Raw genomic sequence first — 69508 nt, 5'->3', positions numbered from 1 at the left:
ACTATAAACATTTAAAGCTATGCAAAACTATAAAAAAGAGAGGAGAGAGAAGAACAAAAAAAGGAAGATCTTCATCATTCTCTAAATCTCTGTTTTAAAAAAAGAGATATATTTTAGAGAGAAAAAAAAGAGAGCTATGGGTTTAATGATAGCTTCAAAGATAGATAAGTCAATATTGTGAAGATTAGCGAGGGGGATAGACGAGTTGGCTTTGGTGAATTTGGTGTGTTAAGATTTTGTCAAAAATATAGTGGGGGCTTTACAAGGATTTTGACAAAAAAAAAATTGGACAATATTTTACTCCCTCTCACATTAGAGGTCCATTTTTTTAAATGGGAATTTTTAAGGGGATGCATTGTTCCCTTTTAAAATTATCAATTTATCTCTTCTAATTTAAATATATATAATTACAAAGTTTGAAGTTTTTTTAACAAGATAAAAGGACAATAATGGAAATATAGAATTTATTTGTTTTGACTTTTCAAAGAGGACAACTAATTTGGGACATGTAAAAAAAAAAAAAATGGACTACTAATATGAGACGGAGGGAATAATAATAATAATAATAAATAAGTTTCAAGTGTTTTTTTTTTTTTTTTTTTTGGAAATTTCAAGCAAATTTATAAAAATAAAATATAGTACAGTGGGCCTCAGCTTCGGCTGAAGAAAAAGCCATTAGCCCAATAGACATGGTTACTACTAGGACTGCGTCCGTACTGTTACAAAGGCATAAGAATGAAGCTTGTACCCGAAATAAGCTCTCTGCAATGGTTTCAAGTTGAGTGCTTTGGAAAACAAAATTTAATAATTGCATTTAGATCTCTTGTCAAATGCAACGGCTCCCAATCTCAAACTTGGGTACTCTCTTGTGGACGGTCAGTGCACAAGGATGGTGAAGATCACCGTGTTAACTCTATCACCAAAGTGGACCAATCATACCATGTAGTAGTACGTGATGATTCTCACCCTTCCCCGTATTTCACTAAATTGAAGTGTGGTTTATTTCCTGTTGCCTAGCAGAAAGAAGATAACTTACCATGCATGTAATTGTACAGGAACTTCTTGATGACTGCACCCGACGCAGGTCAGTTTATGGCCTTGATCTTGAAGACACTGAATGCGAAAAAGACTATTGAAATTGGAGTTTACACTGGATACTCCCTTCTCCTGACTGCTCTTTCAATTCCTGAAGATGGAAAGGTTTGCTTCATTTGATCACCAATCATATAGTCAGTCCACTCAACTATATATTTATGACTTTATACAATGCTGCAGGTTTTAGCCTTGGATATAAATAGGAAAACATATGAGATTGGTTTGCCATATATTCAAAAAGCTGGTGTTGAACACAAAATTGACTTCATTCAGTCTCAAGCTCTTCCGGTTCTTGATAAACTCTTAGAAGATGTAAGTATATATATATTGTGGAGAGTAATGTTGAAGGTTATTAAGGGTTTGTTGAGTTGGATTATTGACATTATGTTGGGTTTTTGTGACAGAAAGAGAATGAAGGGGGTTTCGACTTTGCTTTTGTGGATGCAGACAGGGAAAATATCCTGAATTACCATGAGAGGCTAATGAAATTGTTGAAGATAGGGGGGATAGTGATCTATGACAACACTCTCTGGGGAGGTACAGTGGCTCTGCCTGACCCGTCGTCGGCTCCAGAGGCCAGGAAACCGGACTGGCACCTCGCGGTTGAGTTCAACAAAGCATTGGCAGCTGATCTTCGCGTTCAAATAGCGCAGGCTCCATTGGGCGATGGGATCACCATCTGCAGGCGTCTCTACTAAACTCATTTCCACTTATTCCTGAGTGTGTGTGAAGAATAAAACCTCAGGAGTTTTTTAGATAATTTTATGTTATGTCAATGTCAAAAACTTAAAATGCTGCTTGGAAAAGGGATTGCAGGGATGGTTTATTCCTTGGGCAGGGGTACGATAGGGACAAAATATAGTGGCCTTGTGTGCATTTGCTTAATCTTTCAAAAAACATTATGTGCTCGCAGGCTCGGCTAGACTTGGGCCTGCTAGTGTGTGTAATCATCTGAATTTGTGTTTAACTGTGTGTTTATTAAGCGATCAGAGAATGTGTTATGGCATCCATGTAATGCTTTACAGTTTACAAATATAATTTGACACAATGCTTACCAAAAGAGTTGTGAAGGAAAGGGGTAATACTTTACATGAGCTTTTGATCTCATGTGCTGAAAATTTTGGCCCTAACGTGCGATATTCAAATCAAAATCCTCTTAAGTGAGTCGTGCTCTATGATGTACTGAAAAATGATGAAATCAATCAAATAGTGAACTCCAAACTAACGGATTGTCTAGCTTTTTCACTGTAGAAAATTTTGCTCACCCTACAATTTTCCTCATTTGAACCAACACAAATGCATCATTTATGTGATTTTCATTATTCAATGTGAAAGACTAAAATAATGCCCATTTCGTGTATCTAAGTATATATTTAAATGTGCTATAATTTTAGGATGAAAAATGATATACATCATGAAAACGTTTCAACTACTAACACCTAACAGTGGACTCCAAATGTTTCAAAAAGATGAAATCAATCAAACAGTGAACTCCAAACTAACGGGTTGACCTAGCTTTTTCACTGGAGAAAATTTTAGTCACCGTACAATTTTCCTCTTTTGAACCAACACAAATGCAACCTTACTGTGATTTTCATCGTTCAATGTGAAAGACTAAAATAATTCTCATTTCATATATTTAAATGTGCTATAATTTTAGGATTAAAAATAATAAACATCATGAAAACGTTTCAACCACTAACACATAACAGTGGACTTCAAACATTTTAAAAGAACGAAATCAATCAAACAGTGAATTCCAAACTAACGAATTGATTTAACTTTTCCACCCGTACAATTTTCCTCTTTTGAACCAACACAAACGCAACCTTAGTGTGATTTTCATTGTTCAATACGAAAGACTAAAATAATGCCCATTTCATGTATCTAAGAATATATTTAAATGTGCTATAATTTTAAGGTGAAAAATGAAAAAAATCATGAAAATGTTTCAACACTCTTGTTAGTTGTGTCTTCTAATTTTTTTTTACAAATGCCGTATTATCTGAGTAATTGTATTGCTCCTCATAATTGATAGACTGGGTTTTACCCTTATATCCTCTTTTTATTCTTTAACCATTAACACTTAACATTCTTGAAAAATTTAAAAATAAAACTAATAATGTCTCAGCTCTACTCCCCCCCCCCCATTAACGATGTGACAATCATTACCAAGATAAAATAATGCAAGAGATGCAGCTGTTTAGGCTTTAAATGCCCTGTTAACTGACAATGAAAATTCTGACATACTACACCATGCATTATTGATTAATCAAAAAGTCTTGACAAGGCCTTGAACCTCTCTCAATCTTCTCCATATCCTTCGAAAAGTAGGTGGGACCTTGGCAACCCTTGTATATATATAAACCCAATTTGTATCAATAATTATGGAGTAGTTGTGTCGGTGGAGTGTCGCTATACAGAGCAACGCCACCAACCAACCATTTTCTCACATTCTTTTCCATTTCTGTGTAATCATTTTTTAAAAAGAAAAATAGTTGCATTCTCCCTTTTTTTTTATTTATTTTTATTTAATTTTCCACCACCGTTTTAATCATTCTTCTACTGAGAGAAAAAGAATGAACACACACACACACACACAGGGGTTGATGAATGTGATATTTCCAGATTTTCAAATGTTGGTTGGCTAGGCTCACGCCCAAATATTCGAGAATATAAAAAACAAATGACAATAATCGAACACAGAATACAAATATGATAAAAATAAATAAATAAAATTGCTGAAAGAAAACTAAAACAAAAATCCATTAATGAAATCCTTAGAATAAATTTTTATAAATAAGAAAATATTCTGATACATCCAATTCTCCATTACTAATATAACTCGGGAATCCACACTATGTGGATCCCTATAAAATCCCAACTGAACAAGTTACTACATTAGAACACTGAAACATAAAGAAAACTTCTATGTAAATAATCCGGAAGAGTGAAGTCGACAATCCCTGCTCAGCACGAACAATCCTTACTCTTGACGAATATCTGAAAAATAATAGTAGGTCAGGCCCACAAACAATATATATATATATATTCACACTAAAGGACTCTCACTGGACTACAAATGGGATCTCAACCTGAATAGAAGGTAACATGCAAAACGCACCTGAAGTGGCCATGAGTACCTAAGCCTAACAGGATATACCTCAACCTATCATAGCCAGTTATGCATCTCACTACATATACGCTCCTTAACCATCGACTCTGAGATTCAAGCTCATATCGTGGTACCATAATTATATATTTAAAATCCATCCAAAATTAAAGTAGTGCCGCTCAACTGTTCATTGCCATGACACGAAATATAAGTAAGATTTAAATATTATAATTAATCCATTCCCTTATTCCAAAATAGGTAGGAGTTAGCGTTTTGATCTAATCTATACCTAATATGCCACCGTCCTATACCGATACATATAATTCACAAAACAAATCAATAATTGATAAAACAGATAAAGCAGTTCAACAATTAAAATCCAGAATAGGTAAGAGTTGGCGTTTTGATCTAATCCGTACCTAATATGCCACCGTCCCATATGCATATAATTCACAAAATTCATATAATTGATAGAAACAAAATTAAACAATTTATCAATCATAGTCCAGAACAAGCATAATAAAAATCTGATATGTATATAATCATATTATGCATCCATTACAAGATTTAAAAAACACATCACAGTTCTTTAAATTGCTAAACTAAGATTAAACAATTAAATCCTTTATATCCATTAACAACATGCTAATTTGTTTAAAATTTCATATTGTTCTAATCAATAGCGTATTATGCATCCAATATAAATATTAAAATCAAATCATAATCACAGTCATTAGATTGCTAAAATAATATTTAAGCAATTTAATTCTCCTCATCCAATAACAATATGTAAACTTGTTTAAAATTTCATATTGTTCTAACTATTAGCACACAGATATAAATAATGCATTATGGAAGCTTAAGATGTCTTGAAAAATTATTTAGAATCCATACAACCAACCCGCATCTATTCTGGAACACCAAAAACACCCAAACAGTGCCTAAAACAAACTCCAGTACGTAACAAAACAAAAGAGCCTGCTCTTTTCGAAAGGAGCCTGCACTTTTCCAAAAAGAGCCGCCTCTCGACGTGCTGTAATGTGATACCCCTCGGATCCGAGACACGGGTTGATCAGGCCCAGGCCCAAACCCGAGGGAATATCAAACAATTAAAGTATTTTAAAACGAACACAGATGACAAAAAGAAACAATAAAGCTGAAAGAAATAATAATAATAAAACCCTCCATATATAACTAAAAATTGAAACTCCAATCCTCCAAAACTTCAAGGTTACAACTTGGGAATCCATTGATGGACCCCTAACCAAAAGCTCAACTGAAACTGAAAACTGAAAATAGATAATGCTAGAAACATCGAGAGAAGTCCTACGTAATCAGATGAAAGTGAGACTGTCTTCGACAAGCACGATCAAGCTCTAAGGCTGGAACCGTCCTGTACCTGAAAAGAATAATGAAGGAGTGGGTCAGACCCACGAGCAAGTTCTAATCTAACTGCAATCCATACAGTGACCCGATACGCAGATACACCGTAGACACCTCACAATATCTATCTAGTCCATACATATAAATATATCCACACTAAGTGACATTCATTAGTCTATAATAGGGGTCTCAACCTGAATAGAAGGCAACATGCAAATACGCACCCAAAGGTGGGCATGAGTACCTAGACCTAACATGGTACACCTCAACCTATTATAACCAGCTACGCATCCACCGCATATACGCACCCTAACCAACGAGTCTGAGGCTCAAGCTCAACTCGTGGTACCATAAACATATATATAAAGTCCGTCCAAATCTAGGGTATGCAGTTCAACTATTTATTAAACTGACATACAATAAACCAACTAGTTAGTCACTCAACTTATTCAGTTGATATGACTTAACTACCATCCGTTAATCCAGGAAGTCATCCAACTTGGTTACAGCTGATTTGACTTAGTCACAATTAGGATTCGATATCTTCCAATCCATTTCATTAATCCGTTAGGTTAGGTTTATGCGTTTTAAGCTAAACCGTCCCTAGTATGTCACCGTCCCATACCGGTACATACAATCCTCCATATCCATGTAAATTACAACATATATAACAGTTCAATAATTTACAGACCCAAAAACCACCATCCAAATAATTGTAGAAAAATATTTAAAGCTTTAGCAATTTAAATCCAAGCATTTAACCATATAGTTGCAGGAAACGATTTAATAAATCAACAACTAACATCCAGAGCATGCATAGACCAAATTTAATATGTCAGGGACTCCATCATGCATGTGAATAGGTTAAATAATCCTATTATTATCCAATAAATTGCTAAAACAATTTCAGAAGATTGTTTAATATTTCGGCAATTTAAATCCAAGCATTAACCATATAGTTGCAGGAAACGATTTAATAATTCAGCAACTAGCCTCATAAGCATGCATAGATCAAAATTAATAATTAAATGACCTTATCATGCACTTGAATGCATTCTAAAACAAGTTTTATAAACACATTATATTCCATCAAATTGCTGAAATTTAATTCAACTTCCATTTGTTAACAACATAGGAAGTGCCTTAATTTTTTTACACTGTTTGTCCCGACAATTTAGAATTAAACTTTAATCAATTTAGGGTCTTAATAACACTCAAAATTCATTCCTTAATCCCTCTGTAAAGTTCCAAGTTCACTCAAATAGTCTCCATGCTCCAACAGTGAACATAGTACATAGAAACTTAGACTCCCTAGAGCCGGCTCTACTTGTTGTGGGAGCCGGCTCCCACATCCATGGAGCCGGCTCTCACCTCCTTTGAGAGCCTCTGTCCTCGTTGCTTCGTTTCAGTCCGTCCGCTCCTTCTCTGATCAATTCCTGCCACTCTGTTGGTTTCTAAAAACTAATCTTAGGAACCTTAATTTAGTCTAGAAGCATTCCCCAAGATTGTTTACAATAATTTTGAAAACAATTACAGAGTTTAATCAAGCCATTTAAACTAGCATTATTGAAGAACAACACTGAAACTAAATTGCAACATCAGTTTTATCCCAACCCCTCTGTTCTTTCCTCCAATTTAAATTTGAAGTCTTAAATTACATCTAGTATCCAATCAGACCTTGGTTGATTTCAGTAAGATTCAAAATAAAAATTAGAACAGTGAGACGTTATGCCAAAACAGAGTCAAGAAAACATACGTGCTATAATTATTTTGTAAATAAATTTTTCACAGATAAAACGATCAAGTAAAACATATATAAAACATGCATGGTTCAGTTTAAGGCCAATTAATAGAGACTGTCTAGGTGCACAGAACACAAGCCAAAGGGAAGGAGGAAGATAAGAACTTGCCTGTACAGTTTTATAACCAAAACCTTGTCGCCGTTGTTCTAAACTTCCCGGCAACCACTGACTACCTTCTAGCCTCCTCTGGTTCTGATCTAATCCACAAAAATCCTCCCTTGGTCCTCTCTGTTATTTACTCAAGTTCCCTATCTGTTTCTCTGCTCCGCTCCCACAATTCTCTGTATCTATGTTACGTGAGTAGGGTTTTTTTTCCAACCCTTAATACAGATTACAACTCTGTATATATAGGCGTAAAAACCTAAACCCTAATCCTTGTTTAATTAAAGCCAGAGCCCTAATGTAAAACTCTAGTCAATCGGCCCATGTAGCAATCTAGGTTATCATAGTGCGGCTTACCTATACGTGATTTGCAACCCAAAGCTAACTATAACTTAAACCATAATTAAATTAAAAATCCAATTAAATAATTAAATACACTTAACTAATTAATTCTAATTAAATAACCCAATTAAATAATTAAAAGATAACTTAATAACCCAATTAAATAATTAAAAGATAACTTAATTCAATTTAAAACACATGACACATAGGAAAACAATTAAATCAAATCAATAAATAAAAATAATTAAACCAAATAATCACGAAAAATACAATAGAAATAATAAATAAATGCCGAGACTTTTTTTTTAAAATTAGGGGTATTACATGTAACCTTCCTTCTTCGTCTCCGACGACCTTCAACCCCTCTGTTCTCCATTGTTAATGGTCCTAAGGGTCTGAACTATGTCCCAAACAATTCCAGATTATTATATAAACCCAGTATGTATCACTTGTATGAATCACAACAAGTTTACATTCAAGGAAAATCAAGAATTAAATCAAGAGCATGTATTAACCATAAAAACAGTTCTACTTCGATTTAATTCAATTCAATTCCATTCAATTCAAGCATGATTAATAGATCAATTTTAATGTCCGTTTAAATCCTAGAGACTACCTAGGCATGCAAAGAACATAAGTCAAAGGGAAAGAGCAAGAAATAGAACTTACCTCTAGGTTTCAGATTGAAACCTTAACTTTTTCTTCCTAGTTTTTTTCCAGCGATCCTTGGCCGCCGTCCAAGCCTCCTACTGCTCTGGTTCTAACCCTCGAACAGCCCTCAACCCTCCTTCTTGATCCAGCCTTCAATCTACGGCCGAAACCCTAACTGATTCTTTCAGTTTCTCTCAAACCTTTCTATATTTTTCCCTGCCTCCACTGATACATGAACAGGGTTCTAAAACCCTTGGCATTACATATATATAGGTTTATACAACCCTAATCCCAACTCTATTAAGTCGGCTAACACAAAAGAAAAGAAAAGAAAAGAAAAATAACAAATATAATTACAATTACATATACTGCCCTATACGTGATCACCAAATATATATATATAATTTATAATTATATATATATATATATATATATATAATCCTCTAACATAATATTATTATTATTAACATTAAAATAAATAATTAATAATAATAATACGTTATCCTCTTAAATATATATACACAAGTATATATATATACAATCAACCATATACGGGTAATTGTCCGTACCCATAATCAACCTCTATTCAAGTAGTCCATGAGACCTAACTGTTGGTCCATTAGTACTATCCAAATCCCTTCTCTGTAAACTAAAAATAAAATAAAACAATTATTTAAACAAGCAACTAAAATTACATTAAATCAACACATCATCATTAAATAAATAATCTCATACAGCAATTAATTTAAAAACACTTAGGCACACACTTATAATTAAACAATTAATTCATTTAAACATATAATATGAAGCCACATAAACACATAGCCACGTAAACACTAAAAATACACAAAAAATCAAAATTTAAATTTCAATTATATCCCTTTGAAAACTAGGAGTATTACAATGAATTCAATATTTTGGGTTCCATTGTAATTTTTGTTGCTTCATTTTTATCTTAATCATCAATTTTAGAGTTCATTTTTTTATTTGAGGTTATAGGTTGAATGAATCAATTTGATCATTTCTTAGGTATATAATCTTCGGAATGAATTTTCTGGTGCATGGTTTACATAATGCTTCTACAGAGAATACTATTGCCATTCATGAGAATAAAAATTACCCCAAGGTTTATATCATATATTCTTGCAATAAAAATTACCCCATAATTAGCAAAGGTTTTGAAGAGAAGTTTGGACCTACCCCAAGATCAAAGGTTTTATATTCCTTAAAAGACTATGTAATAATTAGAAGAATGTACATAGGTACCAATGGGTTAGTGGTCTAGCGGTATCAGACTCTTTACTTTTTGACTCAAAAGAAGGTCAATGGTTCAAACTTCCAAGGAAGTATGTATGTGTGATTATCAATTATGAAAAAACAAGAAGAATGTAGGCCACTTGAGTCAATTGTGACCTATTCTGAAGAGTATTCCTTGGGATTTACCTTATTAGGAAGGAAAATATAAATGATTGCACTGAGGTTGCTTGGGTACATTCTATAGACTAGTTTGGGCTCTTTTAGCCCTTTCAACCAAACAAAAAGTGTATACATTTTTTTTCCGTTATGGTCATGGCGTTCTAATCAAATTAACATGTAGTTGAATTCTGTGAAGATCATAATAGGACATGTATTAATTTGTGACTAATCAGGTCAGTAAGAAATGAGATATTAGTTATGAGAGAATTGTGACGAATAAGTGTGAAACAATCGCATAATTTGAAAAACCTAAACTTTGTAGGCATAAAGGGTGGAAGTAGAACAAGGACAGTTACTTCATCATTGTGGGTTGAATGCACTACAGAGGGTGAGAAATGGCGAGTCTTATATGGATAGAGACGTTTGGTAAGAGCAATTTTGCAGCATTTATAGTCTTTGATTCGTTTTTGGGGTTGGATTTGGGGGTGGGGAAAAGCGTAAATGTTTGATGGTCTGAAATGAGAAATTAGGATTTGGGGTTCATATTTTATTGAAAATTGTTGTGTTATGCGAACAACTATTTTTTTTTATTTAGTTTTTTTATGTAAATGTTTATAATGTGAGCACATGCTTCAGTTTACAATCATGTTTTCCTTTTGTCATTACTTTAGAATGAAAAAAATTTAGCTTCTTTGACCGTTTTGTACCTTAGTATCCTCAAAATCACAACAAAGGGCGTAATGGACACTGCGAAGGGATTATTGAAGAGTGAAGAGCTGTATCAGGTTCCCTCCCACCCTCTATTTTAGTTTTTTCTGCTTAATGTTGCTCGAAAAATCTTAAAATTATGCTTAACTACTTTGACAGTATATCTTGGAGACTAGTGTGTACCCCATGAACCAGAGCCTCTCAAGCAGCTGAGGGATGTTACTGCTAGCCACCCTAGGTAAGTTTTCTTCTTTCTTCATTTTTCTCCACAAGAGCGGGATTGTATTCATAGAGCTTTGTTGTCTCTTAAAGTAATACTAATTCATAACAAATTTGTAGATGAGCTCACCGGACCCGTCTCTAAGTCATCTACTATCTCTAATTTTCTCAGGTGTAATATATTATCTAAGAGTGGCAATTCGTGTCGTGTCAAGACATAGGTATACTATTAATTGGGCCGACACGAACACGAAACAATTAATATTCACATCGAGAAAGCTCAACACGAACACAACTATAACAGATGACGGTAGAAGATTCAAATATATGTAATATCAAATATTACATATATATATATATATACACACGCGCACACACACACACCAATTAAATTCCATTTTTGAATATTTTTTATTTTTTAAATGTTTTAATTACCATGGCAAGAAACTGTTACACTCAATTATTTATTTATTTTAATTTTTTAATCTTTAACAGAATTTGAACCTAGAATGTGGTGGAAGGTAGGCAATGAATTGAGGCCAAATTTGTTTAAAGGAGCAGCCCACCGGTGGCGCCTATGCCGGAGATGAAGCCCAACCCTCGTACAATGTTCTTAGAATTGGGTCGGCCTCTTCAAAGTTCAACCCATTTACATGGAACACTCTCTTTATCTCTCTGCTCTCCACCGATCAGAAGAAACTCAGAATTCGTCGTTAGAGATAGATATATATAGAGAGAGAGGGGTTTAAGAGATGATTTGTGGTTAGAGAGAGAAATTGTGGCAGATTTGAAGTGTTCCACATGCCAAGGTAGGCAGCTCTCAATCACTAATTTTACTTTTCAGTATAATCGATCACTATATATATTCAATTTTTAGATTTACACTCATGTACTATATATATATATATATATATATTATAGAGAGAGAAAGAGAGAGGAGATGTCTCACAGGTCCACGGTATACCCCGCCTCATAGGGTCAATTATGAAATGAATTGATCTGATAGAAAATTCCCACAAGAAATCTCATCATCACTTTCACGTAATTAATTATTATATCCCACAAGAAACCTCATCACTAAACGTCGTCACTTTCTGTTTAGGTAGTGTTTGGGGGACCATTCCCGAATCTAGAAGTCACAAAGACCTTTTCACTTAAATCTGTAACATAGTTAAGTTTTGCCACTTCAAACCATGAATATTGCCAAATTAGGACTCAAACTATTTTTGTTTGGTACGGTGGAATAGAATAAAAGAAACCGGAATAGAATGATTTTTTTTTTCATTCTCGTATTTGGTGTTAATTTTAAAGTTGAAATTATCATTTCCCACTATTCTTGAAAAATGATCATTCCATCAAATCATTCCACCTTTAAACAAAATGAATGATCATTCTTATTCCATTCCTACTTTCATTCCCATTCCATTCCACTACACCAAACTAGCCATAACTCTCAAGTTTTGCCACTTCAAAGTTCAAACCACGAATATTGCTAAATTAGGGCCTGAAACTGTTTTTATTTCATTTCTTTTTATTTTTATTTTTTCAAATCGGTAAAAGATATAAATAAATGGCAAAAACAATGTTTGGTATTTGTTTGTTTATTTTTGTACACTACAACATTCGCATAAAAAAAAAGGCTCAAATCTAAAAAAGAAAAAAAAGAAAATACATTATCATATAAAACTAAAAACACAAAACATAAATAGATGCCAAACCAGTCTTACATTTCACTTATTAGTACGAGATTTGTTGAATGATTTAAATATTAAAGTTACACACTCGACAATACCTTGTGCTTTAACAAAAAAAGGTCACACGGAAGGAAACAGATTTATATCGTTATTAAAGAATTAGACCATTGAAATAGGGATGAAATTACACTGATGAGTCTTCATATGAAGAAAGGAAGTTATTGAAGAATTAGACCATCGGAATATGGATGAAATTACACTGGTGAGTCTTCATATGAAGAAAGGAAATTGTTGATTATACACCAATTGGTCTTGATCATCAATAAAAAAAATCAGTTGAATGATAGATGATATTAAAATATGAATTTACTATCATGAAATAATTGGGTAATATAATGGAAGCTATACTAATTGTGGTTGAAGAAATAACTCAAGTGAGTGGTGTTCATCCAGGGCTTTTTGCCAGCAGCTTAAAGCAAAACCAATATAGTTTTGATCCAGTTCTTTAACTCCAGAACACCAAAGGTAAATCTTATACCATTTTCTTTTCCCCGTGATATATACATATACGTACACACATCACAAACACATATGCATATACATTTGTAGTTGTCTTGTCCTTGGCTTTGACTATTTGCGTTTGTATTATTAACTACGAGCTTCTTTGTTGGAGAAACATTTCAATTCAGGAAAGAAAATAGTGATACAGACTTGTCATGGAGATAACCTCCACATTAAAATCATAGCGAACTAAATTAAATAAAATCCAAGAATTTGTATTGATATATTTTGATTCTATTATTAGATGCGCCTTCTAAAGCATGTTTGAATTTGCAAATTCGAAAATGATTTCCGGTAAGTTGTTTTAAAATAGCTGCATATACTAGCTCCTTTTTACGCTTGTCAGAATTCTTGTACGGAGAGCAATGGAACACACTCCAAAGGAAGCAATTAAGCCTAACCCCGTATTGTTGCAAAGCGAGGACTTATATGAGGTACTGTTCTGTGTCCATTATCTAGATATACATTTTCCTCATGCTTACGAATGCTTTTTGAATATTTATTTTGGTATCATTATTAATTTTTGTAATCTAATCTTCCACTTATGGCATAGCAGTATATATTGGAGACCAGTGTGCACCCGCGAGAGCCAAAGCCTCTCAAGGACCTGAGGGATGCTAGTGCGACCCACCCTTTGTAATTATTCTTCTTTCTAACTTCAATTCACTCAATTGCTTCACCAACATAGGCATGTATTTCCCTTAATATTCCGTCTGACAAAAATCATTTAGTGGTGGTTATTTGGAACTCCAAAGAGAATAAAATGATCCCAATTTATATATTTTTTTTAGAATTATTGAGAAAATTTGGGAGAGAAGAAAAATCGGAGGTCATTCTTTGCAATTATGAAAAACTGCATATTGCTTAACAAGTTTTACACACACAAGTATAAATCTAACTGCTGCACGCATTTCACATGAAATGAATAATATGTGCTTTATAATATATTAAGGTTCAAATTTTTGCATCTGGTTATTGCTTAACAAATTTTACACAACACACGCAAATATAAATCTAAATGCCGCATTTCACTTGAGATGAAGATAATATGTGCTTTATAATAAATTAAGGTTCAAATGATGATTGAAAATAGATGCAGAAACCACAATCCCGGTCATTTGGCGTCATATATACATGAATTGTGAAGACTGGACTATATATATATATATATATATATATATATATGTATGTATGCAAATTTTTGCATCTGGTTTAATAACTTTACCTTCGTTTAAATATTGTTCAGGGCCTTCTTTGGTACTTCACCAGATGCAGCTCAGTTTATGGCCATGCTTTTGAAGTTGGTGAATGCCAAAAAGACCATTGAAATTGGTGTTTTTACTGGATACTCACTTCTCACTACTGCACTGAACATTCCTGATGATGGCAAGGTTCTCACTGCCAAACATCCATCTCTAATCTGTTGACTAATACGTACATTCATATATATATATATATGTGTGTATGTGTGTGTGTGTGTGTCTGTCTGTCTTATGCATCATTCATCGTTTCGACATGCATTTTTTTATTATAGCTATAGACATGAACCGAAAATCATATGAGATAGGGTTGCCGACTATTCAAGAGGCTGGTGTTGAGCACAAAATCTACTTCATCGAGTCTAAAGCTCTACCATATCTTGATAAACTCTTAGAAAATATAAGTATTAAATCTTCTAAGCTTCGCTTTGATGGTAGAGATTAGACTATGGAATTAGGATCCTATCACCAAATTGTGCATAGTCGAAATTACACACGAGATGTGGTCCCCAACAGACAGAGAGGACCCCAGCTCATTGTGATAGGGGAAAGGTGTGGTCCCCACAAACGGAGAGGATCCACTTCACTTTCATGGTAGAGGTTAGACTATTGAATTAGGATCCTATTAGGAAGTTGTGCATAGGGAAAAAGGTGCAGATTACTGACATAAGCAGGGATGGACCCAGAAATTTGGGGGTTCCAATAATGAAATCTTTTAGTAATTTCAGGGGGTCAATAGTAATATTTTAGGGGTATATAACTGAAAAAGAGCAAATTAGTATGGTATATTAGTAATAAAAAAATAAATTCAGGGGGGCCTACCCCCTCCATTTTGGTCCGGGACCCTACTTCACCTTGGAAATGATCTCTATCCTCTCCGATGAGGAACAATGTACTTGCCAGGATTCAAATTCTTATTGTTTAATTAATTTTTTGTAGCAAGAGAACGAAGGGAGCTTTGACTTTGCATTTGTGGATGCCGATAAGGATAATTACTGGAATTACCACTAGAGGCTGATGAAACTCTGCAAGATTGGTGCAATAATCATCTACGACAATACTTTGTGGGGTGGAATGGTTGCTTGGGCTGAAGAGTCTGTACCGGAGGCCAAGAGAAAGTTAAGGTTGAGTACGATCAAGTTCAATCAATCCATAACTGCAGACCCTCGCGTTGAAGTCTCTCTTGCTCCTTTGGGTGATGGTGTCATGATTTGCAGGCGCATAGCTTGATGCCAATCTCAGAAGTGGCAGCCATTGTCAACACCACACCACACCACGTTGGTGAACATGTAGCCCAGCCGAAAGTCCAGTTGTTTTGAAAATTGACTGGGACTCCTAGACTACTTCTTGTGTATCTACCATGGTTATGTATAACATTGTATTTTGTGTCTTTTAAGTTGTGTTTAATTTAATTTAATATCGTTAAGGAAAAACTCCAGTGCGGCACGAAGCCGCTGACAAAAACCAATAAAACTTCTTCAGCGGAATTGTGTTACTGCTCACTATCTTTCCTTCACCAGATGGGGCTGGGCTTCTTCTACACCTGCATCTTCCTCTCTTATTCCTCCTCCTTTCTTGCCATTTCTGGAAAAAAAAAAAAAAAAAAAAAAAGGATGGGTTGAGGAGGATGACTCCGAAGGAAAGTGCTGTCTTTGTGATTTTAGGGTATGTTTGGCTGTTTGGAATTGGAGTATGAGAATTGGAATTGGTAAAATTAAAGAAAAGTAATTCACAAAATTAAACTAATGATTTGATTTTTAAAAAATTACCTAAATACCCTTGGTTGAAACCCTGTAGTCAATAATAATGATAGTATGAGTAAATGTGTCTTCTAAATCATGCTTGAAATTGCAAAATCAAACGTATTACTGATAAGTTGTTTTGAAATAGCTGCATATGTTGGCTCTTTTACGCACCTGTCAGAATTATTGCACATCAGAGAGCAATGGAACACACTTAATTATGAAAAATGGCATGTATCTCTAACAAATTTTAAAATACACACGCACACTTAAATATAGATCTAAATGCTGCATAATAATATGTAGTACTTTGTAATAAATAAATTAAGGTTCAGAGTAAGATGCAGAAATTGAATTCGTATATTTGAATTATGTTGGGATTTGAATTCTATAATGATATTATCTTCATACATTCAATGAGAATTTACCTTTTCTATTTTTTTCTCTTTACCGTGAAGGAATTTTTTTTTTTCACAGTGCGCAAAATATTGTCAAATCATTAACTGCGTCATTGGTCACCAACTTGGAATTATTTTTATAATACAATAATTTAAGATAGATCGCATTTTCTCCGGTGAATTATTTTTGACTTTGTATTTGTGGATGCAGATAACCATAATTACTGGAATTACCATGAGAGGGGCTCGTGAAACTTTGTAAGATTGGTGCAATAATTATCTATGACAATAGACTGTGGGGGTGGCCTGAAGGGTCTGTGCAAGAGGCCAAGAAAAAGTTGAGGCAGACTATGTTTTGCAGATATGAGATTGGAATAGGTGAAATTAAAGAAAAATAATTAAAAAAATCAATTTAAAATTTTCTTTAATTTCAATTTCATACTGCTAAACATAGTCTGAGTTCATTTAATCTTTTACCTGCAAACTCTCTTGCATTATTGGGGTGATGGACCATGATTTGCAGGCGCATCAATTGGTTGCCTGATGCAATGTCAGAAGTGCCGACCACTTGGATGACAATGTGGGGGACTGATAAAAAAAAATGGATATGTATATATGAATTGAGTGTTTGTCATACATAACAACTTAAGTTTTTAAATTAAATTGTAAAATATTCGTATGTTATGATTAGTATCAAAGTCAAATTTAATTCTTAACTCCGTGCCACGCTAAAATGTTATTTGTCCCCTAGTCAGATCCGATTACACATTGTGTTTTTACGATGAACAATTATACAGTGGACTTAATAGGGTAGATGTTTTCAAACCAATTAAAAGACATTAATGCATGTGATAGATGTATTTAATTTAATTTGAGAGGTTAGTTTATTTCACTGACTTAAATATCTTTTTTCTATCACGATTATGTGTTTTTTACTACACGCCACTAGCATCAACCTATGTCTCGTGGTTGAGTTTTACTACTTTGAATGTGAAAGGTCAAAAATATCCTTATATTATTATAATATATTATATTACATTTTATAAAATAGAACATTTAACATGGTATAAAATTTGATTAGCAAACCTTTCGAAAACAAAAATGTTAGAAGTGTCGATGAGCGAGCCAAATCTTGAAGGGCCGGTAAAAATAAAGTTAATGTAATTTATCTAAAAACAAAATTACATCAAAACTAACCTTTACTCGAAGCAAGATTTCAATTTCGCATGTTTGTTTATCCGAATTTTCGTGCTTACGAAATTAGGTAATTATGATGGACTGTAGAAATTTTCATTAAGCCATTGAGAAATTAGATTGAAACAGCCACTCAAGAAATAAATCTCCACCTAACTGTCAGCTCTGAATCAACTAATTAGCTTATAACATTCTCGGATCAAGTCTTAAAATAATTGCTTGAAACCTTGCAAAATGCTACCTAGACAGAGCCGGCCTCTCTACCAATCCAACTATTGTCCCAACAGTCAACTTCATAAGCTTTAGGTTCGTAATATTATTATACTATTACAAGCTTTAGATTCAGAGTATTATTATATACTATTATAAGCATTAGATTCATGGAATTGGCAGGCTATATCTGCAGTCCTCTCTGTTTCTTCTTGAATGAACTGAACTAAATCAATCAGTTGCTTAAAGTGGTTGCTCTCTAAAGCAATGGAACACATTGGGCAGACCGACAAAAGAGCTAAAATGGGGCTCTTACAGTCTGATGAGTTATACAAGGCACTCTCTCTCTTTATCTCCTGATCACATCCTGTACATTTTTTACTGTTTCTATTGTTATATATATATATATAGTTTTCTTGATTTACATCATTACATGTATATTGATATCATATGCACCTTGACGCAAGTATATAGCTTAGGCTTTTTCATAGAAATTCTTACCTACCGCCAAAAAGAAAAGGTAAATAGAAAAAAGTGTCTTAATTATGTTGCATATTTTATTTGATTTTACACTGTATGAGGCCTTAGTTAATTAGATGATATTGATTTGATCTTGTAATAATTTGTGACAGTATATACTGGAGGGCAGTGTGTTCCCAAGAGAAGCAGAGCCTCTCAAGGAGCTACGGGAAGTTACGGCGCGACAGCCGCTGTAAAATTCTTCTTTGTCTTTGCTCTCAATTTTCTCATCAACCTCTGTAGATCACTCATCTTTTATTTATTTATTTTATTTTATTTTATTTTTTCATTTACTGTCAGATCAACTAGGTGTTTTGGAAAACACATGGATTGGAAATATTTCTATGTTGATTGTCATAGCGCCTATCTGATTGTCAAAATAGTACACTGATTTTAATCCTAATCTGAATTCCATCCAATACACTGATTTTAATCCTAATCTGAATTCCATCCAATCCTAATCCAAGCTAAATATGATATGCATAGGGACATTTAATACGATAATCCGGTAGTTTAATAAATCAGATATGAATTTAATTGATCTGATCCGAATCCGATTCGTTAGGTTTGGGTTGAGGTGCCAGTAACCCGAACTCTAATTCTAGTTTTATATATAATATTCAAATTATGATAAGCTGAAAAGCTTTTCTTTTTAACTTCTTTTACTTAAATCTTAATTTCTAAACAGTTGTTTGTAATTTTTAAAAAAATTGCAATAAGTTTTTAAAACCTTTTGAGCTTAGGAGTAATTTAATTTGAGACTAACTTAAGATTGCATTAAATTTTTAGTGTAGATTGATCATATGATTCATATGGGTAATTTGAATAATCCCGGCTTTCTATCTTGAAATTTAAGCCTGAGTTCGGAATACGAGTTTTAAAATAGAAGGATGTGTTGGGCTCTGGTTAATTAAGTAGTTACGATTGAAGGTCAAGTACACCTCCAAAACGCCCGAGTTGCATGCAGCCCAAACTATCGTAGTAAGTAAAACAATTTTAACGTAGAGAAATGCTATTAAGAGAGCACTCGATCTCATAGCAAGAGCCAAAAATTCAATGGTTAAATATTTAATCATGGATTGAAATATTTATTAAATGATTCATTTGCTTTTTTATAGATCTCAAGAAATATTTTTAATTTAGTGCTTAAATACAAAAAACTTATGTTTATTATATTATGAGTGAGCTCTATTGATAACATTACTCTTTTTAACTTAGTAGATTTTTTTTCATACAAAACTATAAACATTTAAAGCTATGCAAAACTATAAAAAAAGATAAGAGAGAGAAAAACAAGAAAAGGAAGAAAGAGAAAACTCTTCATCATTCTCTAAACTTGCCACCCACAGCATAATAAATTCGGCGTGTTGTAATTAGTTGTTCGGTGGGTAGTTTCACGACGTTTTGTTGTTATTTTGCCAGATCTACTCCTGCTTGGCTGGTTTTTTGGCTCGATGGGGTGGACATGTTGTTTTGGCAGCTTTTGTAGATGTTGTAAAGTTGTTTTTATTGCCGGGATAAAAAATAATAATAATAAAAAAAATAAAAAAAATAAAATAAAATTAGAGAGATAAAAAGAGAGCTATGGGTTTGACGAGAGCCTCAAAGATAGATAAGTCAATATTGTGGTGATTTTGGGAGGTCAAATGTATTAAGGTTTTGTCAAAAATTTATTGGGGGCTTTACAAGGATTTTGACAAAAAAAATTGGACAATATTGTAATAATAATAATAATAATAAATAGGTTTCAATTTTTTTTTTTTTTTTTTGGGGGAATTTCAAGCAAATTTATAAAAATAAAATATAGTAGAGTGGGCCTCAGCTTGGGCTGAAGAAAGGGCCATTAGCCCAATAGTTACAACTAGGACTGAGTCCGTACTGTTACAAAGGCATAAGAATGAAGCTCGTAACCGAAATAAGCTCTCTGCAATGGTTTCAAGTTGAGTGCTTTGGAAAACAAAATTTAATAATTGCATTTTGGATCTCTTGTCAAATGCAACGGCTCTCAATCACAAATTTGGATACTCTCTTGTGGACGGTCCAGTGCACAAAGATGGTGAAGATCACCGCGTTAATCCTATCTGCAGAATTGACCTCATCCCATCCGATGTAGTGATGATTCTCACCTTTCCTAATGCACTAAACTAAATTGAAGCGTGGTTTATTTCCTGTTGCCTGGCATAAAGAAGATAACTCACCATGCATGTTATTGTCCAGGAACTTCTTGATGACTGCACCGGATGCAGGTCAGTTTATGGCCTTGATCTTGAAGACACTGAATGCGAAAAAGACGATTGAAATTGGAGTTTACACTGGATACTCTCTTCTCCTGACTGCTCTTTCAATTCCTGAAGATGGAAAGGTTTGCTTCATTTTATCACCAATCAATCTTAAATACTCACATATATATAGTCAGTCCACTCAACTATATATTTATGACTTTATACAATACTGCAGGTTTTAGCCTTGGATATAAATAGGAAAACATATGAGATTGGGTTGCCATATATTCAAAAAGCTGGTGTTGAACACAAAATTGACTTCATTCAGTCCCAAGCTCTTCCGGTTCTTGATAAACTTTTAGAAGATGTAAGTGTGTGTGTGTGTATTGTGGAGAGTAATGTTGAAGGTTATTAAGGGTTGTTGAGTTGGAATATTATTGACATTATGCTGGGTTTTTGTGACAGAAAGAGAATGAAGGGGGTTTCGACTTTGCTTTTGTGGACGCAGACAGGGAAAATATCCTGCATTACCATGAGAGGCTAATGAAATTGTTGAAGATAGGGGGGATAGTGATCTATGACAACACTCTCTGGGGAGGTACAGTGGCTATGCCTGACCCATCGTCGGCTCCAGAGGCCAGGAAACCGGACTGGCACCTCGCGGTTGAGTTCAACAAAGCATTGGCAGCTGATCTTCGCGTTCAAATAGCGCAGGCTCCATTGGGCGATGGGATCACCATCTGCAGGCGTCTCTGCTAAACTCATTTCCACTTGTTCCTGAGTGTGTGTGTGTGTGTGTGTGTGTGTGTGAAGAATAAAACCTCAACCTCCATTAGGAGTTTTTTAGATAAAATTATGTTTTGTCAATGTCAAAAACTTAAAAATGCTGCTTGGAAAAGGGATTGCAGGGTTGGTTTATTCCTTGGGCAGGGGTACGATAGGGACAAAATATAGTGGCCTTGTGTGCATTTGCTTAATCTTTCAAAAAAATTATGTACTCGCAGGCTCGGCTAGACTTGGGCCTGATAGTGTGTGTAATCATTTGAATTTGTGTTTAACTGTGTGTTTATTAAGTGATAAGAGAATGTGTTATGGCATCCATGTAATGCTTTACAGTTTACAAATATAATTTGACACAATGCTTACCAAAAGAGTTGTGAAGGAAAGGGGTAATACTTTACATGAGCTTTTGACCTCATGTGCTGAAAATTTTGTCCCTAACACGTGATGCTCAAATCAAAATCCTTGTACTTTATGATGTATTGAAAAAGGATGAAATCAATCAAATAGTGAACTCCAAGCTAACGCGTTGATCTAGTTTTTCCATTGGAGAAAATTTTGCTCACCGTACAATTTTCCTCATTTGAACCAACACAAATGCATCATTACTGTGATTTTCATTATTCAGTGTGAAAGACTAAAATAATGCCCATTTCCTGTATCTATGTATATATTTAAATGTGCTATAATTTTAGGATAAAAAATGATATACATCATGAAAACGTTTCAACTACTAACACCTAATAGTGGATTCCAAACATTCCAAACATTTCAAAAGGATGAAATCAATCAAATAATGAATTCCAAACTAACGGATTGATGTAACTTTTCCACCCGTATAATTTTCCTCTTTTGAAATGCAACTTTACTGTGATTTTCATTGTTCAATGCAAAGGACTAAAATAATGCCCATTTCATGTATCTAGGTATATATTTAAATGTGTTACAATTTTAAAATGAAAAATGACAAAAATCATGAACCCTATTGAATGGTTGTATTACTTTTTGTGATTGAAAAATTGTGCTGGACCCTTACACCCTCTTTCTACCCTTTAATCACCATCACCTAACATTCTTGAAAAATTAGAAATTAAAAATAATGGTGTCTCGGCACTACAGCCTCTTCCTTCCCCATTCACGATGTGACAATCATTACTCAGAGAAATTAATGCAAGAGATGCAGCTGTTTAGGCTTTAAATGCCCTTTTAACTGACAATGAAAATTCTGACATCCAACACCAAGCATTCTTGATTAATCAAAAAGTCTTGACAAGGCCTTGAACCTCTCTATCTTCTCCATATCCATCAAAAAGTAGGTGGGACCTTCCTAATAAAAAAAAAAGTAGGTGGGACGTTGGCAAACCCTTATATAGATATATATAAAAACCCAACTTGTATTAATAATGATGGAGTCGTTTTGTCGGTGGAGTGTGGCTATATAGCGCAACACCACCCACCTACCATGTTCTCATATTCTTTTACATTTCTGTGTAATCATTTTTATAAAAGAAGAATAGTGGCATTCTCTTTTTATTTATTTATACACACACTATCGTATTTTCCTTAGTGTGAAAGAAAAAAAAGCTGTGAGCATATTCGAGACTGAATGCTCAGTCACGTGGCTGCATCAGACAAGAAGGCTAATTAGTACTAGTATCCCATTTATTTTTTATTTTATACTATAGTAATTAATTTAAGTAGGTTTAGATTGGACTTTAATCGATTTTGTGGTATAATCACGTGTGTGTCTCACTTTTGCCAATATTTACAAAAATCATGAGGTTGAATTTGGTGGTCTCGACTGGGGAGTAGTGTAGTACTTGGAGCGTACCAAATTTCTGAACACATTTTTGGCTGAATGGAAGGTATACAAATTCACCCCACCTCACTCTCTTCCACTATAACTGTGTGGTGCTCGTCGAGAGTACAGTCCCAACTTTTTACTTACGCCATAACAAGCAAGAAAGCAAGAACTCGGTACTCTCTCTCTCTCTCTCTCTATCTCTCTCTCCCTCTCGTTATACTTTTGATGAATTCAATATTTTGGGTTCCATTGTAATTTTTGTTGCTTCATTTTTATCTTAATCATCAATTTTAGAGTTTATTTTTTTTTTTAAGGTTTTAGGTTGAATGAATCAATTTGATCATTTCTTAGGTGTATAATCTTCGGAATGAATTTTCTGGTGCTTGGTTAACATAATGCTTATACAGAGAATACTATTGCCATTCATGAAATCTGCAGATATCATATATTCTTGGAATAAAAATTACCCCATAATTAGCAAAGGTTTTGAAGAAAAGTTTGGATCTACCCCAAGATCAAAGGTTTTATATTCCTTAAAAGACTCTGTAATTAGAAGAATGTACGTAGGTACCAATGGATCAGTGGTCTAGTGGTATTAGGTCCCTTGTTTCTCAAAAGAAGGTTAAGGATTGAAGCCTCTAAAAAAGTATGTGGGTGTAAATATCAACCATTGGTAGCCCACCTCAAATTAGTCCAATCCAAAGTTAGCAACACTATTCAAAAATGCTGAATCCGCCATCATTGTACTGAGGTTGCTTGGGTACATTCTATAGACTGTAGTTTGGGCTCTTTTAACCCTTTCAACCAAACAAAAAATATATACATTTTTTCCCCGTATGGTCATGGCGTTCTAATCCAATTAACATGTAGTTGAATTCTGTGAAGATCATAATAGGACATGTATTAATTTGTGACTAATCAGGTTAGTAAGAAATGAGATATTAGTTATGAGAGAATTGTGACGAATAAGTGTGAAACAATCTCATAATTTGAAAAACCTAAACTTTGTATGTATAAAGGTGGAAGTAGAACAAGGACAGTTACTTCATAGTTGAATGCACTGCAGAGGGTGAGAAAGTATTATATGGATAGAGACGTTTGGTAAGAGCAATTTTGCAGCATTTATAGTCTTTGATTCATTTTTGGGGTTGGATTTGGGGGTGGGGGAAAGCGAAAATGTTTGATGGCTGAAATGAGAAATCAGGATTTAGGGTTCATATTTTATTGAAAATTGTTGTGATAAGCGAACAAATATTTTTTTTATTTAGTTTTTTATGTAAATGTTTATAATGTGAGCACATGCTTCAGTTCACTATCATGTTTTCCTTTTGTCATTACTTAAGAATGAAAAAATTTTAGCTTCTTTGACTGTTTTGTACCTTAGTATCCTCAAAAGCACAACAAAGGGCGTAATGGACACTGCGAAGGGATTATTGAAGAGTGAAGAGCTGTATCAGGTTCCCTCCCACCCTCTATTTTAGTTTTTTCTGCTTAATGTTGCTCGGAAAATCTTAAAATTATGCTTAGCTACTTTGACAGTATATCTTGGAGACTACTGTTTACCCCCGTGAACCAGAGCCTCTCAAGGAGCTGAGGGATGTTACTGCTAGCCACCCTAGGTAAGTTTTCTTCTTTCTTCATTTTTCTCCACAAGAGCGGGATTGTATTCTTAGAGCTTTGTTGTCTCTTATCTCCCAAGCAGCAAAGTAATACTAATTCATAACAAATTTGTATATGAGCTTAGTTATCTACTTGCAATCTGGAACAACTTCGATCAGTTAGAAATGTGTGATAAACATATAAATGTAACCGTACGAGTATTAAGAAAATAAATGGACTCCTTTAGTATCATGAACAATATTTAGTCTAAATTCAAATTTAAAATGGTGTCGAACTAGAATCTCAATTTATGGTGTATCTGGATGGTAAAGACATGTGGCTTAAGTAGTTTATGGTAGTAATCGCCTTTGTAAAGATTTATTAAGCTTGCTTATAGCATTTCCCTCTAAGCATGGCTGGCGAATGAGTCACTTTCTTCCGGGACGATTGATAGCTTGTTATTTTCCAGGGCCATAATGGGTACTGCACCAGATGCAGGTCAGTTGATGGCCATGCTCTTGAACCTAGTAAATGCCAAAAAGACAATTGAAGTTGGAGTTTTCACTGGATACTCCCTACTCCGCACTGCTCTTACAATTCCTGATGATGGCAAGGTCTGTGAGTATATGTATCATCAATAAGTCTATTATGTCCATCTACTGAACTATTTATGATTTCAAATAATGCAATGTATCAGATTATAGCTATAGATTTGAATCGGGATTCGTATAAGATAGGGTTGCCAGTTATTCAAAAAGCTGGCGTTGAACATAAAATTGACTTCATTCAGTCTGAGGCTCTGCCAGCTCTTGATAAACTCTGTGAAGATGTAAGCATTAGCCAACTCAAAATGTTGCTCCACTTTGATGCTTGACTCAATCCAAGCCCTATATTCTTTCTACCTAAACATTTTGCTTGCTCTCTTGCAGCATGAGAATGAAGGAAGTTTTGACTTTGCATTTGTTGATGCGGACAAGCCTAATTATTTGAATTATCACGAGCGGCTGCTGAAGCTGTTGAAAGTTGGGGGGATAGTTGCCTATGACAACACTCTCTGGGCAGGAACTGTGGCGATGCCAGAGGAGGAGGTTCCAGAGTGGATGAGATTTAAAAGGCAGTGGGCACGCGAGCTTAACAAAGCACTGGCAGCTGATCCTCGCATTGAAATTTGTCTTGCTCCATTGGGTGATGGATTCACTATCTGTCGGCGTATCTACTGATCTTTCGTACTTTGAATGTAAAGCCTATTCGGGCTTCCTGCCATAGTTTCTCGTGTGTGCTGGAATAAATTGCATAGCAATGTGTTGCCTGAATGTTTATGATGTCAAATTTTTCATTGTAGAAGTGTGTTCATGTTTTTAAATCTACTGTAAAATGCCAATGCAACCACACTTACTTGGTTTGAATCTTAATGGTGATGATGTAATGATTGTTATTGGCAATTTAAATAATTTTATTATGCTTATTTATCATAATGTTCAACTGACAACTGCAGTTGATTTCATATATTATGTTTTTGATAAGGGAAAATTAGAGGGAAGGAAGGGGTTTGCTGACCATGTATTATGAGTTGTGGTTTACACTTTGCTTAATAGATTTGGTGATTTGTTCGACCGTTTATAATTATTATTATTATTTTGGCTTGGTTTGTTGTTTAGGATCGGTTTAGATAAAAGTTAATAGTTTATTATTATTATTATTATTATTTTTGGCTTGGTTTGTTGTTTAGGATCGGTTTAGATAAAAGTCAATAGTGGAAATTGAACAATGTGTGTTACTAGTTAGCAATTTGCTTAATATATTAGTTGGTCTTGATTAATTCTCAAAAAATTTAAGGCTTTATGTCACTGACTGTCGGGCGTCTGACATAAGTGGTGGATCCTCTACTACCGACAAGTCGGGTATTGCAATGTGTGTCATTGCTCTTTTAAATCTTAATACTCCCTTTCATTTTTTTAAGCATGGCTTGTTTAGGATCCCTTTGGTTAGATTTAAATTAATAGTGGAAACGAAGTAGGTGAAAGGAAGATTAATTTTCTTAGTATGTATTTTATTAGCAGGGAAATTTAATATTAAAGAAAAAAAAGAAGAGAAAATGCCATGAAAGGTTTGAAGGTTACAAAAAAATATATATATTTTTGCCTAAATTTTCCCTATTTTATTACTAGGATAACATGTCTAAATTGAATAAACTTTTTGGATTTTTAAATAAAAGTTGCAAAAGAATCTAGGACATTAAAAGAGATAAGAACCATTGTACTTTTATTGTAGAAGTTATCCAGATTCCACAAACACATTTCATTTTAGGAAAAAAAGAAAGACATAATTTTAAGTTCACATAGAATATATTATTTTATTGTATTTCTTATATAAAAATTTTATAAGAAAGTTTGGCGGTTATGAAAAATAATTTGCCTTAAATTTTTTTCTATTGATGCAATTGAGACTCTTACTCCTAAAATGTTGTAAAAAAAATAAAATAAAAAAACATTTTCCTTACTTTCCACTATTTTTCATCTAATAAAACCAAACCTTACGAAAATTGTTTTGATGAAAAATTTATAAAGGAAAAACCTAAAATGTTATAAATAAATAAATAATTTTTTAAAATAAAATATCTTTACTTTCCACTATTTTTCATCTAATCAAAGTAAATCTTATGAAAATTGCTTGAAGAAAAATATATAAAGGAAAATTTGTAACTGTTGTTTTTATGAAATAGAAATATTGGAAAAAAAATCATGTTAATCATTTAATTATAAATATTAGTAAGTTTCTTCTACATTTTACTCTATTCTAATGAAAAACTAATTCAAATGATTGACATGGAACGCGTTCTACTAAAATTATGGGTGACAAAATTTGATACAATCTACTAACATTATTTAAATGTGAAACAAAATTAGTAGATTTAAATTCATATTAATTGTAATCGTGTCGTAACCATGTCATCCAATTTAACTTGTTTAATGAAAAAAAAATTATATGTTTAATTAATAGTGGCCCGGAACTAAATTTGTGCCTAACTTGTAACATGTTTTAATTCAATCACTATGATCAGTTTTTAATATTTCAATTAAATGCAATATGAATATTGTATGTTGTTTTTAAAACATATTAACAAAAGAGTTACATAATTCATTTAATTTAAACAAGTGTGTTGTGGGTTACATGACTCATTTATTAAACAAATTACATGTCATAGGTTTGTGACACTGTTATAAAATCATTTACCTATCAACAACATAATACTATTCTCTTTGCCTTAAAATAAGTATTCACATTTTTATTTTTATTCACTCCAAAATAAGTGTCTCATCTAAAAAGGTAATGTGTCATTTTTTATAATATTACTATTTTAACCTTCTTGCATTGAACCTATCAAAATTAAGTCATTTACTATTTAATATAATGAAAATAATAATAAATATCATTACCTTAAAAAGTTATATTTCCAAAAAATAACACTTATTTTGTCTCCAAATATAATTCTTTATCCTGTTTTATGACTCATTAGTTATCCTGCAGAATAATCTGAAACTAAATGGATCAAATTTGAAAATTATTAAATTAGATCCGATTAATTTTATAGATTAGACTTTTCTAAATAACTCAATAAATTTTTTTTTTCGATCACGGCCTGATAAATGAATTATCAATATGAGTTCATCTATTTAAAAGTAATAATAAAAAAAGGTAAATTACTCTGACCTTCCGGAGGTCTACCTATATTACCCACAGATGAAGCTTTTGTCAAAAATACCCTTGACAACTTTTGGTAATGAAAGTACAAGAATGCCCTTGAGTAAAAAAAATTATATGCGAAGTTTGTTAATTAATTTAGTTTTATTAGTATATAAAATATTAATTTAGTATATAAACTTATTTACATATAATTTATTAGTATATACTTAAACCCCCTTCCGTTACACACAGGTGTGGGCGCTTCAGTAAATCACGCCTGTATTTTAGGCATATAAAGGACACAGGAGGTTCCCGAGCAGGAACTCAACGGAATCTTTACAAGTTGAGCAGCTGCTGTGAGGAGTTCCAGAGTCATTTTTTTCTCCCGCCATAATAAATAAGGGGTACTCTCTTTCTCTAACTCTCTCTGAATGATGGATTATATATTTTGGGTCCGGATGGGATTTTTGCTATTTAATTTTGATTTTTTTTTTTTTTTGTTTGAGGCTTTAGGTTGAATGAATCAATTCTATCATTTCTTGGCTATATAATCTTGGGATTGAATTTTCTGGTGCTTGATTCACTATTACTATTCAAATGATCTGCATTATTATATTTTCTTGCAATAAAAATTATCCCAGAATTGGTAAGGTTTTTGAAGAGATGTTTGGATTTACCCCAAATCAAAGGTTTTATATTCCTTAAAAGTCTGTAATTAGGATGCCTTGTTTTGGGTAAGTTATGCCGATTAAGGACCCAGTCACAATCCCCATAAAAAAGGACAATAGCACATGGTCCCCTGAGTCAATTATTGATTTACCTTGTTAGAAAGAAAAATGGGTTGCTTGTAGGGATGTCAACGGGCGAGATCGAGACAAGGCGTCCCTAGTCGGGGCAGGTTCGGGATGCCCCCGGTATACATATACGTTTTTATAAAAAAAAATTTATAACTGGAATAAATTTAAGATAAATTTTGTTAGAAAATTTGAATATAGACGAATACATTTTTATTTTTCCGATAAGTGAGTGAAAATATAGACAATTCTTAATAATGATAATAACAAAAATGTTACTGTATTAAAATTTAAAATTATCGGAAAAATAAAAACTTTTAGCTAATAAAATAATATTTATTATTAATCGGGGCTTGGTGGGTTTTATTTATTTTTCCCAAACCCGCCCCTAACCCTATTAGAATGATTCCAAACCCGTTCCAATAGAGCCAAGTCGGGGCGGGCTTGGCTAAATTGACATCCCTAGTTGCTTGGCTTCATTCTTTAGAGTACTGTAGTTTGGACTTTTTTAGCCCTTTGAACCAAACAAAAAAGTGGCTGATACCATTTTATAGTTCATTTAGATGATCCATGGGAATAGAGGTGGGAGGATAATAGATTTTATTTTTCTTATTTATTATGGTCAATGTATTCGAATCAAATTAAGATGTAGTTGAATTATGTGAAGATGATAATGACATGCATTAATTTGTGACTAATCAGGTCGGTAAGAAATGAAATATTAGTTATGAGAGAATTGCAACGAATAAGTGTTGACCAATCTCATAATTTGAAAAACCTAGTCTTTGTATGTATAAAAGGGTGAAAGTAGAACAAGGACTGTTTATTCATTGTCGTGAGTTGAGTGCACTAAAGAGAGTCAGAAAGCCCAGGTGTAATACAGATAGAGAAGTTCAGTAGGAGCAAAATTTGCAGTTTTGTGTAGTAATAGAAATGCAGCATTTGATATTCTTAATTATTATTATTATTTTGGGATAAATGTTTGATGGCCTGAAATGAGGAAGTGGGGTTCATGTTTGGTATTGACAATTGTTGTGATAAGTGAACAACTGTTTGTTTTGTTTAATTTTTTATGTAAATGTTCGTAATGTTTGGACAAGCATCATTTTCCTTTTTCCATTACTTTAGAATGAGAAAATTATAACTTCTTTGACTCTTTTGTACCTTAGTATCCTCAAAAGCACAACAAGGGCCTAATGTTAACTGGGAAGGGATTATTGCAGAGTGATGAGTTGTATCAGGTTCTCTCCCACCCTCTTACTTAGTCTTTTTTGCTTAACGTTTCTTGAAAAATCTTATAATTATGCTTAGCTACTTTGACAGTATGTCCTGGAGACTAGTGTGTACCCCCGTGAACCAGAGCTTCTAAAGGAGCTGAGGGATGTTACTGCTAGCCACCCTAGGTAAGTTTTCTTCTATCTTCAATTTTCTCCACAAGAGCGGGATTTTATTCTTAAAGCTTTCATTGTCTATTATCCCCAGGGCCCAAGCAGCAAAATAATACTAATTGATAACATATTTGTGTATGAGGTAATTTATCTACTTGCATTCTGGATCAACTTGATAAAAAATTAAAATGTACAATATTTAGTCTAAATTTAAATCTCTGGAGATAAGATGAATTTACTTCATTTTAAAATGGTGTCGAATTGGTATATCTCAATACATGGTGTATCTGGATGGTAAAGACGTGGCTTAAGTAGCTTATGGCGGTAATTACCTTTGTTGAAAAATTTGTTGTTAAGCTTGTGTACAGCATTTCCCTAAGCATGGCTGGCGAATGAGTCAATTTCTTCCGGGACGATTGATAGCTTGTTATTTTCCAGGGCCATAATGGGTACTGCACCAGATGCAGGTCAGTTGATGGCAATGCTCTTGAAGCTAGTAAATGCCAAAAAGACAATTGAAGTTGGAGTTTTCACTGGATACTCCCTACTCCGCACTGCTCTTACAATTCCTGATGACGGCAAGGTCTGTGAGTACATGTATCATCGATAATATGTCTATTATGTCCATCTACTGAACTATTTATGATTTCAAATTAATGCAATGTATCAGATAATAGCTATAGATTTGAATCGAGATACGTATGAGATAGGCTTGCCAATCATCCAAAAAGCTGGCGTTGAACACAAAATTGACTTCATTCAGTCTGAAGCTCTGCCAGCTCTCGATAAACTTTCAGAAGACGTAAGAATTAGGCGACTCAGAATGCTTCTTCACTTTGTTGCTTCTAAACATTTTGCTTATGAGTGGGGCTTTCTTGCAGCATGAGAATGAAGGAAGTTTTGACTTTGCATATATTGATGCGGACAAGGTTAATTATTTGAATTATCATGAGAGGCTGATGAAACTGTTGAAAGTTGGGGGGATAGTTGCCTATGATAACACACTCTGTCAAGGAAGAGTGGTGATGCCTGAGGAGTCGGTTCCAGAGCAGATGAGACCGGTAAAGCAGTGGACACTCGAGGTTAACAAAGCACTGGCAGCTGATCCTCGCATCGAAATTTCTCTTACTCCATTGGGTGATGGGTTCACAATCTGTCGGCGTATCTACTGATCTTTCGTCCTTTAAATGTAAAACATATTCAGACTTCCTGTCGTCGTTTCACTTTGTTCTGGTATAAATGGAATAAATTGCATAGCAATGTGTTGCCTGTGTATGCTTATGACGTCAAATTTTTTAATCTAGAAGAATGTCCGTGCTTTTGAATCTACTGCAAAATGCCAATGCAACCACACTTGCTTGGTTTGAATCTTGATGATGGTGATATAATGATTTTTATTGGCAAATTAAATAATTTTATTATGCTTATTTATTTATCTGAATGTTGAACTGAAAACTGCAGGTGATTTCTTGTGCTATGCTCAAGTATTGTGAGTTTGTGGTTAACACTTGGCTTAATAGATTTAGTCAGCAATATGCTAAATAGATTTGTTAGTTTGGATAAATAGGGTGATTAATTTTACTTCTTATTATTATTAGAGTAAAGGGCAAAAAAATCTTCCTGAACTATGCCCCATTTGCACGTTACCCCCTGAGCTAGAATAAACCCCTTGAACTATTGAATTGTTGCAAATTGCCCAATTTGATCAGATGCCGTTGCAGGAAGTGTAGAAAGACAATTTTACCCTCAAATCAAAACTACACTGTTTCAAGAATTAACTACTTTAAGTAGATGATATCAGATTAGCAATATAATTGACCAATTAGGGAGTATCTACTGATCTTTCGTACTTTGAATGTAGAGCCTATTCGGGCTTCCTGCCATAGTTTCTGTGTGTGCGCTGGAATAAATTGCATAGCAATGTGTTGCCTGTAGGTTTATGATGTCAAATTTTTCATTGTAGAAGTGTGTCCATGCTTTTAAATCTACCGCAAAATGCCAATGCAACCACACTTGCTTGGTTTGAATCTTGATGGTGGTGATGTAATGATTGTTATTGGCAATTTTATTATGCTTATTTATCATAATGTTCAACTGACAACCGCTGTTGATTTCATATACTATTTTTTTGACAAGGGAAAATTTGAGGAAGGAAGGGGTTGCTGACCATGTTTTATGAGTTGTGGTTTACACTTCGCTTAATAGATTTGTTGATTTGTTCGACCGTTTATTATTATTATTATTATTTTGGCTTGGTTTGTTGTGGAAATTGAACAATGTGTGTTAATAGTTAGCAATTTGCTTAATATATTAGTTGGTCTTGATTAATTCTCAAAAAATTTAAGACTTTTTGTCATTCGACTGTCGGGCGTCTGACATAAATTACATAAATAGTGGTGGATCCTCCACTACCGACAAGTTGGGTATTGCAATGTGTATCATTGCTCTTTTAAGTCTTAATACTCCCTTTCATTTTTTTGAGCATGGCTTGTTTAGGATCCCTTTGGTTAGATTTAAATTAATAGTGGAAATGAAGTAGATGAAAGGAAGATTAATTTTTTTTAGTATGTATTTTATTAGCAGGGAAATTTAATAATAAAGAAAAAAAGAAGAAGAGAAAATGCCATGAAAGGTTTGAAGGTTACAAAAATAATATATTTTTTCCTAAATTTTCCCTATTTTATTACTAGGATAAGATGTCTAAATTGAATAAACATTTTTGGATTTATAAATAAAAGTAAAAAAAGAATCTAGGACATTAAAAGAGATATAAGAACCATAATACTTTTCTTGTAGAAGTTATCCGCATTCCACTAACACATTCATAATTTTAAGTTCACATAGAAATATATTATTTTCTTGTATTTCTTATATAAAAATTTTATAAGAAAGTTTGGTGGTTATGAAAAATAATTTGCCTAAAAAAATTTTCTATTTATGCAATTGAGACTCTTACTCCTAAAATGTTGTAACTAAATTTTTTTTTTTTTAAAAAAAACATTTTCCTTACTTTCCACTATTTTTCATCTAATAAAACCAAACCTTATGAAAATTGTTTTGACGAAAAATTTATAAAGGAAAAACCTAAAATGTTATAAATAAATAATTTTTTTTTTTTTTTAAATCTTTACTTTCCACTATTTTTCATGTAATCAAAGTAAACCTTATGAAAATCGCTTTGAAGAAAAATATATAAAGGAAAAATTGTGAGAGTGTTATTTTTATGAAATACGGAGTAGAAATATTGTAAAAAAAATCATGTTAATTATTGAATTACAAATATTAGTAAGTTTCTTTTACAATTTTACTCTATTATAATGAAAAACTAATTCAATGATTGACATGGAAAGCATACTACTAAGATTATGGGTGACAAAATTTGATATAATCTACCAACATTATTTAAATATGAGATAAATTTAGTAGGTTTAAATTCATCTTAATTGTAATTGTATCATAATCATGTCATCCAATTTAACTTGTTTAAGGAAAAAAAATTACGAGTATATGTTTAATTAATAGTGGCGTGGAACTAAATTAGTGACTAACTTGTAACATGTTTTAATTCAATTACTATGAACAGTTTTTAATATTTCAATTAAATGCAATATGAATATTGTGTTGTTGTTTTTAAAACATATTAACAAAAGAGTTACATAAATCATTTAATTTAAACAGATGTGTTAGAGTTATATGGCTCATTTATGAGATTACACTAATATAAACATGTCATATTTATGTCAAGGTTTGTGGCACTATTATAAAAACTATTTATCTATTAACAACATAATATTATTCTCTCTTACCCAAAATAGGTGTCATGTTTTTATTTTTATTATATTCCTCCCAAAATAAGTATCTCATTTGAAAAGACATCTCTTTATTTTTTTGTAATATTACTATTTTAACCTTCTTAAATTTTTAAAAAATAAGTAATTCATTTACTAGTAATACAATAAAAATAATAATAAATATTATTATCTTAAAAAGTTAAATTTCCAAAAATATAACATAATACTTTATCCAGTTTTTAGTCCAAATGTATTTTCTGTGGTTAATCACTGATTAGATATCCCTGCAGAATAATCTGAAACTGAATCGATCAAATTTGAAAATTATTAGATTGGATCGGATTAATTTTATAGATTAGACTTTTCTAAGCAACTCAATTATTTTTTTTTCTTAATCAGGGCCTAATAGATAAATTATCAATATGAGATCATATATTTAAAAGTAATAATAAAAAAGAGTAAATTACTTCGACCTTCCCAAGGTCTAACTGTATTATCCACATATAAAATTTTTGTCAAAATTACTTTGACACCCCCTTGGTAATGAAAGTACGAGAATGCCTTTGAGTAAAAAAACTATATGTAAAATTGGTTAATTAATTTAGTTTTATTAGTATATAAAATATTAATTTAGTATATAAACTTAATTTACAGATAATTTATTACTAGTATATAAACTTATTTACATATATTTTATTAGTATATATACTTAAACCCCCTTCCGTCACACACAGGTGTGGCCCGTGTGGTGTGGACGCTTCAGTTTTGCCAAATCACGCCTTTTTTTGGCATATAAGGACAGAGGAGGTTCCCGAGCAGGAACTCAACGGAATCTTTACAAGTTGACCAGTAAACACTCTTCTCCGATAGCTGCTGTGAGGAGTTCCAGAGTCATCTGACCCACCCATCTTTTTTCTCCCGCCATAATAAATAAGGGGGTACTCTCTTTCTCTCTCTCAATGATGGTTTATATATTTTGGGTCCCGATGGGATTTTTGCTATTTAATTTTGATTTTTGTGTTTTTGTTGATTGTTTGAGGCTTTAGGTTGAATGATTCAATTCTATCATTTCTTGGCTATATAATCTTGAGATTGAATTTTGTGGTGCTTGGTTCACATAATCCTTATACAAAGAACACTATTACTATTCATGTGATCTGCATTATCATATTTTCTTGCAATAAAAATTATCCCAGAATTAGTAAGGTTTTTGAAGAGATGTTTGGAATTACCCCAAGATCAAAGGTTTTAGATTCAAAGTCTGTAATTAGGATGCCTTGTTTTGGGTAAGTTATGCCAATTAAGGACCAGTCACAATCCCCATAAAAAAGGACAATAGCTCATGTTCCCCTGAGTCAATTATGAGGGGATGCATAGTATTCCTTGGGCTTGACTGTGTTTCTCCTTTCTCTTGCTATATTGATTTACCTTTTTAGAAAGGAAAATGGGTTGCTTGTAGGGATGTCAACGGGCAAGTTTGAGACGAGGCACCCCTATCCCAAACCCGTCCCACAAAGCCACCTGCCCTGTCCTGCTCCGCATTGGAGTTGGGGCAGGTTCGGGATGCCCCGGTATACATGTATTTTTTATAAAAAAAAAATTTATAACTTGAATAAATTTAAGATAAATTTTGTGAGAAAATTTGAATATAGACAAATACATTTTTTTTCTTTCCGATAAGTAAGTGAAAATATAGACGATTCTTAATAATGATAATAACAAAAATGTTATTAAAAATTAAAATTATCATAAAAATGAAGGAAAAATAAAAACTTTAGCTAATAAAAGAATATTTATTATTAATCGGGGCTTGGTGGGTTTTATTTCTTTTTCCAAACCCGCCCCTAACCCTATTAGAATGATTCGAAACCTGTTCCAATAGAGGCAGGACACGGCGGGGTGGGGCTAGCTAAATTGACATCCCTAGTTGCTTGGCTTCATTCTGTAGAGTACTGTAGTTTGGGCTTTTTTAGCCCTTTGAACCAAACAAAAAAGAGGAGTGGCTGATACCATTTTACAGTTCATTTAGATGATCCATGGGAATATAGGTGGGAGGATAACAGTTTAGTTTTTTTTTTTTTTTTTAATGGTCAATGTATTCGAATCAAATTAAGATGTAGTTGAATTTTGTGAAGATGATAATAAGACATGCATTAATTTGTGACTAATCAGGTCGGTAAGAAATGAAATTTTAGTTATGAGAGAATTGCGACGAATAAGTGTTAACCAATCTCATAATTTGAAAAACCTAGTATTTTTATGTATAAAAGGGTGAAAGTAGAACAAGGACAGTTTATTCATCTTTGTGAGTTGAGTGCACTAAAGAGAGTCAGAAAGGCCAGGTGTAATACAGATAGAGAAGTTCAGTAGGAGCAAAATTTGCAGTTTTGTGTAGTAATAGAAATGCAGCATTTGATAGTCTTTATTATTATTATTATTATTATTTTGGGCTAAATGTTTGATGGCCCAAAATGGGGAAGTGGGGTTCATGTTTGGTATTGACAATTGTTGTGATATGCGAACAACTATTTGTTTTATTTAGTTTTTTATGTAAATGTTCGTAATGTTGGGACAAGCATTAGTTCACAAGCATGTTTTCCTTTTTACATTACTTTAGAATGAGAAAATTATAACTTCTTTGACTCTTTTGTACCTTAGTATCCTCGAAAGCACAACAAGGGCGTAATGATAACTGGGAAAGGATTATTGCAGAGTGATGAGTTGTATCAGGTTCTCTCCCACCCTCTCTTTTAGTCTTTTCTGCTTAATGTTTATTGACAAATCTTATAATTATGCTTAGCTACTTTGACAGTATGTCCTGGAGACTAGTGTGTACCCCCGTGAACCAGAGCTTCTAAAGGAGCTGAGGGATGTTACTGCTAGCCACCCTAGGTAAGTTTTCTTCTATCTTCAATTTTCTCCACAAGAGCAGGATTGTATTCTTAAAGCTTTCATTGTCTATTATCCCCAGGGCCCAAGCACGAAATAATACTACTTGATAACAAATTTGTGCATGAGGTTATTTATCTACTTACATGATAAAAATTAAAATTTACAATATTTAGTCTAAATTCAAATTCTCTAGAGATAAGATGAATTTAATTCATTTTAAAATGGTGTCGAATTGCTACATCTCAATAGATGGTGTATCTGGATGGTAAAGACACGTGACTTAAGTAGTTTATGGCGGTAATTACCTTTGTTGAAAAATTTGTTGTTAAGCTTGTGTACAGCATTTCCCTAAGCATGGCTGGCGAATGAGTCAATTTCTTCCGGGACGATTGATAGCTTGTTATTTTCCAGGGCCATAATGGGTACTGCACCAGATGCAGGTCAGTTGATGGCAATGCTCTTGAAGCTAGTAAATGCCAAAAAGACAATTGAAGTTGGAGTTTTCACTGGATACTCCCTACTCCGCACTGCTCTTACAATTCCTGATGACGGCAAGGTCTGTGAGTACATGTATCATCGATAATATGTCTATTATGTCCATCTACTGAACTATTTATGATTTCAAATTAATGCAATGTATCAGATAATAGCTATAGATTTGAATCGAGATACGTATGAGATAGGCTTGCCAATCATCCAAAAAGCTGGCGTTGAACACAAAATTGACTTCATTCAGTCTGAAGCTCTGCCAGCTCTCGATAAACTTTCAGAAGACGTAAGAATTAGGCGACTCAGAATGCTTCTTCACTTTGTTGCTTCTAAACATTTTGCTTATGAGTGGGGCTTTCTTGCAGCATGAGAATGAAGGAAGTTTTGACTTTGCATATATTGATGCAGACAAGGTTAATTATTTGAATTATCATGAGAGGCTGATGAAACTGTTGAAAGTTGGGGGGATAGTTGCCTATGATAACACACTCTGGGGAGGATCAGTGGTGATGCCTGAGGAGTCGGTTCCAGAGTGGATGAGACCGGGAAAGCAGTGGACACTCGGGGTTAACAAAGCACTGGCAGCTGATCCTCGCATCGAAATTTCTCTTACTCCATTGGGTGATGGGTTCACAATCTGTCGGCGTATCTACTGATCTTTCGTCCTTTAAATGTAAAACATATTCAGACTTCCCGTCGTCGTTTCACTTTGTTCTGGTATAAATGGAATAAATTGCATAGCAATGTGTTGCCTGTGTATGCTTATGACGTCAAATTTTTTAATGTAGAAGAATGTCCGTGCTTTTGAATCTACTGCAAAATGCCAATGCAACAACACTCTCTTGGTTTGAATCTTGATGATGGTGATATAATGATTTTTATTGGCAAATTAAATAATTTTATTATGCTTATTTATTTATCTGAATGTTGAACTGAAAACTGCAGGTGATTTCTTGTGCTATGCTCGAGTATTGTGAGTTGTGGTTAACACTTGGCTTAATAGATTTAGTCAGCAATATGCTAAATAGATTTGTTAGTTTGGATAAATAGGGTGATTTATTTTACTTATTATTATTGTTATTATTATTATTATTATTATTATTATTATTTTTTCAGTTTGGTTAAAGTCCGTTTGGTTATATTTAAATTAATATTTGAAAGTGAAAGTTTTTTTTTAGTAAATTAAATTAATAATTTTTTAATATACATTTGATTAGTATGAAAATTTTCAAAGAAATTTATGAGCAAATGCCATGAATAGTTTCTATAACCTGAAGGTTTTATGAAAATATTAATTTTTACATAATATGTACCTAAACTAATGTCTCAAATAAATATTTTTTTTGGTTCTTATAAAAGTCATGTACAATCACAATACACAGAGAAAGAATTGACATAATTTTAAAGTAAACAAAACTTTCTCAATAAAATATTTTTTGTATATTTCTGTAGGAACTTTTTTTTTTATGAAAGTTGGGTGGTTATGAAAAATAGATTAAAATTTTTTTAATTTTTGAGGCTCCTGAAATGTTAAAAAAAAAAAAAAAAAAAACACAAGAGTTCATTTTCTATATTTTTCATTATCTTTTCATCTAATCAAACCAAGCCTTACAAAAATGGTCTTAGAGCAACCCAACGCAAGGCGAATGTGTATAATATCTGGTATTGTGCTAAATGAAAGCCTTTAATATGCACATTATACACAAGTGGCCCGCGTCATATTATATACTTCACACTCCACATATGAGGAATGAGTTGTGGGTGATAATGATATAAAATGAAAAAGTGATATTGTGTGATGGTGTGAAATAATTATTGTACGTGTATTGTATTAATTTATTAATGTAAAGTTAATTCATAATTTAATTAATTAAAAAAAGTTATTTTTCTTAAATAAATAAAAAGAGTTATTTAATTTACATAAGAATTTAATTAATTATTTTTTATAATTTTTTTTTGTAATTTTTGACTTATCAATTTAATTTTTTTATTTATTACATAATGTATTTTTTTTTTTGAGTTGTATCGTTTTATTTTACTTGTAGGAAGATATTTAATGCACTTTTTCTTTTATATATTGTTTCTTTTTTAAATCTTTTATCTAAACATATAATCAGAGCAAACAACTATAGCAGTTTATCATAGCAAACAACTATAGCTGTTAGCATTATAGTTGTTGGGAATAAAACTGTTAGAAAAAAAAATAATAATAATAATAATTAAAAAAAAGTATTTTTTTTTTAAAAAATAATAATATAATAAGGTGTATAATGAAAAAATTAGTGCACAACACGAACTTAAGTCTCCAAGATAAGTGTAGAACTAATTGTTGATGTGGCTGTACACTTGAAATAAAGTGTATAATAAAAAAGAAGGGCAGCGCTGGGATGCTTTTAATGAAAATGTATAAAGTAAATAAAAAATTACACATTATTATTTTTATGATATGAAGAACATGCAAATCTACAAAATAATTATGAATACCAATCTGCTGCATTTTTTGGCTAGAAAGATTTGAGTAAAATTAGGTTATATTCGGAGGTTTGTAATGGTAATTGGTGGAATTATTAAAAAATTGGGTTAAAAATTACAACAACAACAACAACAAAAAATAAAATAATAAAATAATAATTTCATTATTCCACTAATTTCAATTTCAAATTTTTAATTTTATGTAACCAAACATAAGTAGGTATGGCAATTTGACCCGCCCCGCTTCGTTTTTTGCGGTTTTGGGAAACCGTTTTGCTTATTTGGGTGGGGATGGTTTGATGTAATAAAAACCTGTGCGGGTTTAGTGTGGGGGCGGGGGAAGGTCGCCCTGCCCAGTTTAGATAGGCAAATTACATATGTACCCTTATTCATTAATATATATATATATTTAACACTATATATTAAGTACCCCATATAACAATATTAAAGTAACAAATGAATTTGATTAAAATAAAAGTTGCAATGGTAAAGAATTAAAGACGAAGGGGAAAAATAAAGTGCAAATCTATTTCAACAATAAATAAATTATGATTTTAAACAGGGCAGGCGGGTACCCACGAGGGTAAAAATGTTAAACCGGTACGGGAATGGGATGAAAAGTTTTTCCCTTTTTACGGTTTTGGACAGGGATGAATGCGAAATTTTAAACGGTTTCGGAAATAGGAGGGGGTACACTCGCCCAAACCCGCTCCTATTGCCATCCCTATTACATAAGTAACAAAAAAATATAAAAATTTACTTCACAAAAATTCTCCTTTTTATTAAAATATCGAACACAATTTACCCAAAAAAAAAAAAATATAAAATCTCTTTCCAATTTATTGAAGTTCACACGCGCCGTATGCGCGTGACAGACGATCGTCCCTATGAACGAAGATTCTACACCATGTATATGATATTGGTCAGAAGGAATGAACCCGAGCCAAAGCTCTCTCTCTCTACATTTCTCCATGGATGACCTTCCTCCATCTCTAATTATCGAAATCCTGAGTCGACTCAATGATTCAGCCGACCTCGCTCGCTGCAGACTCGCTTCCAAAACCCTAAACGCCCTCTCTCGCGAGGTCCGATTCGTCAACCTTCAATGCTCCTTCGAACGCTACAGGAAATCGAGGTCACCGGCGACCAAATCTGTCATCACACCTTTCAAGACAATCTTCAAGAACTTGATTTCCAGTTCTAGAATCGTTGAGTCCGTTTCGGTCGGTGTTGATAAGCCACTTCGAGGGATTTCGTACGACGACGTAGAGGATGAGTCGGACGATCTGTATCTCACCGACGTGAATTTCGTGTCCCTGTGGCTGCCGAGATTGTCTGGGCAATTGAAGTCGATTTCGATTTCGGATTTTTGGATTCAGTCTTGCTGGAGACGATCAGAGGTCCTGTCGCTCATTTCTTTATGCTGTAAGTTATTCAGTTTCTCTCTCTAAAATTGATCTCTTTTTATTTAAAAATATTTGATTCCCGCTTCACATCATCATTGATTATTCAGTGTAACGTGTATGGTTGGAATCAAACAGTTCATTTGACAGTGCTCTGTGATCATTATTTTGAAAATTTGCTGTTAGCTGCTAGTGTTGAGGTTAACTTTGGCCGTCTGGCAAGCTCAAAATGTTAAATTTTAGACATTTTGTTTGTTTTGTTATGTTAATCTGTCATATAGAGCTAATATTTCGGACAAACATTCAAGAAAGTTTGTAATTTGGATTGAATAAGAAGAAATAATGATAAATAAATAAATAGGTTCTGCAATTGAATTTGGCTGCAGATTGTAGTAATTAGATGACACTTGGCTCAAATTGGACCAATTGAGATAGAAACAATATACTTCATTTTGACTTCGAAGTGGATATTCCCTTTCTGTATTTTTTTTTTTGGATTCAACGACTAACCACGGAACACAAATAAAAAGAGTGAATAGATTCATAGGTTCAATACCTTGTAATAGAGAACTCATGCAGATTGTAGCAATTAGATTTTTTTCTTTCTTTCTTACACGGGTCAAAGCAATCTATTAGAAATTCATGATTTGAATCTAATGCTTGTTACTTGCTTGAATTTCATGGCTTTGAAACTAATGAATATGCATTGGTTGAGGACACCATTAGCCACTTTCCCAAAATGATATGAGGAGTGTATTTCACTATTTAAATTTTGGATGGCTGGTATCATGTGGATACATGATTCATTTGCATTTAGAGTGGATGCCCTGATTATATTGATTGTAAATTTAGACATACATGATTTGGTAGTCTTTTTAGATGGCTTTTATTATCCAATTGAGAGTATTTAGATCATTTTTCTAGTTCATTTTACTTGCATCCGTCTTATTCCTTCAATAACTGAGTTCCGATTTGATCATGATTACTTTCAGAACAATTACTCTTTTATTTTGTGCAACTGAAACACATGAGATTCTGTTTTTCTGTCTTTTTTTTTTTTTTCCCTGATTGTGCAGGCCATAGTCTCATTGCACTAGAGTTGAAGAATGCTTGGCTCTCGGTGGACGACTTGAATCAAATGCCTATGCTTACAAGTTTGACACTCGAATACATACGACTGGATGATGAGGATCTAAGCAAGGTGAATGATTGTTTCCCTTCTCTGCAAGTTCTCAATTTAATAGGTGTTGGAGGACTCAAGGAACCTAAGATTCATCTTTTGCACCTCAAAACCTGTCAATGGACTGTGTCAAATGCTCCGCTTTCTCTGACCATAGTTGCACCCAACCTTGTCAAACTCAAACTTGAATGCGTGAAGCCAGGGTCACTTATCATCAGAACCCCATTGTTATCTGATTTCCATCTCTCTCTTGCAAAAGCAAGCAACTTTGAAATAAAAGAGTGTAATAATTTGAAATCCCTTCAGCTTGAGTCTAAAGATCTTTGCAGCCTAGTTGGAATGTTTTCATGTGGTAAAGCTATTAAGATTCTAACTTTGGACTCTCCAAACTGGGCTGAATCGCTGGAAATGACAAAGTTCAGCCTTGAGTCAGTATTTCATGTTTTTCCAAATTTGAGCTCCCTAACATTAGGCCCTGGTGCTTGGTCAAAAGGAGAGACTTGTTTTCTTGCGGGAGGTTCTGAAATTGGGAGTGCAATGAAGGGATTAAAAACAATTATTGCACGTGTAGTTGTACATGATATTGAGATGACACTGTCGTTTATTTTATATTTATTGGAGAAATGCACCAACTTGGCGGATATGGCATTGCTCATCCACCATGAAGTTGAAATTAATATATCAAGAGATCTCATCTTGAGTTGTATGGCTAATTGTCCAAGAGTAAGATGGAGATGGGGAACATGGAAAGAAGGGATGAAAGATGCTTGGATTTGTGATGGCATTTAATCTGGCAATCCAGTTGTCCGGAGTATAAAGTCAATCTGTGGCTTGCTTGCAGTAGTTTTGTGTCTTCTGACCAGCTTTGGCTTCTCGGTGTATGGTTCTCACCAGTTTCCGTTCATACGCCTATACCCTGGATGATCGTGGTCAAGTTTGCTTTTTCGACCAGCTACCAAAATCAGTTTATGGTTTGGCTCCAGCAACCTAACACCTGTCTTCCAGAATGAAATTAGAAAGCATCAAAATGGTTAATGAATGTGGTTGTGTGTGTGTGTGTGTGTGTGTGTATATATTCATAAGTGGAATGTGGTTGTATATTTGTATTATATGTAGTATATTCATAATTTTCTTTTATTGAGGTGTACATATAAATAATACTGTCATGAATGGAATGATATTTTCTTCTAGTTCTGAGATGAGATGTGAATTTTTCTCCTATTTCTTAATTATTTTTTGAAGCAAGCTTGTTACCCAATGATCCTTGTGCAAAAATTTGAATTAATATCTAAAATATACCACGCCGACACACTTCATGCAGCAGGGAAACAAATGCTGATGGTTGTGATGGTGTCCTCCCTCTTGAAGGCAACCGTTGTTGGGCACTCTGTGTTTCCTTTTGCTTTGCCGAATCTTTGTACTGGTTAACTCAGTACAATAGTTATGGTTCAAAATCATTAACTGGAACTAAATCAAGTTTTGGGCACTCTATTCAAAAGCCAGATACAAGAGTTTGCCTGGGCAGTGTTACCATGGAGAAAGTCCTCTAGAGGGCTGCAGCAAACTGAATTTTAATGCTGTTGTTAAACAAAGAAAAACATTTTCTACCCTAAATAAAAAGTCCAGCAAACTGAATTTTAAAGCTGTTGTTAAACAAAGAAAAACATTTTCTACCTTAAATAAAAAATCGAAAAGGACGTCATTAGGGGGCGTTCCGAGAATCGAACTCGGGACCTCTCGCACCCAAAGCGAGAATCATACCACTAGACCAAACGCCCTCAGATGTCAGATTCTCATTTTTATTAATTTTGATACGTCAGAATCGACGACGTCCGTACGCCCTAACTCCCGCCCCCTCTGAGCTCTGTGCTTTTGTGAGTCTATGTCTCTCTGATTTCGCCTCACAGTCGCACATTACACACTCACATTCATAGATGTATATATATATAAAATTATATGTCTTTGCCTCACAGTCGCACATTACACACTCACATTCCTAGATGTATATATATATATAATTATATGTCTTTGTGGGAATATACTTTCTTTTCTCGGCTGATATTGTATCTAATCTAACATCAATTTTTGTTCACATGACTGAAAAAAAAAAAACTATCTACCTTGATACTTTTATTTTTGTTTTTCACCTTTCCTAATACGTATTTTAATATGTCGCTATTATTTTGTATGTAACTAAAAGCTCTCGAAACTCTTGTTATAGGTCCAATGGCAACAGTTCCTGGGCCGTTGATTTGGGAAATTGTGAAGAAAAATAACTCCTTTTTGGTTAAAGAGTTAGGCAATGGGACGGCCAGTGTTCAGTCAAGCAAGAAGAGCAATAGGTAACAACCTCAACTCATACAAGCATTCTGGTGCACAGGATTATACATATATATATATATATATATATATATGTATGATGCTTTTGGTAAAATTGTAAAAGAATAGAAATATTAACTTATGGTTTTGTTTGTGGAATTCAGGATTAGCAAATCACAAAACGGTTATGATTCAACCTGGAGGAAATGATTCATCTGTGCTTCATAAGTCAGTGATGATGAAGGAATTCGGTTGGATGGCTAAGGATGTTGCCAATCAGGTATAAACTAACTCAAGTTATGGTATGTATTGTGGTTGTATTGTCTGGTTGTGTCTGTAATCTGTACGTATTGGGTATGGTTTGATAAGGAGAATTGGGGTTTTTCAAAATGATGCATTATTATAGAATTGGGGCTGTCATGAAAATTGTTCATAGAATGAATGTTGTTGAATAAGGATATTCAGTGAAATGAGTGGCTTTACTAGTGCTGTTGATGATACACTAGCAAAATAATGAATTTGTAGAATTTAGTGATGGTTTTGTAGAATAAAAGAAGAAGTGGTTGTTGGCTAAGATGACTTAATCACTTGTCAACAAAGACTAATCACTACCTGAACGCACACCACCTTTCCTCCCCTACCCGATATCCGACCCTTTAAGGAATTTAAGTCGACGATGGCATAAATATGATGGGAGTTCAAAAGAGACAGCTCACAAGTTTATGTGGTGAAATCTATGACTTACGGAGGTATGATCTTAACTGGAACTGTGGTCCATGAGGAGGTAAAATGGTGAGTCGGTGACATTTACCATTTTCCAAATGGCCGGAATGACTTTGTAGAGTCGGGGATCTGAGGTTCTATGTTGTGTTTAACCCCTCCAAGTAGAAGTTAGGTGCTTATTATACATTTCAGTGTGACTAAATTATATATGTTAATTCTAATGAGAATTTTATAATGTTGGTTGTGAGGTCAGTTGTACTTTCTGGTATAAATATGTTGGATGATCCAAAAACATGTTATGAACTTGATTGAATTAGTTTGTTTAGATAGATATTGGTTGGTTAGAAATAAAGAAATTAGAAATTGATGAGAAAGTATGGATTAGGTAGCAAAAAGCCATATTGAATCATTAAAAAGGTTTAATTATTTTTGTATTGTTGCATCGTGTTTAACAGCTGTAAGGACTTCGTGATCCATGGTTCAATGACTTGTACATGTTAGTGAAAAGCTGCAAAAACATATAGATTTAGGGAGTTGCTTAGGACTTTGTGACAGGTGAGAAATTAGGACAATTCTTTTCTCCAGTTGAGTTGAATTTCCAAGTGTTGGTTATACTTGTGATGTTTATAAGCCAACTCCTATCCCCCAAAGGATTGAAATTGAAGAAAATATGGACTTAAAAACTTGGCTAAACTGAAATTTGTTTAAGTTAAAAAGACCTAATGGAGTTTTCATCAATGCAGAGTCAATTCTATTACAAGTTTCATTTTTTTTTTCTTTTTTTTTTTTTTTTTTTACCATAAATCAGGTCCCACGGTGTTGGTTTGTTTTAGATCATATAAGCCATTAAGGTTAAAGGATCTTGAGTTGAATTTTTTGTTTCCATTGAATTGGAATCTCATGTCTTAGAAAGGAATATCATGGCTTTGTCATTTAAATTTCTTAAAGGAATATCATGGCATTGTCATTTAAATTTCAAGCAGATGTGGTATGCTTACTTTGTGATTAAATTTCAAGCAGATGTAGTATGCGCTTTTATAGTTAGTGTTTGTGAATGACTGAATGCAAAGGCATGATATCCCTTTCCTAAGCACCATATGGGTATGTTTCTCTGGGACTTTTTTTATCTTTGGAATATTGTGGATTCTTTCGTGAATACATAAAATTCTTTCTGTGATTAGATGATGTTCAATTCCTTGCTTTCCAATGAACTTGTGACATCTTTCATTCTTTCTTCTCTTTCCAAAATTGATTCAAATAAGTTCGAGGTCTTCCAATGCAGTGATGAGCAAGAAGATCCCTTTTGCATGGGATCTTCAATGAAATACTGAATCCAGTATCATTTTAGGCTTAATTAGTTGTCGCCTACTTAGTTATGTTAATTATACTTAAGATCCTTAGCTAGGGAATATGTGTATATATATAAGGCTATATCTTTGCTCTCTTCTATTCTCTTGTTCCCATCACCTATCTTCTCATGACTTCTATTTCTAAATGGTTGACTCGCCATTATTCCAGGTCGCAGATAACTCCTACAGGCATGATTTGAAAAATGCAGCCCTTGCAAGTCAAATGAAAGGATTACACAATGTTCGTTATTGTCTGTTGCAGTGAGCTTAGTGGAGTCGAGTATGGTAAACCGGCAACAACAACGTGTTGGCAATAACAGATTTAATGTTCGGGAGTGAGATATTGGGGGAACTAATTCCGGCCTAATGATTATGATTAGCAGGACAGAACAGACTGACACTACTACTAGCTCAACTACCCTCCTAATGGACTCCGCGTTAACGGCTTTATCATTCCCTCTGTATGTATTGATCCTTAAATGAAGGTAAGGATAGGATGTTGGTTTGTTCACACAGTCAGCGTGATTGGGGGTTTTGCAAGGTAGTTAGTTTGGTCATCAAACAGGCATGATTCAACTGCTGCAAACCACTTAGTCTGTTCATCGAGCGAAATTTTTTATGGAAAGTGAAAGGGAAATTTTTTTATGGAAGGTGAAAGGGAAATAAAGTGATGGGAAAGAAAATAAAATAAAATAAAATTTTCATTGTACAATTCGTTTGATGGATATTTACTATTTTGTTAGTTTGCATAGTATGAAAATGAAAATAAAATTATTCTACTTATCAAAAATACTCTTATAATTTTAAATAGTAAAAAATAAATAAATTTATGTTAAATGAATATTATTTATACTTAATTATTTATTAAATATGGAATAGAATAATATGTGGAATCATAATACAATTTTTTGCATTCTCCTCCCTCTATATATATATTCACTTGTTCCTCTATGGACTTGAATTCTCGATATTTATTTATTTATTTATTTTTTATTGTAAGAAAAATAAGCTTTTGGTAGAGTGGACTATCAAAGTTCAAACATTTGTTTTCTTATTTATTATTTATTTGTAAATGATATAATATATCTAATTACAAAGATTAAAAGTCATGACCGATTATGTAGACTGTTTAAGAATTATTAATTATTTATTTTACGATAATGTTTGATGTTAAGTATGAAACGAATTGTGTTAACATAATGTAGATTAATTTTCACCGAACACTCTTGTTATCAACAAATAGTTATATATATATAATAATAATAATTACTCTTCATCATTATCAATTATAGAAAAAAAATATCTTACTTATTTCAGGCCTTTTGAAAAAAAATACAATAATTCAATTATGAAAGAAAAAAATAAATTAATTTTAGATGCACACATAAAAATACAAACAATTAAATTATTAATATATGATTATATAAACAAGGAATTTACAAAAGAAAGAAACTCTACTTTTTAATGAAATCTTGTAATTAAGTGAAGATCGAAGAACAGAGACAATAACATGGGAATAATAAGAAAGTAATATATAAAGTGCACAACTTTTGTAAGAAAGTAAATTTTTATATGTTTTATGCACTAAATTTTTTTTAGATGCGGGAATTTTACTTTTAAATTAGATGCGATAATTTTACTTTTTTCAAAACTTTCACTTTCCCTCTAAACCAAACTTTCAAAAAAATTATATATATATATATATATATATTTCTTTTCCTTTCTCATTACTTGACAACCAAACGGACTAGAATTCATTCAGAAAGAGTTTAGGTTGGTTAGGTTAGTTGAACTCAGTGGTGTTCCTTGTGGTTAATTTTGTTGTGGGATTTTAAACTCTTGATGATTAATATTTTAAAATATAAGTAATTGTGACCGTCAATTTTTTTAAACCAGAGCTTAATTTTGTTGATTAATATTTTAAAATATAAGTAATTGTGACCGTCAATTTTTTTAAACCAGAGCTTAATTTTGTTGATTAATATTTTAAAATATAAGTAAGTGAGACCGTCAATTTTTTATATTTTCTTTTTCTTTTGATGATGATTGATGAGTAAGGATGTGCAACACACGCGCTAGGGATGAGACTCACTACTGAGTAAAGGAGTAATAAGGGACTGAGTTGGCATGCGTACTATATAGATACACACACACTTACACACAGTTTGCACCTTATATTTATTTCCCGCCTCTCACATTTCCCGCTCCGACGAAACCCTAACAGCCCAAAAATGGGGACGAAGCATCAATCTTCCGATCCGATTACCGACGCCAAGAAGCGAAGGCGTGTCGGATTCGCCAAAATCGGTGAGACAATCTCGTCGTTCTGCTTTAATTTCACCCAAAATTTTCTTCGTCTTCATCACAGTTTATTTATTTCTCTAAGCAATTTTTTTTTTTTCTTCTTCATATGTAGCTCGCTTTCTCTCATTTTTTTTTCGTGTTTAATTTTTACCTTGCAGATACAGGAATCGAAGCGAATGAGTGCATCAAGATTTATCTAGGTATGATTTTTTGTCTATTATATGTAAATATCAGATTTTTGCAATACTTAGCAACTGAGGTGTGAAAAGTTGTAATCATTTGGGTTTAGGTTTGTTAAACTTAGGGCTAATGACCCTAGTTGTTGGGTTTGTACTATGGTTAGTAATGAGCATGAGATGCAGAGCCCGGGTTTAAGAATACCCACAGCTCCGTTCAATTTGCAGTGTGTTTGAACCCTTTGTTAAAATTTACCTTTTAATTTGTAGATTGTGTTATCCATCCAGAATTTCACTCTTATAGATCTAGCCATTTTATATTTACTTATAAATTAAGAGCTTAGGTATTTAATTTGTATATTGTAGAACATAGCTATTGTATTAAGTGAAGCTATGCATCTTTATCTGGCTCGTGCAAGTTGAATAAAAGAAGGTTGATTTTTCACTTCTGACTCTGGCTTGGTTCTTATTGAACCAAACATCTTTCATGGATGACTCTATCAATGAACGTGTCTAAATAATGTATTTGCTTTCTTTCTGGTTTGTTTTTAAATTTCACATATTTTTTTTTTATATATCATTGTTTTCATTTGTGTTCTGCTGACTGCTGAGCCTAATTTTCCATGGTCAATCATTCGATTTCTAATCTTTTAGTTTCTAGCAAAGAGGAAGTGGATGCTCCCGACAGTTTCTGTGTCGAACCAATTGACCTGAATCACTTTTTTGAAGAAGATGGGAAGATTTATGGTTATCAAGGATTGAAGGTATTATGCATTCAATTCAAATCAGATATGAATTATTACTTGTGTAGATTATTTGATGCTTTAAGAACCATCTCTTCCAAATTTTATTTCTGTCTTTGTGGGATTGGTCAGTGAAAAATTGTTTTCCCGTGAACATGTTCTCCATATTGTGCCAAAAGAAGTCCTTTCCGTTCATAACATAGATTCAATTGTTATCTTGCCATTGATTAGTTAAGATGACTAACATGATTATAATATACCAGAAAAAAATATATTACGTAAATAACATCTGAACTTCTGATACACATTCAAGAAGACACCTTTTTGCTTGATCTTGTCTATGGCCTATATCTAATGTAAATGGACTTAAATTTATCTTTCCTTCTTCCTTCCCTTTTGTATTGTTTACAACTTCACATCATTATATGATATTAAATCTCATAAAAGAAGTAATGATATAATGTAGAAGAGACATGAATTTGTTATATTACACCTTTAGCTCTTTTCCTTTTTGAAAAATATATATTTGACTTATAATAACAAAGATGAGGCTTTTATCCTCATAAGGCCTTAAAATCACTTAGTCTCTAACATGATAATGTTTCTGCTATTGGATTGCCCCAATATGGCTCACCTGCATTTCTTGCTAGGCATGGTAGTATTGACATTTAGATACATATCCCGTTATTATATATTATCTACAATCCGTTTGAACTTTAAAGAGTATGTTGTATCACCAATAAATGCAGATCACCATCTGGGTTAGCAGCATATCATTTCATGCTTATGCTGATGTTACATTTGAGAGCACATCTGATGTAAGTACATTCATCTTTGTCCTAGTAGCAGCCTAAGAGGGTTTACATATATTTTTCAGTTATGCATTCTTTTTGGTTTTTTAAAATCAGATGCGAAAATGATGTATTTTTTGCTTTGTGTATTCTGATTGATCTTTAATGGCTGCTATCATTTAACTATTACAAGGGAGGCAAAGGGATCACAAATCTGAAATCGGCTCTTCAGGTATTCATTGATCAGCCTTTTTGAATTACCTTCTTCATCTCTAACTTCTGTATTTGTGGTACACTGATCATTTAGTTGATTCTATCAGAATATATTTGCTGAGAATCTTGTTGAGACAAAAGATGACTTCCTTCAAACTTTTTCAACCGAGTGTCATTATGTTAAGTATGTTCCATATACGAATTAAAATCTCACTCTTATGCTTTCTTATTCTCCTTTCCTTTTTCCCTTTAAAAAAATGGTACTTTCTTGACTTGCTTTGTTTTTGGTTTCTGTTTTGTCTATTCACAGATCCATCGTCTCTAATGGGGAGATATTGCAACAAAAAGCCTCCAATGGTTACAATGACGATTCTAATGTTCATTTAAAAGCAGAGGCTTCTGATGTTGAGGTTCTTTTTCAGACATTTATTTTTTTTAAGAATGAGAGTGAGCATGATGGTTCTTGGCTTGCATTTCATGGATTAGGCTAAATAGTGCCCACCTTGTTGCCAAAAATTAGCCAAATTTTTTACCCTTTAGATTGTTTTGGCTGCTAATCTAGAGCATTAGTAGAATAGTTCTTCTAAGCTGACCTTTTCCCTGATTCCATTATGTCAAGTTGTCAATCAGCACACATTGAACTTGACACTCTGGAGCAGTACAACTTTCTCTACCTTTTTTTGCCTTAAATTGTTGAGTTGCCTGCTTGTAAGTGGTCATCACATCAAACTGCTTCACTGTATCATTGAGTTCTGCCATCATTTGTTGAAAGGGGAAACAAATGCCCCACCTTTTTTTCCTTGTTTTGTTCTTCTTTGGGAGTGTTTTCTGTACTGCAGCACGTAGCTCTCATTGGTAAGTGGCAACCGTTGAGTGACTGTGGATGAATAATTTTAGAGGGGCCACACTGAGATTGGTTTACCTTTTGGATCCTTCACTGTTATTGTACATGTTCCCTCTCTTCTATTATTGGAAAGAATCAAATAGTTAAAGATGTTTGAGGAAGCCAATTTTTGTTATTTTTGTCCCCTCTATTTAATTATTTTAAAGATCCAAATGAAAAGCCATTAAGTTTGAGAATCTTTCTTATGTATAATGTATTTTTCTGATTATTAGAATCTCTTTGGTGATGAGTTGTTCTTTCCTTCTCCATATTGTCCCTCTGTGTGCATTTCTGAGAAGTATACGTTTTTGGAATTAAGCGCCAGTGCTTTTCTTCCTGCGTTCAGGTTGTTCGGGTTGTAGGCAGCATGCATGTTGGACACCTTTACAGTCGATTGGTACCTTTTGCACTTCTTCTTGTAGATGGTAATTCTTCAACTGTTTTTGCTTGCGAAATCATTTTATTTGCATACCTGTTTGGCAAATAAAGGGCTTGTTTGGATATCCTTTGCATTTGAATGGCCACATTTTTTGTTATTTAATGCGGCATTTCATCTTGATTGGGTCTATTCAGAAAGATGGACTTCACTATATTTCTTTCGATTCTGTTGCTTTTAGGTTTCCGTAGAATCTTGTAGAAATTCTTGACATCATCTCTAGTGATCCATTCGAGATAAAATGCATATGTGAAAAGTGAATGGGGACAGTTAACTTTAAGGGGACATCCAAACAGGCCATAGAAGTACAACTTCAGTTCCTAACTAGTGGTGCTGAAACAGGTAGTAATCCTATAGATATTACTGATCCAAGATGGGAGATCTATCTTTTGGTTCAGAAGAAAATTGATCAGCAGGGGGACAATCAGCTTAGATTGCTTGGTTTTGCAGCTGTATATCGTTTTTACCTTTACCCTGACGGTCTACGCCTGCGACTTAGTCAGGTTCAATCTTCTCTACATTGAAACTTATATGACAAATTGAAAACGGAAAAAAAAAGTTTTGGTGTTCTATGTAGATGCGTCTTGTGAATATTTATTATTGCCTATTCTGGTGTGTTTCTTTGCTGTTTATAGCTTTTGATTAGCTTTTGTTGATGGCAGATACTTGTACTTCCTCCTTACCAACACAGGGGTCATGGCCGTTGCTTTATAGAGGTGCTTAATACTGTTGCTATTCGTGAAAATGTTTATGACTTGACCGTTGAAGAGCCTTCGGACTCCTTACAACACGTGCGGACCTGTATTGATGTGCTACGCCTGCATGCTTTTTACCCAATTCAGGATGCACTTAATTCAGTAATCCTACGTCTGAAGCAAGAAAATCTGTCAAAGAAAAGCCAACCTTGCCATTTTGTTCCACCTGTGAGTGCTATTGAAGATGTCAGGAAAAGTTTAAAAATCAACAGGAAACAGTTTTTACAGTGTTGGGAAGTGCTCATCTATGTCAGCCTTGATCCCATTGACAAATACATGGAGACTTACAGGACAATCATTTCAGATCGTATAAAGGCTGATGTCATAGGGAAAGAGACTGGCCCTGCTGGGAAGCGAGTGATTGAAGTCCCGACCAGTTATGATCAGGAAATGTCATTTGTCTTGTTCAAGTCCCAGAACGGCGAAGCTAGTAGCATTGAGATGGATGAAAATCAAATTAGTCCAGAAGAACAGCTACAGCAACTAGTTGATATGAGGATGAAGGAAATAAAGTTGATAGTTCAGAAGGTATCTCTGCGCTGATCACGAAGTCTTGGGAGCCAGTCGACTGCCCTCTGCTTTATGTGGTGTGCATCGATCTGCCAAAAGATTTTAACTGTGTGACTGTGTCGTCCTGGTGATACAATGGAATTGTGATGAGGCTTAAACGAGTTGTTTGTGCACTTCCAGGGTGAGCTTAATTTGCTACTATGTTATTGAGATTAGCTTCAAACTCCATAATCTATGTAAGCTGAAACTTGAATCCTTTTATGATTATATCCTTTTAGTAGGCGGATGTTACTATTGCTATATATGAGGAGAAGCACCCTACCCTGTTGGAATGAGCCTTTGAATTTTTAATTATTTGACCATTTGGTTCTCTCTCTCTCTCTATATATATGTGTGTGTGTGTGTGTGTGTGGGACTTGACTGAAGTTAGAATCTACTACTGGGTTAGTTTTGTTTAGATCTTGTAATTTCATGTAGTTCCCTTACTAAGAAGTGTTGCTCTTGCTTTCATGAATTATATATTGTATAATAATCAGTAGATAAACCTTCGTTTAAAAAAGTTTAGAAGTTGCAATAATTATTGTGATATATATATATGTATACGTCTTTCGAATGTCAATGTAATAGTTTGATGCAACTTTTCCCCTGAATGTCTTGATTTCTGGGATCTGGGCAGACTGTGTGTGGTAAGTTTGAAAGCAAAAACCCTTAGTAAGTTGATTTCAGATGTTTTTAATAGCGTAAATGATAGGTTTGTTTTTAGTTTATCAAAATTAAAATGGGTGCTTCCAAAATCTAAACCATCTAATCCAACATAAGAAATTTAACAATGTGAATTGATATAAATTGACATGATATATACACATTTAAAAAGTCAATAAAGTTTTGCTTGATATTTATGTTCTGAAATATATATTAAAAAAGCTATTTATGTTCTGAAATATATATTAAAAAAGCTCTACTAAACCATATTCTTACCTCATGAATAAAAAATAAAACATTTTCTTACTCAAGTTAAAGCCAGTGAGACAAGCATGGGACAATTGGTAAACATAAGATGTACTACTATTACCCATCATAATATATATATATATATATATATATATAATTAAACCAAAATAACACTAATACAAGGCAACTAGCGAGGGCATATCCTCACAAAATAATTGAAAGTGATCATTTCCAAAATTCAGGAATGATAAATAACAATGATAATAATAAATAATGAGAGATAACACCAATATACTATTAAATCAAACACCTCTTACCAAACATAGGGCTAGTAACACAAAATGGACCAAAATAACTAAAAACAGTATACCCATAATGAACTCATGATAATTATATTTCAATAACTACAAACACTATTACTCATCATGAATTCACGATAATTATAATTATTATTAGAACATTCTAGTTTATGTGTTACGAACAAAAGAAGTTAAATTAAAACAAACTTCAATACTATAACTTTAAAATTGTTTAATCAACTAGATTAGTTTTGTCTGAACAAGAGAGTAGTTCAGTAATATTTCGTGTTCAAGTATATCATATAAGCATTTTGTGTAATGTGCCTTTAAGAGAGTAATTTAGCAATATTCTCACTTTCTATTTTTTAAGTGTAAAGGTGAGAGTTAAGTATCTTTATGATGTGAGTAAAAATAAATAAATAAATTATAATGACTTCGTCATAAATTTACCTTGTTGGTGTCAGTAATTTTTTAATTTTCAAATTTCAATTTTATCGTTGAAAGACATTTTTATTGTACTAAAATGCAATATATATATATATATATATATAACTATAAATGTGTTATTCAAAAAACATGATAAAAGGTCAATGTATAATTTACCAAAAAATAAAAAAATATTAATAAATAGTAATACTCCGTACACCGTAACAAGGGAATAGCATATCTTATAGAGCGTTATAAAAGTATGAGTCTAGGGTTTACTTCACTACCCCAACATTTTTGTTGAAACCTCGTCTCTGCTTTTCGGCCCCTCTCGTCACCAAACTTCAAACCCTAGGTTCGTCTCTTTTCTCTCCTCTTTTCCCTCTCTGGAACCAAGCCTTTCAACTCATCAAATAGTAGCTTTAGATTATTTTCTTTATTAATATACGTGTATGTATGTATATCTCAGTATGTGTGTTGATATTTCTCTGATGCTTTTCATTTTGCTATGCCGATTCTATTGTAGATCTAGATTTATAGTCTTGATAAAAATTAGGGAAAAGAGAGTTCTGTACATTGAAGGAATGATTTTTGTAGAAAATCAGCTGAATTTATGTATTTTTTCGCGTTGTTGAATGCAGGTACCGACTAGTCGGAAGAGAGCGAAAATGAGCGACAAAACAACAGGAAGAAAGGAGGAGGTGGTGACTAGGGAGTACACCATCAACCTTCACAAGCGCTTGCATAGCTGGTAATGCCACTCTCTCATTTTGTTCGTACCTCGTATACAGATGTATAATCTGTAGATGACTGACGTTCTCAATCCTGTAAATTGGGTTTATCAAATACTCTAAACGGTGACAGCTTGTCACTCTTGCGCCCTATTATTCTTCATTTTAATCATTTTAATCGAATGTTATTCTCAATAAATTTTTTTTCCTAAATTCTTTTTTGATGAACTGTTGTGCAGTCATAAATGGGTTATCTTTATTTTATTTTTATTTTTTTGTTTGATATGCTTACTTTTTGTTAAATCATTATTAGTAATCTTCACCACAAGTGTGGTAGTTTCAAATAAATGCAAATCTGATGTTTCCACTGAAAATTTGGGGATCTGTGTGAGATTAGATGGTTAGTTAATATTTAGTAGCATTTTGGATATGCTGCTGGGATAATGACTATAAATTCATCATAAGAAATCAATTTTTGGAGGCTCTACTAAGTTCAAATGTATCAGGTGTTTGCGCTTACTAGACAATTTTGAGTTTTAACTATTCTCTTACCCTTTTAATTAAAAGATGGCTGTGGAGTCTGAAAAACTCATAGATCGTGTGTTGATATCAGCTTCTGCTCTTGCATTTTCTATGGGATTGGAGTTAAATGACAGCACTACATTTGAGATATTCCTTGCTTCTTTTTATGTACAACATGCTGTAAAACTGTAGCACACTCATAATTTTAATTTTTAATCAGTAGCTGCACTACCCAATTGCGTATTATTACTCTAGGTTGTCATATAATTGTTCTGAGAGTTCTCCTAGAAATTATTTGAGTTTACAAAAGTATCCATTTATTCTTGTGATCACTATGAATGGTGTTAATCTTACCTTACTCCTAGTCCCAACAGTGACTATAAATTCAATATAAGAAATCTATTATTGGGGGCTGTATTAAGTGGAATGTTCACCATAAGAATGAATTCTGTGTTCAATGTATCATGTGTTTGCTTGATGATATTAGAGTTTACAGATTTTGAGTTTTAACTATACTCTTACCCTTTTAACTAAATGGTGGGCGTGGAGTCTGAAAAACTCATAGATTGTGTGTTGATATCGGCTTCTTCTCTTGCAATTTCTACGAGATTGGAGTTAAATGACAGCACTACATTTGATATATTTTTTATTTCTTTTTACTTACAATAATTGTAGGACATACTCATAATTTTGATTTTGTTAATCCATTGCAGTTTAAAACTGGTTGGCTCTGTATTTTGGGTGCAGTTTTCTACCCAATTGCATATTGTTCTGGGTTCTCATATAATTGCTCTGAGAGGTCTCGTAGAAATTATTCAAGTCTGCAAAAGTATCCATTTGTCCATGGTGTTAATCTTACCTTACTTCTAGTCCCAACAATGTCTATAAATTCAGTAGAAGAAATCAATTTTTGGATATATTAAGTAGAATGCCCACCATGAGAATGAATTCTAAGTTCAATGTATCATGTGTTTGCTTACTGACATCAGAATTGGCAGATATTGAGTTATTTATTTATTCATTATTATTATTATTATAAATAAAATTTTGAGTTTTTCGCAAAGGAATACACTTATCAAATTTTTTTTTTTGAGTTTTAACTATACTCTTTACCCTTTAGCTAAAACAGTGGGTTCGGAGTCTGAAACCTATAGATCTTGTGTTGATATCTGTTTCTTCTCTTGCATATTCTACAAGAGATTGGAGTTAAATGACAGCACTACATTTGATATATTATTTACTTCTTTTTATGTAGAAGTTACAACAAATTTGTAGAACTGACTCATAATTTTCATTTGGTTAAACAATAGCTGTTCAAAACTGGTTGGTTTTGTATTTTGGGTGCAGTCTTCTACCCAAATGCGTATTACTCTCTGGGTTCTCATAGAATTGTTCTGTGTGGTCTCTTAGAAATTATTCAAGTTTGCAAATGTATCCATTTATCAATGCGATCAATATGGATGGTGTTAATCTTACCTTGCTCCCAGTCTCTCTCTCTCTATCTCTCTCGATCTTATGGAAATTGTTAGTCTTTACTCTTTTAATAATTGAGCACCCAAACTAATTGCGTATTAAATGGCGAAGATGTTATTTTATGATGAATGAGCAGATAGTTTGTTAACACCATTTCACCAAATCATATACTTTTTGTTGCCTTCTCCCAGTACATTACCATACGAAATGGAAAATAGTGGTTTTTATGCGCATCTTATTGTGAATTATGTTATGGTGGTATAGGTTGATCATAGTTCATGATCTCTACAGCATATGCATTCACTGGGTGTGATACTGCGTACAATTGTCACAATATTGTCTCAGTTTGTTTAAATTTAATGACTTCAATAGTTAAATTACCTAATGGATGCACTGAAAGGAGATTTCTTTATCTTTACATAACTGAACTGTAAATGTTTTCTAATTCTGTGATTTGATAAGAAAGGTGTGATTTTTTTTATAAGAAAGGTTTGGTTTAGACTATATTTTACGATTGTGAACAACAGCACATTCAAGAAAAAGGCTCCTAATGCAATAAAGGAGATAAGGAAATTTGCACAGAAAGCCATGGGGACCAAGGATGTGAGAGTGGACGTGAAGCTAAACAAGTACGTTTGGAGCAGGGGGATCCGAAGTGTCCCAAGACGGGTCAGAGTTCGCATTGCTCGCAAGAGGAATGATGATGAAGACGCCAAGGAAGAGCTCTACTCCCTTGTTACTGTTGCTGAAATCCCACCAGAAGGGCTGAAAGGGCTCGGCACCAAGATCATCGAGGAAGACGATTGAATGATATATTATAGTTTTGGAAGCGTTGAGTATTTTATAAGACTGATTTATTTTCCAATATTTTGTCATTTGTTGCTTTGAACATGGTACTTTTTGTTAACTTTGTTTTGGTTCCATTAATACAATTATCCCAGTGCTTCAGACTCTTCTTCTGGTTTCCGCGTTTAAAGCGATTCCTGATGTCAGGATCTCTTACACAGAAAAGCAATAGGTTGTCAAGGACCCTATACGTAGAAGTTTGATCCTCTAGACTTTAGCTTCGATGTTGCAACACCGGTTAGTATATATCTTTTCAATCTCATAGATTCAGTCTCCTATTTGATGTTAAAGGAATGGTGTGCTTTGTGTCCTTGACAGAAACAACAACTCATTCTGTTATCCAGACATATCTGAGTCTCCTTTCTAAAATATATAAATTTGTTCGATATCCAAGTCGTGTGTATAGTGTGACGCTATATATATATATATATATATATATATATATATATATATATAGTTTCGAAGTTGTACAAGGCATCTAGCTAGGGGAAATAGTGTCTCTTTTATAAACTCGGAATAAACCTTGAGGTTTATAAGTTGGGGTGAGTTTCTAAAATATCAAAGAGACTGTTGAGATTAACTTGTCTCCATGTCCTGAACAACCATCCACGAAGAATCTAATGTTAAGTAATACATACATTTGTTAATAAAAGAACAATCTAATAATAAACGAACAATCTAATGTTAAGTAATACATACATTTGTTATGAGATCGTGTAAATGTAAATGATTCCTAAATAATTTGAATGGTGTAAATGTAAATGATTCCTAAATAATATGAATGATGAAGAAATAAAAATATCCATTTTTTTTTTTAAATGTTCATGGGCCCTCTCGAATTCAACCCCCTCTTGAATTCAACAATCTAATGTTAAGTAATACATACACATATTATATATCATAGTCTCGTTTTAGAATTAATGAGATAAAACTCGTATCACTATGCTTTTTTTTCCCCTTTCTCAAATTATAAATGGTTCTCTTTTTTCTAATTACAAAAAAAATTTAAGTTTCCAACGTTAATTTGGTTAGAATAAATATTTTGCAAGAAAATTATTAAAAATTTCTATTTTATGAATTGAATAGCCTTAAACTTGCAATAAAAAAGAAGCAGATAATATTGTAAATTTACAACAAATATATATATATATATATATATAAAATAAATAAATAAATATATATATATATATATATATATATATATATATATAATGTTTTTGGAAGAAAAAAAATAGATTATAAAAAAAATAGATAGTTGTGAAAAGTGATTTCTCAAAATTTTCCTTCTCAGAAATTTTCAATTTCCTTTCTTTTCTTGCCATGTCCACCCAACCAAACAAAGCCTAATAGCTTTGCCGATGCAATGAGAGGTATTAATTTCTTCTCTGAATTATAGAGTATCCAATTATAGATCATATATATATATATATATAGAAATCAAATGTATACATATTACATATAGCTATATGTGTGTGTGTGTGTGTGTGTGTGTGTGTGTGTGTTGTTCTTCACTCTTTGGATACTTTTATGGGTATAAAAAATCAATTGTAAATTTTCGTTCAAGTCGAAACACATTAAGAAGATACATAAGAATTATAGTCTAACAAAAGATGACATATCATAGTAAGTAAGATAATAGAAAGAATCAAAAAGCATATAATCGACATCTACTTCAAGGAAGAGGATAAAAGAAGGAAACTATGATAACAGTACAAATAAAACAAAAGCAAGAGCCAGTGTAAAGATCCAAGATAGAGTCGATAGACATGCAGACAAAACAGATCCATCAAAATCATAGGATGCAAAACATTAATGCTGCGTTGGGTTTGGTTTGATGTGCAGGAATGGAATAGAATGCACATTCTAACTACTTTTTTATTTGATATGCAATTTAAAGTGGGAATGACCATTAAAGATGCAAGAAATTTTCACTCTCAATTTAAAAAGAGTAATTCTACACTTCAAAGATTTTCGATCCCTTTTCTCTCTCTTTTCCGTCTATTTATAGACGGTTACAACTATTCTTGAAGCTCTCTAACTGATTTTCTTATGATGGGCTGGCCTTGTCAGCTTACCTTCGTTTTGGGCCTATTTCCTTTTGTCTTAATTCGGGCTTCCGAACTGATCCATCGGTCTTGGGCTTGCTCAGTGAGGACTTGTTTCATTTCAATTGAACTTACCTGACCCGTTCTTAGCAACCTAGGTCATAATCGGCCCAGTCCATTTTCAGTATCCTCATATGCCCCCATAATCTCTCCCTAATTAATTAGGGTGAGAGTATCGAAAAGACACAATCATGATATGACGGCTTGAGGCGGTGATGTAGAGAAGCGAATGGTTGGCTCAAGGACCATGCTTTGAGATTTGCTACATCATTATTATCATAGCTCCTTGGATGTTGTATCATTTTCGCTCTTAAAAACCCCAACCTCTCACCTTTTGTCTTTCTTCAACCTTTCTCACCTCTATCCTCAAGCATCATCTTCTTCAATTATCTCTGTCACCTACTAGCATTCTCCGACGAACTTCCCCTTTGCTATTCTTCGACTTTTGCTTTGCTACGGGGTACTTTGCAAACTCCCTTCCCAAGGTTAGTTCTAACCCCTTACTATTTCTTCTCGACAAAAAGAAAGTTTAAAATCGAAAAAATTTTCCACCATTGTTATGGCTCTTGACTTAGAGGCCCTTCATTCGAGGAACAACATTCCTAACGACGTCTCCCTTATGGTTTACCCCACGAATCTGGATGAGAGCTCTGGTGAAGGTCTCCTTCCAGGGGAGGTTCTCTTCTCTGCTCTTCACTTGAACGTAGTTAGATTCCCTTTACACCCATTCTTTTATTATGTTTTCAATAAATTAGGACTTTCCCCTTTTTCAGGTTAACCCTAACTTCCTTAGGGTAATATCGATCCTTTTGATTTTAAATCGTGATAGGGATCTTGACTTAGATATCATAGACCTTTTTCGTTGCTACCGAATTACCAAAATTAGAACCAACGAAATGTATTTTCACTTCTTTCCCATCGAGAAGTGATCTATCTGTACGGACAAGCTCTCATTTGAAAAGGGTTGGAGGAAAAATCTAATTGAGGTCAGTGGAAATTGGCGAACTCCATTTGCTCAGACTTTCCCTATCCCAACCACTTTTGGAGAATGCTCTGTCCCTCAATATAAGAAATTTAAGAAACATTCGACCGATTGCCACTGTGAAACTTGCCTTCCTCGTTTCTGTACTTTTCTTTGTAAATGCCTTCAAATAAATCATGACGAATTGGTTTACAGCATTTGCAGGCCAGGCTTGACATTCTGAAGGAGAGAGTTCTGAACAACATCCCTTCCGCCACTGACCTGCTCACCCCTGACAATCTTTCTGACATATCCGTCCTTGGATCCACCATGGAAAGTATCCAAATTCCTTCTTCAGCAAGAGGAGACGTTTTGCACCCACTCCTACAGCTGCACCAGTCACCACTATGGCCACTTCAACTGCCCCGGTTATGGCCCAGGTCACCAAGCGTTCGATCACTGGGCCTTCTGCATCTACCCCAACTGAAGTTCAGCCTGTCATTCCGAATGACGAACCCTCTTGTACTTTGACTGAACAGAACGTTGAGGGTTCTTCTCAAAACGCTGAGGGATCTTCTCCCGCCCGAGCTGACGTTTCAGAAAAGAGATTGGGAAAAAGACCCATGCCTGAGGGTGGTTCTGATCAAAGTGACCTCCCTCTAGCCCGAAGGGCCCGGACTTCTTTCAGGGTCACCAATTCTATCCCCTCTCTTCAGCTATCCATTTCGGAGGGTGAATTAGCTAGAACCTTCGGCTCTTTACCAGCAGTGACCCCATGGCGTCCATTGCTTAGTCGTGAGGATGGGTCAGTTATTGCCCACACAGACTCTTTGTTCAAAGACCCAGTTACCTCATTTGCTTTCTACAAGGGCTTTTGGACCCCCGTAGACATTGAGATTCAGAACAAAATGACCTTCAATGAAATGTACCAACACTTCCCAGCAACTGCTATTGAGGTAATTCTTCTTCTCTTTTTTACCTTTTATTTTTCCCGTTCTAATTATTTGACATTTGTACTCATCAGAACACCTGTGTCTTTGTGCAAACTCTATTTGGGATGTTTACCTTCCAAAAGAGTATTGAAACTGCGAACAAGAAGATCAAATCCCTCTCTATTGGCCTTAAAAGATCTGTTGAATCAAAAAGAATAACTGAAGCCAAAAACATGGAGCTCTTGGTTAAGTTGAACGAGTCAGAGAAGGAGATAGACACTCTGAGGGCTGAGAGGGACGCTCTAAAGGCTGAGCGGGATTCTCTCCAAAATGAGGCTGACGTTCTGAAGACAGAGAATAACGTCACGCAGACAGAAAGGGATGCTTTGAGGGTTGAGAAGGGGGACCTTCAGCGCACTCTTATTGCTGAAAGGTTGACCCATTCTGTCTCTATAGAGAAATTCTCGAACGAGCGCACCTCTCTGCTGAACGTCATAAGCAGAGTTGATGGTGGCATGAGGGCTCTTCATGCCCGCTTTTCCAGAATCGGGGCTCTCAGATATGCTGAGGGGTACAGAGATGTTTAATTGACCGTTCTCCTCCTAAAGGCGAATCAAGCTCGCATGCAAGTCCGGATGAGCTGGATGCCTCTCTGGACATTGACCCACCGAACGTGTACAAGGATATTCCATCCCCTACTTTTGCTGAAAATATCTTTGTTGAGTTCAATGAGATTGCAGTTTCAGGTGTCATCCTACCTGTTCATCCTCTGAATGTTCCTCCCATCACCACCATCGTTCCTGCTACATCTGTTGCCTCTGATAAAACTTTACCGACTGGGGAGATCATCCACCTTGACTTTCCCTCCAGAGATGGTGAAGTAGCCAATGATGGAGAGGGACACAGTGAGCCAGCTGGTAATGATGGGGCAGGCAATGGATCTGGCATAAGAAATGATATTGTAGAATAGCGTTTTGCTGACATTTGTAATTATTTCCCTTTTATTTCAATGTCACCTCATGTACTTCAAGAACTATTTTATTATGAATGAAATGACAATTCTATTTTGCAAAGCTTTCATACTCCAACCTGTACTTGAATGAGTTGACACTTTAATTTTTCTAGTAGTGTTTGGTTTTCAGCTCATAGTGTCATTTGCCACTTACTTGGCTAAGTGTTTGGCGCTCGGCTAGAATGCCACTTGCCACTTGGCTTTTATTTTGTGCAAATGTTTGGCGTTCGGCTCATAGTGCCATTTGTTATTTACTTGGATAAGTGTCTGGCGCTCGGCTAGAATGTCACTTGCCACTTGGCTTTTATTTTGTGCAAGTGTTTGGCGTTCAGCTCATAGTGCTATTTGCTATTTACTTGGCTAAGTGCTTGGCGCTCGGCTAGAATGCCACTTGCCACTTTTTATTTCCGTGCAAGTGTTTGGCGTTCGGTTCATAGTGTCATTTGCCACTTACTTGGCTAAGTGTTTGGCGCTGCACTAGAATGCCACTTGCCACTTTTTATTTCTGCGCAAGTTTTTGGTGTTCAGCTCATAGTGCCATTTGCCACTTACTTGACTAAGTGCTTGGCGCTCGGCTAAAATGCTACTTGCCACTTTTTATTTCTACGCAAGTGTTTGGCGTTCAGGTCACAGTGTCATTTGCCACTTACTTGGCTAAGTGCTTGGCGCTCAGCTAGAATGTCACTTGCTACTTTTTTTTTTTTTTTTTTTTTGCTCAATTAAAATTTTGAGACTAACTGAATTCTTTTTATGTATCCTTGCAAAGTCTATACATTTGTAAGAGCGTAATTCTGAATAAATATTGCTTAAAATGTAATTCAATCTTTTACTGGTAGTACATTTTCAGAGACGTGGCATTCCGTGGTTTGTTGACCAATCTTCTAGCCATAGTCTCTAAAATGTATGCCCCTTTTCTTATGGCTTCTGCCACTCTGTATGGGCATGGGACATCATCTTTTTAGCAATCCCCATTTTCTTCTTCAGAACCAGGTCGCCTGGTGCAAAGTCTCTATGCTTCACCCTTTTGTTGTGGCTATTCACGAGTGTCTGCTGATAAGATGCAAACCTTATTGCCGCTGCATCTCTTTTCTCTTCCAGCAAATCGAGGTTAAACTTCAATATGCTATCGTTCTTCTCTTGATTCCGCGCTAAGCTTCAAACAGTTGGAACTAAGTGCTCAACCGATATTACCGCCTCGGTGCCGTACGCCATAGCGAATGGGCTTTCTCCGGTCGGTCGTCTTGGGGTCGTTCTATACGCCTATAGGACATTCGGAAGCTCGCCCAACCATTTTCCCTTTTCTTCTTCAAGCTTGTTCTTAATACAAGCAAAGATTGTTCTGTTCGTGATCTCAGCTTGACCGTTTGCTTGCGGATGGCTGACTGCTGCCAACTTTTGGTTGATTCCATACTCTTCTAGTAAATCCCTCACTTGTTTACTGTCGAGATTAGTCCCATTGTCCATAACAATCGATCTTGGCACGCCAAAATGACAAATGATATTACTCCAAATGAAGCGTCTTATTTGAGTCTGGGTCACGCTAGGATACGGTTCTGCCTCTACCCATTTGGTAAAATAATCTGTTGCAAGCAGAACATATTTGTTCTGTGATCTCGCGGTCGGCAGATGACCAACCATATCCATCCCCCATTGCGCGAAAGGCCATGGTTTGGCCATTACGTGCAAGTCTTCAGGTGGTTGGTGGATCAATGGTCCGAACCTTTGGCACTTATCGCATTTTCTAGAGAATTCTTCTGCATTTCGCGACATGTTCGGCCAAAAATATCCTTGTGTCATCGCTTTGTGCACTAGAGATCTTCCTCCTGAATGATTGCCACACATACCCTCATGGATAGTTCGCAAGATCTGTCTAGCTTCTGTGGGGGTAACATATTTCAAGTATGGACCCGAGAAAGACCTTCTATACAACTGGTTATGTACAATGGCATACTTCGCAGCATTTATTCTGATTTTCCTTGCCTCATCTCTTCGTTCGGGCAAAACACCATCTAGTATGAAAGTTAGGATTGGATCGATCCAACTCGGCTCATATAGTATAACATTCACTTGCCAAGGACCTGAGCCAGATGGTTCTTCGAAGATAGATGGCTGACACAACACATCAACTGGAATCACCCTGGCCAGTGTTTTTCCAAAACTTGACACACTGTAGGCCAATCGATCGACATCCTCGTTATATTCTCTCGGCAATTGGATGAACTCGATTTGATCAAAGCAACTTGCCTCATGCATAGTGGCAGTCCCGACACTCCAAGGTACATGAAAAAAATTTCACTTGGTTTTGGGGCAGTTAAGACTAGAGGGTTCTGCATATACTCTTTTAACCTGGTCAGTGCCTGCCTTTGCTCATCCCCTCAAGATTACCTTCCGTGGCTTCTTATTGTATCGAAGAATGGCTTACAATGGTCTGACAACCTCGAAATGAATCGACTCAGTGCCACTATTCGCCCGGTGAGAGCTTACACCTCTTTGACTGTACTTGGCTCTGTATTTTTTAGCAGAGCTTTCGCTTGGGCTGGGCTAACTTCAATCCCTCTTTTGTTGACCATGTGTCCCAGGAACTGCCCAGAGCCCACACTGAACGAGCACTTGGTCGGGTTAAGCTTCATATCGTACCTTCTTAACACTCCGAACACATCTTGTAAGTGTTGCAAATGATGGTCCTTCTTTCTACTCTTTACCACCATGTCATCAATATAGGCCTCTACGGTCTTTCCCATCTGAATTTTGAAAATATTGTTGACCAACCTTTGGTAAGTAGCTCCAGCATTCTTTAGTCCGAACGACATAACTTTGTAGCAATAGATTCCTCGTTCGGTGACAAAAGAAGTTTTCTTTTCATCGTTCGGGTCCATAGGGATTTGGTTGTAGCCTGAGTAAGCATCCAGGAAGGTTAATCGCTCGTACCCAGTAGTGGCATCCACCATTTGATCAATCTTTGGCAACGGAAAGTTATCCTTAGGGCATGCTTTGTTCAAATTGGTGAAGTCAATGCAGACTCTCTATTTCCCATTCTTCTTCTGCATAACAACTACATTTGAGAGCCAAACTGGGTACTGAACTTCTCTGATGAATCCTGCATCTAGCAATCGGTCAATCTCATCAGCTATGATTTGATTGCGTTCTGGGGAGAACCTCCATCTGCTTTTGTCTTACGGGCTTGGCGTTCGGGTCTACATTGAGGGAATGATAAGACACGGAGGGACTGATTCCTGGCATATCTGAATGACTCCAAGCAAACACATCTGCATTCTGAGACAGGAAATCAATTTACTGTTGTTTCTCCTCCTCTGCAAGCCCTGACCCTCCCTTGTTATTCTGTCTGGCTTATGTGGATCTATCTGTACATCAATAAGGGGTTTTTCGGTAACAACTAAAGGCTCATCCTCCCCCTCAATAGCTTTGGGGGGAGGTCCATGTAATTGCTATATTGGATTGTCAGATCGGGCTAGAGCTTTTTTCTTACCAGCAGTTTTCATTGTCACGGAGTAGCATTTCTTGGCTACGACCTGATCCCCATGGATGTCAATCACCTTGCTTCCATCCAGGCTCAAACACCTCATAACCTGGTGCAGAGTTGATGGGATACCCTGGACCCTGTGAATCTATCCTCTTCTTATCAAGAGATTGTAAAACGGATGGATCTCAACGACCACAAAGCTCTCTGTCAGAATTCTTTCAGCAGTATGTACTGGTAATTCTACCATACCAATGGGCTCTACCCGTTTCCCATCGAACCCCAGCAGTGGATTTTCGGTAGGTTTGAGCTTTTCTAGCTTGATCTCGAGCCGGTCAAATGTTATTCTTGGCATGACATTCGTACTGCTCCCTGGAACAATCAGAACTCTTCGCACCAAGCACTCTGCCACTATCAAACTGACGACCAGAGGATCTTCATAAGGGATCTGTACATGCATCAAATCTGTTCTGGTGAACTTTATCTGAACTGATGTACTCTGCTGGTGCAGAGAGTTTACGCTGCCTATCATTCTCTTCATCCGCGCTTGTCGGAGGCGCATTCGAAGTAGTTCTTCTGACTCCTCGGTCGGTTCAGGTCGGCCGTGAATTGTATTTATTATCCGAACAGGCTGAGCGTTATGGTAGCTCGGCTTTTGATTTCTCTTCACTTGCTCTGCTGGTCAGGTCTGCTCCACTGCCGGTCCTTGAATATATCCTGCAAACTCTCCTCTTGCTATCAGCATTTCCACTTGCCTCCTTAAGTTCCTGCATTCATTAGTCTGATGACCAAAATCACTATGGAAAGCACAATGTTTAGACTTATCTCTCTGTTCGAGAGGTTATCTAATTGGTAGGGGAGAGTGAAACTTATCTTTGTTCTCCTAATATAACCTTGCCAGAGTGACTTTGAGTAGAGTAACCGACTCTTCCTCTCTAGGCCTCTTCTCTACTTTCTAGGTGGTCTGACGTTGTGGCAGAGCTTGTTTATGCCGGATCTTGGTTTTGGACTTCTCCTCCGTAGAGATTATTGATGTATTCTTTACATTAGCTGTCTCTTTTTCTTCCAAGCGCAAGAAACCATCAGCTCTTTCGTTCAGCTCGTCCGTGGTCTTCGGCATATTTACCACCAGACTTGTGTGGAACGGTGTCCCTCGGTTCATTGCTAATTTGAATGCTTGAACCACCATGGATAGATGACATTCTATTACCATGCTCTTGATGAGGTTGAACCTGGTGAGATATCTTTGGCCGGGCGTTTGTTCCCATAATACTGGCTTATGAATTTGTCACACAAGTCTTAGAAGCAAGCGATTAAGCCTTTTGCCAAATTCTTGAACCAATTGAGCGCTGGCCCGGTTAAACTTGTAGGAAAGCACTTGCACATCAAAGGATCATTCTCCGTGTTCAGAGCCATTTTCAACTGAATGTGGTAAACGTGATTGATTGGATCACTCGTTCCATCAAACAAAATTAAAACTGGCATGGAAAACTTCCTCGGATTTGGAGCGTTCAGGATCTCGTCAGTAAACGATGAATCAACCGTTCATGTTGACGAACGGAGGGCCTCATTCTCCCTCGGAAACCTTGGGAGAATCCTCTAATCTACATATTCCTATCTGAACTTCTGGAACCGTATGTTATCATTGAAGGCCGGTATGGC

At 34.4% G+C, this 69508-nt stretch overlaps 9 protein-coding genes, 4 non-coding genes and 1 pseudogene across 14 annotated transcripts in view; 13 read left to right on the top strand and 1 right to left on the bottom strand.

Moving 5' to 3' along the window:
* The window catches only part of LOC132275895 (probable caffeoyl-CoA O-methyltransferase At4g26220), a 3852-nt gene extending 1729 nt beyond the window's left edge, over positions 1-2123 (top strand). Inside the window, exons 3-5 of the mRNA XM_059777083.1 lie at positions 1056-1200; positions 1276-1407; positions 1500-2123. Of these exons, the coding sequence (XP_059633066.1) occupies positions 1056-1200; positions 1276-1407; positions 1500-1793 (571 nt within the window). The 3' untranslated portion in view covers positions 1794-2123. The remainder of the gene's footprint in view (positions 1-1055; positions 1201-1275; positions 1408-1499) is intronic.
* Positions 2124-10309: 8186 nt separating this feature from the next.
* Positions 10310-15613, top strand: LOC132279110 (probable caffeoyl-CoA O-methyltransferase At4g26220; annotated as a pseudogene).
* A 2545-nt stretch (positions 15614-18158) lies between these two features.
* Positions 18159-21391, top strand: LOC132278139 (probable caffeoyl-CoA O-methyltransferase At4g26220). Its single transcript, XM_059779954.1, has 5 exons — positions 18159-18227; positions 18524-18603; positions 20628-20772; positions 20868-20999; positions 21098-21391. Exons 1-5 carry the CDS (start codon positions 18159-18161, stop codon positions 21389-21391), a joined length of 720 nt encoding a protein of 239 aa, XP_059635937.1.
* A 1527-nt stretch (positions 21392-22918) lies between these two features.
* Positions 22919-26280, top strand: LOC132275894 (probable caffeoyl-CoA O-methyltransferase At4g26220). Of its 2 annotated transcripts, none has more exons than XM_059777081.1 (6): positions 22919-23389; positions 24601-24673; positions 24756-24835; positions 25285-25429; positions 25513-25644; positions 25745-26280. In XM_059777081.1, the coding sequence occupies exons 1-6, from the start codon at positions 23271-23273 to the stop codon at positions 26033-26035; spliced, it is 840 nt and encodes a 279-aa protein (XP_059633064.1). In that variant the 5' UTR covers positions 22919-23270; the 3' UTR covers positions 26036-26280. The 2 variants fall into 2 exon arrangements, with proteins under 2 accessions (XP_059633064.1, XP_059633065.1); XM_059777082.1 differs by having other exon boundaries at positions 23286-23389; positions 24576-24673.
* Positions 26281-28815: 2535 nt separating this feature from the next.
* On the top strand, positions 28816-32018 carry LOC132275893 (probable caffeoyl-CoA O-methyltransferase At4g26220). Its single transcript, XM_059777080.1, has 6 exons — positions 28816-28903; positions 30463-30534; positions 30617-30696; positions 31120-31264; positions 31352-31483; positions 31563-32018. The coding sequence occupies exons 2-6, from the start codon at positions 30490-30492 to the stop codon at positions 31851-31853; spliced, it is 693 nt and encodes a 230-aa protein (XP_059633063.1). The 5' UTR covers positions 28816-28903; positions 30463-30489; the 3' UTR covers positions 31854-32018.
* A 3189-nt stretch (positions 32019-35207) lies between these two features.
* Positions 35208-38666, top strand: LOC132275892 (probable caffeoyl-CoA O-methyltransferase At4g26220). The gene is made up of 6 exons (XM_059777078.1): positions 35208-35410; positions 37131-37202; positions 37285-37364; positions 37776-37920; positions 38008-38139; positions 38219-38666. Exons 2-6 carry the CDS (start codon positions 37158-37160, stop codon positions 38507-38509), a joined length of 693 nt encoding a protein of 230 aa, XP_059633061.1. The 5' UTR covers positions 35208-35410; positions 37131-37157; the 3' UTR covers positions 38510-38666.
* A 2567-nt stretch (positions 38667-41233) lies between these two features.
* Positions 41234-44098, top strand: LOC132275891 (F-box/LRR-repeat protein At4g29420). Its single transcript, XM_059777077.1, has 2 exons — positions 41234-41750; positions 42805-44098. Exons 1-2 carry the CDS (start codon positions 41258-41260, stop codon positions 43695-43697), a joined length of 1386 nt encoding a protein of 461 aa, XP_059633060.1. The 5' UTR covers positions 41234-41257; the 3' UTR covers positions 43698-44098.
* Positions 44099-44614: 516 nt separating this feature from the next.
* On the bottom strand, positions 44615-44686 carry TRNAP-UGG (transfer RNA proline (anticodon UGG)). The gene has a single exon. It is a non-coding gene; the product is annotated as a tRNA-Pro (tRNA).
* A 446-nt stretch (positions 44687-45132) lies between these two features.
* LOC132279109 (large ribosomal subunit protein eL28y-like) lies at positions 45133-48023 on the top strand. Its single transcript, XM_059781036.1, has 3 exons — positions 45133-45250; positions 45392-45507; positions 47469-48023. The coding sequence occupies exons 1-3, from the start codon at positions 45211-45213 to the stop codon at positions 47562-47564; spliced, it is 252 nt and encodes an 83-aa protein (XP_059637019.1). The 5' UTR covers positions 45133-45210; the 3' UTR covers positions 47565-48023.
* Positions 48024-49459: 1436 nt separating this feature from the next.
* LOC132275890 (histone acetyltransferase type B catalytic subunit) lies at positions 49460-54482 on the top strand. The gene is made up of 10 exons (XM_059777076.1): positions 49460-49606; positions 49762-49803; positions 50434-50543; positions 51272-51340; positions 51507-51545; positions 51634-51710; positions 51837-51936; positions 52756-52834; positions 53188-53348; positions 53508-54482. Exons 1-10 carry the CDS (start codon positions 49531-49533, stop codon positions 54141-54143), a joined length of 1389 nt encoding a protein of 462 aa, XP_059633059.1. The 5' UTR covers positions 49460-49530; the 3' UTR covers positions 54144-54482.
* A 1512-nt stretch (positions 54483-55994) lies between these two features.
* Positions 55995-59464, top strand: LOC132275888 (large ribosomal subunit protein eL31). Its single transcript, XM_059777075.1, has 3 exons — positions 55995-56141; positions 56428-56537; positions 59040-59464. Exons 2-3 carry the CDS (start codon positions 56455-56457, stop codon positions 59317-59319), a joined length of 363 nt encoding a protein of 120 aa, XP_059633058.1. The 5' UTR covers positions 55995-56141; positions 56428-56454; the 3' UTR covers positions 59320-59464.
* LOC132280645 (small nucleolar RNA snoR97) lies at positions 57077-57183 on the top strand. The gene has a single exon (XR_009471651.1). It is a non-coding gene; the product is annotated as a small nucleolar RNA snoR97 (small nucleolar RNA).
* Positions 57569-57675, top strand: LOC132280644 (small nucleolar RNA snoR97). The gene has a single exon (XR_009471650.1). It is a non-coding gene; the product is annotated as a small nucleolar RNA snoR97 (small nucleolar RNA).
* Positions 58160-58266, top strand: LOC132280646 (small nucleolar RNA snoR97). Its single transcript, XR_009471652.1, has one exon. It is a non-coding gene; the product is annotated as a small nucleolar RNA snoR97 (small nucleolar RNA).
* Positions 59465-69508: the final 10044 nt, after the last annotated feature.

The sequence above is a fragment of the Cornus florida genome, unplaced genomic scaffold (assembly GCF_030987335.1).
Source record: "Cornus florida cultivar Cherokee Brave unplaced genomic scaffold, ASM3098733v1 CherokeeBrave_3.0.0_Hap2_Chr10, whole genome shotgun sequence".
Taxonomy (NCBI): domain Eukaryota; kingdom Viridiplantae; phylum Streptophyta; class Magnoliopsida; order Cornales; family Cornaceae; genus Cornus; species Cornus florida.
The sequence above is the reverse complement of the archived record's forward strand: the minus strand, read 5'-3'. Positions and strand labels throughout refer to the sequence as shown.

Bases quoted from the DNA above. Each gene is read 5' to 3' on its own strand.
- LOC132275892 (XM_059777078.1), top strand. From the start codon at position 37,158: ATGATAACTGGGAAAGGATTATTGCAGAGTGATGAGTTGTATCAG. The intron at 37,203-37,284 runs GTTCTCTCCCAC...CTACTTTGACAG, and splicing joins AGAGTGATGAGTTGTATCAG to TATGTCCTGGAGACTAGTGT. The intron at 37,921-38,007 runs GTCTGTGAGTAC...GCAATGTATCAG, and splicing joins CAATTCCTGATGACGGCAAG to ATAATAGCTATAGATTTGAA.
- LOC132275893 (XM_059777080.1), top strand. From the start codon at position 30,490: ATGTTAACTGGGAAGGGATTATTGCAGAGTGATGAGTTGTATCAG. The intron at 30,535-30,616 runs GTTCTCTCCCAC...CTACTTTGACAG, and splicing joins AGAGTGATGAGTTGTATCAG to TATGTCCTGGAGACTAGTGT. The intron at 31,484-31,562 runs GTAAGAATTAGG...GCTTTCTTGCAG, and splicing joins TCGATAAACTTTCAGAAGAC to CATGAGAATGAAGGAAGTTT.
- LOC132275890 (XM_059777076.1), top strand. From the start codon at position 49,531: ATGGGGACGAAGCATCAATCTTCCGATCCGATTACCGACGCCAAGAAG. The intron at 51,341-51,506 runs GTAAGTACATTC...AACTATTACAAG, and splicing joins CATTTGAGAGCACATCTGAT to GGAGGCAAAGGGATCACAAA. The intron at 52,835-53,187 runs GTAATTCTTCAA...GTGCTGAAACAG, and splicing joins TGCACTTCTTCTTGTAGATG to GTAGTAATCCTATAGATATT.
- LOC132275888 (XM_059777075.1), top strand. From the start codon at position 56,455: ATGAGCGACAAAACAACAGGAAGAAAGGAGGAGGTGGTGACTAGGGAG. The intron at 56,538-59,039 runs GTAATGCCACTC...TGTGAACAACAG, and splicing joins CACAAGCGCTTGCATAGCTG to CACATTCAAGAAAAAGGCTC.
- LOC132279109 (XM_059781036.1), top strand. From the start codon at position 45,211: ATGGGACGGCCAGTGTTCAGTCAAGCAAGAAGAGCAATAG. The intron at 45,251-45,391 runs GTAACAACCTCA...TGTGGAATTCAG, and splicing joins TCAAGCAAGAAGAGCAATAG to GATTAGCAAATCACAAAACG. The intron at 45,508-47,468 runs GTATAAACTAAC...CCATTATTCCAG, and splicing joins CTAAGGATGTTGCCAATCAG to GTCGCAGATAACTCCTACAG.
- LOC132278139 (XM_059779954.1), top strand. From the start codon at position 18,159: ATGGAACACATTGGGCAGACCGACAAAAGAGCTAAAATGGGGCTCTTA. The intron at 18,228-18,523 runs GCACTCTCTCTC...AATTTGTGACAG, and splicing joins AGTCTGATGAGTTATACAAG to TATATACTGGAGGGCAGTGT. The intron at 20,773-20,867 runs GTTTGCTTCATT...ACAATACTGCAG, and splicing joins CAATTCCTGAAGATGGAAAG to GTTTTAGCCTTGGATATAAA.
- LOC132275891 (XM_059777077.1), top strand. From the start codon at position 41,258: ATGAACCCGAGCCAAAGCTCTCTCTCTCTACATTTCTCCATGGATGAC. The intron at 41,751-42,804 runs GTAAGTTATTCA...CTGATTGTGCAG, and splicing joins GTCGCTCATTTCTTTATGCT to GCCATAGTCTCATTGCACTA.
- LOC132275894 (XM_059777081.1), top strand. From the start codon at position 23,271: ATGGAAGGTATACAAATTCACCCCACCTCACTCTCTTCCACTATAACT. The intron at 24,836-25,284 runs GTAAGTTTTCTT...GTTATTTTCCAG, and splicing joins GTTACTGCTAGCCACCCTAG to GGCCATAATGGGTACTGCAC. The intron at 25,645-25,744 runs GTAAGCATTAGC...GCTCTCTTGCAG, and splicing joins TTGATAAACTCTGTGAAGAT to CATGAGAATGAAGGAAGTTT.